This window comes from Telopea speciosissima, chromosome 11, assembly GCF_018873765.1.
Source record: "Telopea speciosissima isolate NSW1024214 ecotype Mountain lineage chromosome 11, Tspe_v1, whole genome shotgun sequence".
Lineage (NCBI taxonomy): Eukaryota > Viridiplantae > Streptophyta > Magnoliopsida > Proteales > Proteaceae > Telopea > Telopea speciosissima.
In genome coordinates this window covers 4707784-4779872 of record NC_057926.1, presented here as the reverse complement: position 1 = coordinate 4779872, position 72089 = coordinate 4707784, and the positions used below count along the sequence as shown (strand labels likewise).

General features: G+C 39.6%; 4 protein-coding genes across 5 annotated transcripts; 2 read left to right on the top strand and 2 right to left on the bottom strand.

Moving 5' to 3' along the window:
- Positions 1-13483: 13483 nt before the first annotated feature.
- On the top strand, positions 13484-33519 carry LOC122644671 (eukaryotic translation initiation factor 3 subunit A-like). 2 transcript variants are annotated; one of them, XM_043838060.1, is made up of 14 exons: positions 13484-13646; positions 14515-14609; positions 24424-24905; positions 25918-26133; positions 26281-26649; positions 26748-26777; positions 27311-27538; positions 27674-27835; positions 28517-28738; positions 28853-29059; positions 29159-29365; positions 31336-31416; positions 31537-31738; positions 32769-33519. In XM_043838060.1, the coding sequence occupies exons 2-14, from the start codon at positions 14564-14566 to the stop codon at positions 33206-33208; spliced, it is 2892 nt and encodes a 963-aa protein (XP_043693995.1). In that variant the 5' UTR covers positions 13484-13646; positions 14515-14563; the 3' UTR covers positions 33209-33519. The 2 variants fall into 2 exon arrangements, with proteins under 2 accessions (XP_043693995.1, XP_043693996.1); XM_043838061.1 differs by lacking the exon at positions 13484-13646 and adding an exon at positions 13709-13782.
- A 2581-nt stretch (positions 33520-36100) lies between these two features.
- LOC122644674 (cytochrome P450 711A1) lies at positions 36101-43994 on the bottom strand. The gene is made up of 5 exons (XM_043838064.1): positions 43777-43994; positions 43491-43643; positions 37616-38393; positions 36880-36975; positions 36101-36461 (listed from the first exon to the last, which is right to left on the bottom strand). Exons 1-5 carry the CDS (start codon positions 43971-43973, stop codon positions 36123-36125), a joined length of 1563 nt encoding a protein of 520 aa, XP_043693999.1. The 5' UTR covers positions 43974-43994; the 3' UTR covers positions 36101-36122.
- A 17564-nt stretch (positions 43995-61558) lies between these two features.
- On the bottom strand, positions 61559-62518 carry LOC122644690 (uncharacterized mitochondrial protein AtMg00810-like). Its single transcript, XM_043838086.1, has one exon. The coding sequence runs from the start codon at positions 62516-62518 to the stop codon at positions 61559-61561; it is 960 nt and encodes a 319-aa protein (XP_043694021.1).
- Positions 62519-68850: 6332 nt separating this feature from the next.
- Positions 68851-69606, top strand: LOC122646743. Its single transcript, XM_043840344.1, has one exon. It carries the CDS (start codon positions 68932-68934, stop codon positions 69526-69528), a length of 597 nt encoding a protein of 198 aa, XP_043696279.1. The 5' UTR covers positions 68851-68931; the 3' UTR covers positions 69529-69606.
- Positions 69607-72089: the final 2483 nt, after the last annotated feature.

The following is a 72089-nucleotide window of genomic DNA, read 5'->3' as shown; positions in this document are numbered from 1 at the left end:
ATAATAAGGAAAAATTACACCCCTCCCCTAACCTATGGCCTAATTACACCCCCTCTCCCGTATTTTCATCAATTACATGAACCTCCCCTATAGTTTAAAATGTGTTACAACAAGCCAATCTACTATTGTGTGTCCGTTAAGTGGTGATGTCAGTAAGGGCTAATTCATTTAATGCCCAAAATACCCTTCTTCTTCTTCCTCTTGCAACCCCATCCGTCCCACCCCTTCGCAATCCTGCCCCATCTCCATGAAGATTAGGCAGCGCCGCCGGAATCGAAGGCCCCTCAATGAGGAGATTCTCTCTTTGTTTAGTAGAACCATATCTCCCTCTATTGGGACATATATAAAGAGATTGCTTCTAAGATCTGAGACCTTACTATTGACAGCCAAATTATTCTCACAAGCACTTGGTGTTGTAAGAGTGTTACTTTTCATTGTATGCTGTAAAGCAGCCGTTAGGAATGGTTTCTAGGAAAAATAGATTTTGTATATGTTTGAATTGTAGCTTGTATATGCTCGGTCATCAGTCTCCACAAGCAGCACCAAGAAATTCTTGGTGGATTGGGCCAAGGTAGATCAGTCCAAATGGAGCTACACCTCTTGTGATTGTATTCTCCTGACAGCTTCAATCCTATAATGAAGCCCCTTGTAACGTAGGGATGTAATTCCCTTCTATACACATTAACAGGATCTTGCTTAGAATGCTTGAATCACAAATATTAAACAATATGGGAGCAAGACATACCGTTCACCATTGGATCGTTGATTCCCGTAGACGACAATGATGAAACCATTAATGTCGTCTTTGTTCATACCATAACAAACCTTTCTTGAAGCTTTTAATGGAGACTGGTTTGTCTCTCTTCCCTTTATCTGTATGCTCACAACACAATGGGAATATGTGAACATATGGTAGAGAGAGGACCTTGAGTCTCCTCTTCTATATATAATTCCTAATTGTCCATAACAATTAGAAATTGTAGGGGAGTATCCCACTAATCCACAATCACCTCAAATATAAGAGACATGGAGTTCAATGAGAGTTGTTGCACAATGTCTATGCAACGTCTATGTGACTTGGTCAATTGATCAACAAAATAAGGGAGGATTTATTTTATATTATTAAAATATAAATTATCCTACAACACACTCTTCTAAGATTCACTCTGGCGGCGCCTGTATTCCCCCCACGGTGTCAAACCTGTTCTTTAAGTTCCTTGTTGAATTTCTGAGATTCACTCTAGGCACTCTCGTAACTGGGCTTTGGATAACTCAATTACAGTGGTCACTGGTCAGGGCTATAAATGTTCTAATCACCCAAAACTAATGATTTGACTGGGAATATTTCATAAAAGTGTCACTGCATCTACGGCTATTTTGACAACGGTCTCAATTGTTGGCTTTTGGTTTGCCCGCATCTGTTAAAAAAATTGTGTTGGTTGTAGGTCATTGATCAGCTAAGATTTGGTATTGTAAACTTGTAGTAGAAACGATCATTGGGTAAGGGAAGGATAATCTGCTAACACTCATTCTTGTTTGTTTTTGGCCATTTTGTCAGTCTTTCTCCTCCTCCATCTCTTTGGGTGGAGTAAGTGGCTTTTGTACTATTCTCCCCAAGTTGGTGCTGGTGGTGAAATGGGCCATTGATCATCTCTTGGGTACAATTTCTAGGCATTTTAAATTGGGTTGAAGATGAATAAAAGGGTGAAATGGTCTTTGATTTAGGATGTTTGGTTTTAAGGGTAAATTGGTCTTTTATATTTTACAATTAACACCGTCAGCCTTAGGGGTTACAATTGTAATATTTTTAAAAACAGAAGAGGGGTGTAATTAGGCCATAGTTCAGGGGAGGGGGTATAATTTTCCCTAATAATAATAGGCATTTGTACATAGACACCTCATTTTGTTACTCTGAAGCACACTAGGCAATGATGAATCAAGGTGTTCTGAAATGGTGTTGGACCCATTATTTATGGCTCTAAAGGTTCCTCAAGCCCCCAATGGTGTTCGAAATCCTTAAGATGATCCATAAGATTGAAATGGCTAAAAATGAGTTTTTATAAATAATGGTAAAATGGCTCTGTCATACAAGCCCAACCCCAAAAACTAGGCTCGGCCTCGATCCAGGATCATACTTAAACCAGACCTAAACCCCCATGGTCAGTCCAAATCAGCCAAGTGCACTAGCTCGGCCAACATTAAAAAGCAATCACCATACACTGGTCGACCGACCAGTCACTGATCTCAGTGACACTTCATTGCCTATTGGAAGATGCTTATCTGACACTAGATTCTATGTTGTTACTGAATTTGGACTCTTGAATCTGATATTCCAACTTGTGCATTGGCCTTTTCTCATCATTATCGACCAAGAGACTTACCTAAACCCATCCCAAGACCTTAGAGGATGTGATGGAGGTAACTAATGGAGTTGGAATCCACCACATCCTAGTTAGTCTTGGTTGCTTGATCGAGTCTACCTCCTTTCTTAGCTATTAATTATTCTATCCCCTTATGATCAAGGAGATCTCTAAGAGTTTGGATGAGGAACACTATCTTGGACGTGTATAACATCCTAAACTATAAATAAGGGGCCCCTTAGACATTTTGGGGTGTATTAGAAAAATCTTTAGCTCCTACCAAGAATTCCTAAGAGAGAAAGAGAGAGTGTGTCTGTGTGTGTCCCTTGATTCTGCAATTTCCTCACAGTTGTGCAGACTTGAGCTCCTCCATACCTAAGCTTAGTCTACTCCAACATCCCTACATTCTTCACGAGTTTCGAAGCTAGGTAAGTCTGTTTCTTTTTCTTTTATAGTTTATTCAATCTCATGTACTGTTCTGTAAGATATCCTCCAAACACTGAAGACATTGTGGGCAACAATGACATGCCATGAATTGGATCATGTATTTATAGTTGTTGATGGACAGTTTTGTATTACACCATAATAGTTTTTTTAGGGGTGTCAAACAGTCGGTTCAGTTTTTTCAGTTTTGGTGCGGAAATGACTGAATCTGAAACTGCACCTATAAGGTTTTTTCGATTTCGGTTTGGGTTTGGTTTATGTTAATGGGTTCGAAATGGTTTGGGCCGGTTTTAAAACAGATATCAAACCTTTTCGAGCTTAGTTTTAGACCGAAATTGTTTGCCTTATGGGCCTTATCAAATGAGTTGGCTCAATTTTTTAGTTTTTTACTTTTCAAATGGGCTGGGATCCATTTTTTAATCCAAACAAATGGGCTGTACACAATAGGTTGGGCTCCTTTTTTAAAGTTTTGACCTTTTAAAATGGGTTGGGCTCCATTTTTTAATCCAAACAAGTTTGAAAGTGTACAATGGCATGGGTGGATGACGTTTCAATCAATTTGTACCGGGTCGGGTTTCGGTTCCGGGTGGCTCGGTTTTGGTTCGGGCTTATCAGGGGACCATCGGTGTAGCTCTAACAGCGCCTAAACCGAGGGGTTTTAAAATGCTGAATCCAAAACCTGCCCTAGAAGGGCTCAGCTTGGTTCTGTTCGGTGCAGATTTTTTAAAACCCCTTTTATTTTATATTTCATCTGTGATTTTTCAGGATTTTTCTATTAACTTTTGCTATTTTCTCTTTGATTTTAATGTTCTATTGGCATATTTCATGCTAATTCACTTTTGGGTTTTGTTTTGCCGTTTGAGTTGGTTTCTTAAAGTTTTAGTGACGTTTGATTATGATTTTATATTGACAACATTTTCATCAATATTTTTTATATAATGTGTTTTCCCTTCATTTTCAGGTTTCCTAGTATCTTATGCTAGTTTTGCATGGTAATATGAGATACCATCAATATATGGATATGATTCAGTTCTTAGAAGTTTTCTCTTTCTTAGTGGTTATATACCATGTCTTGCATGGGCAATGGAGTTCCTGTACTTTTCTAGTATAGGCAATAGCTAAACTTAAGGTTTGCATGTTTAGTCCTTTACTTTCAATATATTAATCCTTGCATTCTAACGTAGTTGGATAAGGGTAAGCGCTTAGATTTTCCTCTTTCCTTCTTTTATTGGTTAGTATCATGATACATATAGTTTTAAGTAATTAGTATACTCATGATTGGAGTTCGGGTTAACTAGGTGGACAAAGGTGCCTAACACCTTCCTCGAATGCAACCTGACATGAACCTAACTGTGAGAATAGTAGAACAAATGGAAGGTTTATATTTCAATGACAAAGAGTCGCCATCTAGATTATAGTATAAGACCCACACATGAAATAAACTATTGACTCAATTCCGAATTGGTCCAATAATAAAAAATCGGTCCGAGTCCTTTTGGCGACTAAATTAATCCATTTTAGTTGGCTGCCCATTTTAAGTCTTTAGTTAGTATAAGGTTAAATGGGGTAGTATACTCTTTCATAAATAATTAGTACTTCATCCATCACAACTAACAAAGTAGATACGTAGAAGATACAAAATTAAGAAGGGTTTTTTACAATTACCATCCTAAAATCTTTCATATTTATTATTACCCTTTTTAAAAAAAAACTTTGAAACAACTGTTACCCTTCCCTGTTGCATACTAATAACTAACTGGCCCCCACCGTTATAGACCCGTAACGGAAGGGATTAATCGTGACACGGATTTTTTAAGACCAAAATGCCCTTTTTGAGGTGGTAATTGTAAAAACACTCCCACCCCATCACCATCCCTCCTTCTTCTTCTCTTCTTCTTCTTCCTGCTCACATTAACCGTACGAACCTCCAAGTCATCTATGGGAAACTCCATGCTTTTAAGAAAGGAGAGATTCTAGAAAGAAGCTAGTGGAATGAAACTCCATATTTTAAGACAATGATGAAGTTGCAGACGATAAGGGATTAAGGGTTTCAATATTCTATCCTCCCTTGCATGGTCATGGAATGGGTATTGTCTATCCTCATTCTTCCATGAAGATTGCTAGCTAAGAGCTCCCATACTCCTATATATATACTATGGTTTCCATTGCAGCTTCCAACAGAGAGGATTAATCATAGCCATCAGGAGCAGCAAAGAAGGAAATGGCTTCTTCAATAATCTCATCGGCAACAGTTATCTCCCTCAACCGTGCCAGCCCTGCTCAAGCTAGCTTGGTAGCTCCTTTCACAGGCCTCAAGTCTGGGAAATTTACAAAATCCCCTTATTATAGTTATATTTCCTACTAATTTACAGATGATCGAGCCATAATAATTAATAAGCTTCGATTGAAATATATAATAAGTTCTCTCTTTTTCTCTCTAATCAAGACACTACAGTAAGAAATCCATGAACCTAAGCCAAGGAATAGAGATTTTCGAAACCTTCTCAGCGTGATTCGAACAAGACGATGATCCCACCGCCGGCGACGACGAAGAGGAACACGCATCCAGTACCGTAGCTTCGTTTGGCTTCTTGCGGCACAGGAAAAAATTCCTTGACCCCAGTTCTTTCAACTTCTCCTCTCGATTCAGACCTGTTTATAAGTGTATCAGTCAGCAAACCCAATTCATTCTTTTCCCAAATCTCAATCCATGAAAACTAAAGAAGAAGAAAGAAATAGAGTTATCTGATTTCAGATTTCTTATTTTCTAAACTAAACTGAGAATAATGGAGGTCGAAATCTGAAGGGTCCGTTGTGGGTAGCAAGGGCCTTCTCCCCTCCTTGGCATACAACCTCACAGCCGCTGCAATCAGATCTCCAACCATCGATTCCGGTGACATCACCACTTGCACAACTCCCAAGCTCCCCTGTATCGATACATTCAGCAGCAACTTCGTCAGCCTGGCCGGCATCTCTCTTGAAATTTCCTGTAATTTTCCAGCGGAAAGTAGATCCGGGACAGTCTTTGGCCGGCGAATCTCAACTTCAGTCAGATGGGCTCGCCCGTGAAACGATGCTGCCCTGTTCCCCAATTTCTTTCGTCTCCCATTCTCTTCAATCCCTCTTCGGTGACCATTCTTGGAAGGACTCGGCATTTTTTTTTCTCTCTTCAATTCTGTGTCTATGTATTGGATATCAAACTACGAATCGATCACCTCAAACGGCGGTAACGGTAGAACCTAGCGCGGGGGGAAAGCCGAGAGTTGGGAAGTAGCTTAGGCTCTCAGATTCCCCGTTGTTCACAGAGATCATAACCAGAATTATAGAGATGTAGAGACAAAGGGAATAAGGTGAGGGTTGCAGAGGAGGTTGCAGAGGAGGAAGAAGAAGGAGGAGGAGAAGGAACGGTGATGGGGTGGGGGGTTTTTTACAATTACCATTCCAAAAAGGCATTTTGGTCCTAAAAATCCGTGACAATAGCAAACTATCACGACTAACTCCCTTCGTTACGAGTCTGTAATGGTGGGGCCAGTTAGTTATTAATATGCAACAGGGGAGGGTAACAGTTGTTTCAAAGTTTTTGGGAGGGGATAATAGTAAATATGAAAGATTTTGAGGTGATAATTATAAAAAACCCAATTAAAAAAGGTTGTTGGTGTCATGGAAATAAATCTCGGAATAGTATGGCATATATGTATATGTATCGATATCTTTTTTTTTTTGGTAAAGTATATGTATCGATATCTACAAGACTTGATCCGGATGTGGTTCTTTTTTTTAAAAATGGTTGCTTGATTTGGAATCGGATTATTCGGTTGATTATTGACAATGACCAATACGATACCTAATACCATTCAAATTAATGGTTGATGTTGAATCAATTTTAAGACATTGGATTGTGTCCAAGTGCACGACAAGCTAATTTTCAAATCTAGAATTGGAGCCCCAAAATAATAAGAGGTAGTCTTTGGCTGCAAAGGGCATTCTAAAGAGAACACATCTAGTTGCAGGCATTTGAAAGAAATGTGGGGCCCGCTTGATAACCTTACATGGTGTTTCTGTTCTGGAAATGTGTTGGGAAACATCAAAACATTTTTTGGTTTTTCAGCACAGTTTTTTTTATTTTCTTTACAGATAAACCGTTTTTACCCGCTTGATAAACCTGTTTTGAAAACGTTTCCAAAAGACAACTGGAACACCATTGGTGCTTGATAAAATCTGTTCTTAGAAACATGTAATGTGACCAATTTTAATAATATTTGTCTTGAATAATGTACTTTAGATAATAAAGGTTAAAATAAACATTGTAATTAAAATATCTTCTCTATTTGATATTAATTACGATAATGCCATTTTTTTTTGTCAATTATACCAAAAAAAGACTTGTAAAATCCTTTTCTAACCAACCTTAGCATAAAATTAAAATATCTCATTAACATAACCAAAGTAAGTATAAAAATATGTCAAATTTTAAAAATGCCATTAAAATTGGGTTCTTGTGTGGATTAGTAGCATAACTGACTATGCTATGAACAGTTGAATAAAGAAGGCCTTGGTGGACTCGAACCACCATCCTCTTGGAACATACTCATGTTCCAAGTGCTCTACCAATTTGAGCTAAGGACCCATCAAGTAGTACTTTATCAGTGGAGCCACTAAAGTCATGCTTATCTACAACTTTTATGAATATCCAGATACTCCTAATTCCCCACTAAGCTCATATTTTAAGACAACTCAGCTAAGCTCCCTAACTTAAATCACAGGGGGAGGGGAAATTACTCCACAGACAAAGTTAACATTTCACTGTTAAAAGAAAAAAAATAAGAAACACATGGATCAATGCAACTGATCAAACAAGGGGTGATGGATCAGATTACAAATCAGAAGCTTCACAATGACATTCCATTTTATTCATAAACAGGATTTGTATGGGAGACAACCATACAATCACTTGACCTAAATGTAGAAATGAACATCTAATCCAGGATGCTTACTCATAATTAACACCTCAATCAGGTTACTGGAATTCTCTCTAAAGTTGACTAGTGTCTTGACCTGTGGTTCTAGATCTTGTGTTGATTTCCTAAGCCCAGCCTTTGGGTGATTAGTTAGCCATTAGCTTGCTGACTAGCAATCAGTAAAGAGCCGCTAACTTTAGTTGTACGCCAATAGAAAGGCCTCTCAGATCGATCTAACAAGCTATTTTTAACAAAATTAAATGATAAAACATTAATACAACAATCTAAAAGATATGCATATGGTAATTAAGTTTAGAATGTACAGGTAGTTACTAGTATTTCATATGAAGTTATATATTTAAGTAATCACATAGCCCAGTGGGCATTAATAACACTGCATACATTGCATTTTAAATTAATAGTCAGAATCCCATATGTTCACAATTTTCAAGGGCTTGCTTCCATCATTTCACCTTTTTTATCACCACATAAACAGGTGTACTCTTGTCTTCTAATATTCCTTCCCTAAACTTGGAATATACTCCAAAAATGTTCATCATCTCAAGCCGCATACTTGCATCTGATCCGTAAGTGACCTAATTCCTCTTCCATATCAGAAGACATCTAGTACTCATTACGCATTATACAGCCTATTGTTGGTCAAGTGGTTTATGGTTAAACTCTTGTCTAAGGAAGTCGTTAGCACAAAGCAAATAACCCTCAAAGAAACTCAGAAACCCATGAACACTAAATAATCTTAGATGAGTATAGGCTTGACCAGAATGATCAGTCAGCACCTAATGATATAGATCTGAGTTTTCTGTATTAATATATATAAAGTAAAGAAGTGGATCTGACTAGAGAGAAGAAACAAGCACTAGTAGAAGAATCTAGCTTCTAGCCCAGTGTAAAGAACATATCTATGTTAAACTATTTACATTAGGACCCATATACACAGAAAGATATTCCAGTTTCCTTCTAATTCCAGTAATCCAGCATATTAGTCTGGTAGGTACTGTGATTCTTCATTCTAATCAAGTTATTAGGAAACAGATTAAGATGAATACGAGAGCTTACAAGATAGTGATTATTCATTCCCAACCCAGCTGTTTGGGGGGGGGGGGAGTAGGAAGAGCCCTCTGAAGAAACCAATCTTTTTTTTTTTTTTTTGATAAAAAAGAAACCAATCTTAGATTAGCATCCCACCATATGATAGTCCCTAATATCTCAAAACCAAAAAGAATTTCTCACCACAATTCCCTGTGAAAAAGTAAAATTCTTCCAAACCAATCACCAAATTCTTAATAATTCATACCAAAAAAAAAAAACTGACTTGATATTAATCAGCTTATAATTTGAAATGTACAAATCTGCAAAATTGACAAAGAAGAATATGACTAGCATCCCAAAAACAAGGGTCCATAATAACTGAAAACCCAAGAGAATGTCACAAAATTTGCTACTATAAAAAATAAATTTCATCCAAACCAATCAATGAATTCCACAATAGCTGAAACAGGTATTTTCTGAGTTATTTATCCAAGTTTCAACACAGTTGGTGGGTAGAATCGGAATTGAGACTGATAGTGGCCGATTCACTCTTGAGTTCTAATACCTAAATTCTTGATAGAGAAAACCCTGAAGACTCCTTTTCGTGTATATTGAATGCAGACCCATAAGTAAAAGATCCTAGGTAGGTTCCTCTATTAATGTCTATGTTGATGACCCTCACCTCTCCCCTAAATTAACATAAGACATCCCAGAGAGAGAGAGAGAGAGAGAGAGTAAATGGAAACTTCTGTACATTGACTGATTCAGCAATCTAGATCTCTTTCTGTACAGAATGGGAAATGGAAATCGGAATCTCCTAAACCAATACGAATTGAAACTCACAAATCTCTTACTCATTTCTCTGAAAAATATACCCTGATTTGCAAGAGTAATCAACACCGATTTACACCCTTTGGAATTCATGAAAGCAAAATAGGGTAAACAAAATGCCATAGCAGAAGATACAAGTTTTAAAAAAAAACAGATTTACAGTAATATGAGGCCAGAGAGAGCGAGAGACATGGATTAACAAGATTTAAACAAGAAAAGAAAAAAAAAAAAAAAAAAGCATACCTGCCAGTAGATTGAACCACAGGGTACTGAAATTCGTGGGAAACCACAGAGGGCAACTGGAAAGATGCTCTCCCTCCTTGAGATGAAGATGTTCAATCCTCAAAATAAAACAAACCTCCAGTAAGACGAAGCCAGAGAGAGCGAGAGAGCGATAGAGGAAGATAGAGAGAGCGAGAGAGAGAGAGAGAGAGGGAGAGCGCGAGAGAACGAGAGAGCACGATGGGGCGACAGAGAGAAAGACAGGAAAGAGCGAGAGAGATTCATTACCTGATAACCGTTATGGTTCTCGCTGAACTGAAGAAGACGAAAGAGGAGTTGTGTTTGAAGAGGTTTAGGTTAGATAGGTATTTTCTCGGGCACAATTTTGGTTGATTTGTGCTGAGCACAACATGTTCTGCAAAAGTCTTGTGGGGAGCAGAAATTTTGATTTATCCATCCAAGAACAATTTCTATGGAACACTGTTTATCAAACATTTTTTAAGTGCTTTTTTGTTTCTCAAAATGAAAAAACACCAGAAACAATTTCTGGTAAGATTATCAAACGGACTCGTAATATGAGAAAGTATAGTTCATAACCTTTTTCCATAGAGGGCAATATCCAAAAGAACCAAATAAAATGAAAATGTTCAAGTACAAATAAGAACAGAATATAATTCACATGACCTGATTTGTTTAGCCATAACCATTTTGCATTTTTGTAATTAATGGATATATTTTTTGGTAACATAATTAATGGATATTTAGAACTTGCTACATAGCCATTTTGCATTTTTGTAATTAATAATTTAGTCCCAGATCGGGTGTGTTGTGTATATCTACCATTCTACGATCTCAAAAGTTGGTCAACCTTTTGGGATTGACATGTGGTTTGTCTGATTACAAAAAAAAAAAAAAAAAAAAAAAAAAAACTATAATTTTAGAAAGAATTCCAAAAATCCTTCTTTAATATCAATGTATCATTATTTATTAAAAAAAAAAAGAAGGCAGAAGTGCTTCTATTAAAGTGCATTCCAAACATGTTTATGTTTCTTTTTCTGGTTCGGAAATACTTCAGATGTCTTGTTATCAAACATGTCTCACTCCCCACAAAAGCGTTTTCAAAGAAAACAAAATAAAAAACCACTTCTAATTCAAAAATACTTTCACGAAACAAAAGTGTTAACCAATTGCGGCCTAATAGTCCATCTCAGTATTGCATCTTCATATACACACTTTGTCAATATCAAAGCTTGAGATCTTCCCATCTACCCTAACTCATTGTCTTCCAAATACAAGGAGCAAAAGGCTGAACAATAATGATATTGTTTGAATTCCATTTGATTCTAAATTGGGGAAAGTTGCATTTTGAAAAATGAAAAACAAAGTGAGAGGGATTCCTATATTGGAGGAGATTATTAGTAAGAAGACATTTTAACTTTGAGAGGAAAGTAGGAAACATATGTGGGATTAGGGGTATCAAAAATTGTCTCACACCAATAGGCCCGAGTTGACCAGATCGATTGAAGCCTGAGATTGATCCAACCAATTATTAAACATGTTAGGCTTAAGCATAATCTAGAACCGGGAACCGTCCCAGAACCGTTCCACTAAAATCCGGTACCGGACTGTTCCATTACTAAATGGGGCGGGATTGGATTATGATTTTAAAAGGAAAGGAAGAGAAACACTAATTGGTTGACCCGAGTCACCTGACTCAATGAGATATGTTGAAAGTAGAGCAAGACCCTCCCACTATGACCTTCGAAGAAGAAGAAAACTAGAAAGGAAAAACGCCAAGATGAAATGCAGGAATAAAGGCTTGAAAGTAAAGCCAAAAGGTTTCGATATATAGGCGGTTCAATGGCCTAGATGCATTCTTGCCAACGGCCTGGATGAAATAAACCTGGGATTTACAGGATTGTGACGACGTGTCAGCACCCCTTCGCCTCCCTGAGACACAGTGGAAGCGTGCGGCGGTGACAAGCGCATAAATCAAGAGCCAAGAATTTGAAAGGCTCCAATGACTTCACTTGAAAGCTTCACGAGTTCCCATGACAGTCGTTGCCCCTTCAACTCCTACTTCGTGGCATGACAAAGTGCACGGAATGGCCGGGACCTAGGATGACTCATATGCATCTTACACTTGACGACCTGCAGAAGCTACTCCTGCAGCTCATATCGAAGCTGAGGGAGTGGGTGGCCTCTGATACAGGTAAAATGATCTGACCACTCAAAGCGTGACATGTGGACCTCCTCTGATGGACGTAATCCTCCCTAAACGGAAACCAACTCTAAATAAAACACCTACTAATTGTGTCTAACTCGAAATAGGAAACCAGTTCCACAGTATCTCGACAACCTGAGAAGACTCGAGATACTAGGGAGCCAGTTCCCAGATAGAAAAGGGAATATTGAATAATAAATGGGATGGGATTCCCAATGGTACTGCTACTGAAATACCGACTAGGTACCAGATCTATTAGTACCCTTTCAAAAGGTATATTTCATGTTCTTGTGTTGAAGTTTATGGTTATAGTTTGGTGTATTTTAGTGGTATTTTCTCTTACGGAGGTTTCAGCTACATGAACTTCAGTTCTATTTTTATAAACGGGTTTTGTGATGGCACTCAAACTATATACGGGCTTATTTATTTCGTCCTCATTAATCGTTAGACGTCATTTTGAGAAGCTTACATATGATATTAGGGACTTTGAAAAAGTAAACAATGAAATTTATCTTTTTTGATGAAATAATAAAATTTATCTTGATTTTGTATTTTAAGTTGCTTTCTAATAATGGAACCATCTCGGAACCAGTAAAGTTCTTATCCCCTTTTTATCGGGCCTGGAACCGTTTAGGAACTGATCTAATCCCGTTAATAATCGGGTTTGGGACCTAGGTTTGATCTTGTTTACTAAATGGGATGGTAGTCACGGTACTGGGACTGGCACCTTTGATATCGGTATTGATACAGATCTATCCCAAATACCAAAAACTGTCCCAATTGACACCCTTACTTAAGCATTGACTGATTAATAATCAAACATTCTCGGTGTAAGGTAATGGCCCAATAGTCGTCTGATCGGGGATCGACCATATATCGTGACCAACCGCATATAGCTCAAGTAGCCCTTTTAAGCCAATTTAGCTCAAATATAGTTCGTATATAGGCCAATTTGTCAATTAAGCCTGTTTAAAGCTCGGTTATTGACCGGTAACTGACCGATCGAATAGAAACATAATCATACCCTAGCTTATGAGACCCGATTACCTAAATGGACGAAGACGGCTTCGTGTCTTAAATTGGTGGGTGTCCCCCATTAGACCCAACCGAAACCGACCAGCCCAACACGTTGACACCCTTTGGGAGGACTCAAAATAGAGAAAGGGCCAATGGGGTAAATTAGTATTCAGTCGGGGCAGGATTCCTATACGTCCGTTAGGAACTCTTTCCCACATGCCAGGCCACTATAATCTGCAATAGACTATAAGGGCCACGTTGGATAAAAATCTTCACCCAACCAAGTGGTCCGCCATACACCGGTTCACCCACAGAACCGGTCCTTCTCCGTGCTTCACTGTGATTTACACTTGATGAGCGTATAAGACCTCTCATTAAAAACAAGTAACAAAAACCTAAGGTTTCTCTTCTTCTTCTTCTCCTCTGCTGCCGGGCCACCAAGTCACACCAGAGGCGAAGATCTGGGCTCAGAATCTGCTCTCTCTCTCTCTTTTTCGCGGACTATCTACCTTACGACGGCGCCCTCAAAACCATCTTTTGGTAAAGATAGCAATTCTACATTCTCTCTCACTGTATTTTTTTCATCCAGATATAGTTTTTAGGGTTTTTGTTTCGTTCTGTGCTTGTTCACTCTCAAATCGAAGAAAAGCATGTCAAGGAAGTCGGTATAGAGAAGGCTTGCTTCTGTTCCTTTTCGGGTCTGGTTCTGTTATTACTAATTTTTTTAAAAGTACAAATTTTCTTTGCTTGTTGTATTTGTGAATCGTTCGGTCTTAAAATTTTTGTTCGGTTGAGTGGTTACGGTTCTGAAGTTGTTGTTATTTGGTAGATATGGGAGGTTTAAGTGCGTGTGGTTTGGAGATTGCGTTTCCAGCTTGAATAATTTCTAGAGTTGTTAGTGTAAGCAGTCTGATTCCATGAGACTGAAAACTGTTATCCTCTAGGAAAGGGGAAAAAAAAAAAAAAAATTCTTTACCTTATCTTCCCTCACTTTTTTCGTCCTCTTTGTCTTGCATTACGAGATTGGTTCTTTCTGTAGCTCAGAAGTTTAATTTTATATGCTACATATAAATTCAGGAAGAGAACAGGGAAAAGGAGTTAAACAAACTGGTGCAGAGTTTCATGTTGTATGGTCCTGTGGATATCCAAATTTTGAAACGGATTTGGATTCAAATTTTCTCCTACAGGACCATTTAGATATCCAGATTTTTATTGAATTGGAGTTGGATATACCCATACAAAGCTCCTGAACAGTTTAAGCCACTGGATCACATGCTATTAATTTATCATTGGTTTTCTAGTGTAACATATAAAGCTTGATATCTATTATCTCTCAATTGAGTTGTCAGTGTTTGCTAGCCATTCTCTTTGTGAGTTAATGTAACAGAACTTTGTTCTTGTGAATTAGGTTGTTTGAGCCTTATTGTTTGGGGCCAGAAAAGAGCTGACTGATAGCCATGTCGACTTTTGCCAAACCAGAGAATGCCCTGAAGCGTGCTGAAGGTCAGTAATTAGCAATTCTTTTCAAAGTATTGGTTGTTTTGAAAATCGTTGGTGTGATAGTGATTCATTTGGTTTTTATGGATGATGAGATATCTCTAATGTTATTTTCCGTCTTCTGTTTTGCATCCTTATGTCACACTTTTTTCTCTTCTGGTTCCATTTATTTGCACATAGAAAGAGTGGAAAACTAATTGGTTTCTATAAAAAACTGTATTTCAGAGGAAAATAAACCTCATGTGGGAAGAAAGGGTAGAAGCTCTTTTGATTCATATTTTTCCTTAAAAGGCCATTACTCAATGCTGGTACAAAAATAAAATAAGCCATTTATTCTATCATGCCCTTCTGTAATAGGATGAGAACTTGGCGAAGCACCTAATTTGTTAGTTCTCTTCCCACTGAAGATTTGTCTGGATGGAACCCCTTAAAGCAGTAAATTTGTCTAATTTGGGTAATCCCTGCATAGTATGTCAGATAAGCCATGTCCAAGTAGTTTGGCATATTTATCATACACGATTTGGATGCTCCAACAACAATCTCTGCCTACCATGCACCTCATTTACGCCTTGTCTGAACTACATGTGGCTGGAAATACCAGTATCACATTGATTATATTCACAATTCTATTGCAGGGAACAGAAATTGTAAGGTATAACTAAATTAGGGTTAATTTAGTCCCGAGTAAACCTAAAAATCCAAAATAGAAACAAGGGCAGAATTAGAAAGTTTAGTAAATCAAACCAAACCAGCCGTGAGAATGTAACCAAACTTAGGTCGATTGGTGCTTGTATGGAGGAGAAGCACTGCTGAAAGTCTCACTTGATTATGATGGTTGAATTGGAAGACATGGCAGCAACAAAAGGTTAAGAGTTATCTCACAGACCAGCACTTTGTTTGGGCTCCAATGAGGATCAACCGATCAAGTGGAGGCCCTGTGGAGTTGGTGATCTGCAGCAAATTTGGTGTAATTTTGATGGACAGAAGCGAAGTTATGAAGGGGGAATGAAAATAGAAGGTTTGTGAATATGGAGGATTATAGCCAATGGAATGGGTAGAAGTGGGTATCGAATGGAGAGGTTGATGGTGTGGTTCTGTGCTCCAAACCCAGCAGATTTCGATGGATGAATGTGGAGATATTCAGCCGTGAAGTTGCAGCAGGAATTTGGGGCCAAACTGATTCCACAAGGTATGAAAATCTCCTTATGTTGATCAGCAACAGCAACCGCAGCCTTGGATGTAATCTCCTTATGTTGATTAGCAACAGCAACAGCAACAGCAACAGCAGCCTTGGATGTAATGTAAGACTAGGTGATGTAGATCCAAGCCTCCTCGAGTTGAAGAAACCACCCTAGGCATAGGGTCATAGTAGGAGCCTCAGATTAGTTTTATACATTGTTTTATTATAAGTTACTAGTTGAACCGTTTCAAATTGGTTGCATCCAATTGGTTCAATTTAAGTTGGTCTAATTTAAGTTAGTCTCTTTTATTTTAAGTTATTAGGGGTAGATAAGTTTTCTAACTCTTTTAATTATAAGTTGTTTTAATTTAGGTCCACCCCTCCATGATTTAGTGAGGGAGTGTTTTGTTTAGATTAGGAGTTGGCCTATGACCTCTATTATTAATAGAGAAATCGTGGGAGGCTCCCCCACAATTCAGTTTTTTTAAAAAACCGTCTCTTTGCTGTTGGCTATTGCTGCTGCTGCTGTTTCTCTCTTCTGAGATTGTCTTGTGAGTCATATCAAGACCCCCCTTGTGAGTCATATCAAGGTTGAAGGGCTGGTGGATCTGACTCATTGCATTTTGTAGATCGGGTGGTTCTTCTTCAAGCTTCTTCAAGTTGCTGCTACTGCAGATCTGCAAGACCAGTAAGTTGATTAAAATTCCTGCAATTTCCCTCTTCTTCTCATCCTCCAACCCTAGCCTCCATTGCCCTAGGTTATCTGAGCTTCATCAGACCTTCATCCCTTATCTGAATTCAACCAAATTCAGACCACAGCCCCCTCATACCACCTCCTACACTCGACCTGAACCCTAGCCCCAACTGTCTATTAAAACCCTAACCCTTCGTCTCTGTGAAACCCTACAAAAACCTTAAAACCTGTCCAGCATTATTTAGCCATCCAAATCACCTCAAACTTCAACCAAATTCCCTTCTCGTCAGTCCTAACACTCGACCAAAACCCCAGCCTCAAAATCCATTCCTAAACCCTATATCTCATCACCTCCTTCTTTCTCGAGAACTTAGAAACCTGAAACCCTAATTTCCAAAATTCAAATCTTCACTCAAGTCCTACAAATCCTTACCCAATAAACCCCCACTTCATTAGTCAAAACCTAACCCTAATTTTAACCTAAAATTCCCAATTCTGCTCAATCGGCCAGCACCTTTGTGAGGGTGCCTGGCTCCTAGTATGTCTCCTACCTATCTAGGACTACATTACTAGGTTACTAGTCCCAAATACCCACAAAATTCAAAATTGGAATATACTCAGAATTAGAAACTTAGGGTTTCAAACCAAACTAGCCATGTAGTGGTGATCAAATTTGGATCGAATGTAGAGGTTGGTAAGAGGATCTTTGGCTCCAAATCTCATCCAATTATGATGGTTGGATGTTAAGATATAAGAGAAACACCAAATTAGAAGGTTATGGAAAACCCCCCAAACAATGCTGATCTTAGACTCCAATGATAACCGAGTGTATGCCTTGATGGTAGCAGGCCTGCCTGCAAGTTTGGGGTTGATCTTGATGGGCAGAAATGGATACGGAGGGTGGAGAATGAAAATAGAATGTTTGTGAGGGTTCCAGCCTATGGAATGGAGTGGGAGTGAGGATCGAGTGGAGGGAATGAAAGGGGGATGATGTGCTTCAAAACCCAGCAGGGTTTGTTGATGGAATGGGGAGTTTTGAAATTAGAAACTTGCAGCCAAAGGGGGTGCAGCAACAGCTTCAATCGGAGGATCAATTAGCAGCAGCAACAGTTGAGGTGGAGGGATGTCTTCAGGCTTTGGGTGGTGATCTTTGGTAGCAGAAACAGCCAACATTCACAGGCAGCAGCAGGTACTCGAACAGGGAGGAGAAGAAATAAAGGGAAAGGATAATGGGATTTGGCTCTTCCAGCCAGGCTCCTAACAGCCCTTCAAGTCATGCTCATACTTGACAAAGGAAACCATATCTTGCAGCAAGTGAATTTTTATTCAACAGTAAATCGTGGGGGAGGCATTAACAGCCTTTACAATATAAAGAGGGCTATACTTGCACCTCAAGTAAGAAGAGAAATAGAACCTTAACATGGAAAGTTTAAACATGAAACTAGAAACAACTCTAATTAACTAGGACTGAAATTAAATAGAAACATAATAATATCTTCACTCCTCCAAGGGGATAGCCGAAATCTTCATGTGGTCCCCACCAAGGCTAATATCGGCCAGCACTTGAAGTCCCAAAGTATGTCAATAAAGATTGACAATAATGCCCCCACGATCTGGGTTTGAGAGACCCAGCAACTCCGAGCTCTATTGGGCTGGCCCAACACAAAATTGATTGGCCTTATGGCCCGTTGGGTTGGTCCACCAATTGGTGAAGTGAACCTTGCCAAACAGCTTGGCATATGCATCAGCCCCCCTCTTAGAATCATTCATCTCTGATGAATGGAGGAATGGCATGTAGCTCTCATACAGCTCTGGGTTAAGGTGCTTGAAATCGTCCGCTTGGATCCATGTGCTGTCCTTGATTGGTCGGCCTTTCCATTTTACTAGGAAAGAATAATAACCTTTACCACCCCTCATCATGGTGTACTTGTCGTCAAGCACTTCTTTAATCGCATCTTCCATTGGAGTGGCAAATTGGGGAAGCCGAAGAGCATGTGCTGAATCTGATTTATATTGAAGGAGTAATGTACCGATCAAACTTGATTTGGTGTGCGCGAATGCTATCAAAATCACTCTGAATTAAAATATTTTTTTAGACATCAGAACAAATGAATATTTTACCACACTTTTGGTTTTTAGTAATGTTTTAACATATTAAGATTTATGGAATTTTTAGATTTGAGAAAACCCCCAACATTAGAAAGTTGAAAATTGCACCTACCACCAAAAATCCAGTTTTTGTTCTTGAACTCGAGAGTTGACTTTTTTTTCCTTTTGGAATTTTTTTAAACTATTGTTATTGGATTCAAATGGGGAGGGGTATTTGCTTATTTATGAATAATATTGATGCAGATTCATCACCAAATAGGGCTTGTTTTTATTAGGAATAAGTCTAGGGTTGGGTTACATACATGTTGGGCCTTTGATCCCATGGGTTTCTAACGTAATAGACCACTTTTATGGGCCTAAAATATGGGTAAATAGGTTGCATACGGGATTAGTTTCCATACATAGCTTTTTATTTGGTGTTTTAAATTGAACCGGTTCAACCAATGGTTCAATTTAAGTGATTTTAGTAGTTTTTTTTTAAGTATTTAAGTTGGGCTGGATTAACACTCTAGTTTGAGTCTATTTCAGTTTCCTAGTCAGTTTAAGTTACCTAATAGGTTAGGGATAGGGTTAGGCCTTTCTTTTTTAGTGTCTAAGTCTAATTTTGAGTCTTCTATATAAGTTTGTAAGGGAGGCCAGCATTGAATACGAATTTTGATTAATAAAAACTCAGCTTTATGCTTGCTGCCTTTGTTGCTGCTATTGCTCCCTTGTGTGAGTGTTGCCTTGTGGATCTCAAGGTGCTAGGGTGAGTGGACTCTCACGACTCCTTGCGTCTGTCCAATACCGAGAGGTTCTTCTTCTTCTTCAATCAAACTTCTTTAAGCTGCTGCTGCCTTTGTAGGAGATCAAACCAGTAAGTAATTTTAGTTTCTTGCATATATCCTTCCCTTCCATCCATCAAACCCTAACCTCCATTAAACTTGCAACTCCTACCTTAACTAGGACTCCCTCATAACTTCAGATTTGTCCATCAGTTTCAAGCCAAACTTCCAGCATACAACCTCCACACTTCTCCTTACACTCGATCCTAAACCCAGCTCATAACTCTCACTCTATCCCCTCCATTAAAACCCAAAACCTGCAACTCAATTCTGTCTAGAATTGCAGAATTTTAAAACCTTCCCAAATCCTATTATTTATATGCCATCAAAGCACCCTAGACCTGCATATTAAAGCCATATAAGACCCATTCCCAAATTCCCATCCTAAACCCTAGAATTAACCTAAAACCTAGTGCTATCCATTTGAACCAGCAACCCTTTTTGCTATTGATCCTGTTATTTGGCTCCTAGTAGGTCTCTTACCTATCTAGGACTACATTAAATATCTTAAGTAAATGAAATAATTGAATGATATTAGGCATAAATAAGTGTTTGTTTTGTGTCTGTCCTAGTTTCCTACTAAGTGAAACTCCTATTTGGACTTTGTTTTTGCAAGATCTAATAGTGCCATTGTGTTTAAATGGCCTAAAATAGGCTGAGTACCAAGTTTCAAACCCAAACTAGGTCTAAAACCATAGTTGTCAAGGCGTCGCCTAGGCGCCTTGTTCCCGCTTTGATTTCTAGTGTCGCCTTGGTCGCCTAGGCAACACCTTGTTGCCTTGTGTCGACTTGTTTTTTAGCCCCCTCGACCGCCTTGATTCGCCTAGCCGCCGTAACAAATGTCTAAAACCCACCGAAACCAGCCTTCAAGTTGAAAAAAAAAAATATAAACCAACTCGACTTGAGATCTCGAGTCAACTCGGTTTTTTCCAAGGTCGAAACCTGGTCGAGTTCCGAGTTTTAGTTCCTTGTTGAAGTTAGTTTTGTTGGGGATTCTGCCTTATAAATTCCTGAGTCAAAGGACTTCCTTAGAGAGATTCATAGGAATCAGACCAAGTCCAAGAATACCGTCCAGCTTTGTTTTTTCCAGTATTCAATTTTAGAGCTTATAGGAACAACAGGTGTTAATCCTTTACAACAACAAAAACAACTCAGCCTTTTCCCAACTAAATGGGGTTGGATACATGGATCCTTGCGCTCCAATCAGCTCTGTTTGAGGTCATTCTTGATACAAGGACTAAGCTGTGCATGTCTTTCCTCACCAATTCTCTTGAGTTCATTTTAGGTCTACCCATGGCTCTTTTAGTTCCTTCAATTTGAATCAAATTACTTCTCTGTATTGGAGCATCGAAGGGCCTTTGTTGAACATGGCCATGCTACCTCAAACTACTTTCTCGTAGTTTATTATGTATCGGAGCTACTCCCAAATCAGCTCTAATATGATCATTCCTTACTTATCCTTCCTAGTTTTGCCACTCAACATCCTCGTCTCTGTTTCATTGAGTTTATCTATATGATGCTTCTCAACTCCCCAACATGCTGCACCATACATCATAGCCGGTCTTATGATTGTCCTATAAAATTTTATTTTAAGTTTTAAAGGAATATGCTGATCACACAACACTACGGATGCACATCTTTACTTCATCCATCCTATGTTAATTCTCTATGAAACATTATTCTCTATATCACCTTACCTAAAATAATAACTATGCAGCAGTGACCGTGGAAAATGACAAACCAGAGGCAAATAGCAGCGATAGTATAGACTAAGAATGGACAGAATAAGCAGAACCAGTCTCTCAAATTTAAAATCAACTGAATATTCAAAACCAAAACCAGTGTCATCCAATTTTTTTTTTTAACTTTATAGAGAGAAATAAAAGAAATTAAAACTAAACAACCTTGTCCCTCTCTAATTAAATGACTAATACAGTCTCTAAAGTCCCTATTTACTGTTTGAATTTAACTCACTAACAGGCCATCTAAAGGAGTCCCTAGCTAAGCCCATCTCTAGTAACTCTAGTAGTTGAGAAGAGCAAATTTTTTTTTTTAACAAATGGAAAAAAAAGAGGGGGATTCTAATAGCTTATAATGACACTATTGAAAAATGTTAACACTTATTTGTTGGATGGGACTCCATGGATCCTGCTTGGTGACTGGCTTGTGCCCGAATTATAGGGACGCGTATATAGGGTCATGGCGTCATGCTGAAAGGGTGCTGTTGCGTCACAATACCAACGCACTAATTAAATACTCAATGTAATTGTGAGCTATTTTTTTATGAACCTGGACGTTATAATTGTAAGGGAGGTTGGAGGCTTGGAGCTACTGAAAACCATTTGTTTCGTTTTACTGCCCGGCATTAGGAGAATGCACCAGCTAACTTAGTCTAGAATACCATCAATTAAGCTTTAATACTGGATTTGAATTGGCTTAGGATGTAATTTACCATCAGGTGGGTGGCTGACTGCAGTTACAGATAATTCAAGTGGCCTTTGCTTTTGGTGCCTCTTTTGATCAAGAGGAATATGAGGGGTTACAGGCTGTGAGGAACTACATCAGTCAGTGAGAGTATTTGAATCTAAATTAAATGCTTTAATATTCCTTAGTGATTTCCTAGCCTTTCTCTACATCCTGAATAACTTAATGGAATGAGCTAGCTGTATCTTTATCTTAGTGTTGGGGGATGACTGATGGGTGAACCTTGATATTAATGTCTGTAATTTTGAGCAAATTCTGTCCAAATTGGTGAAATATTTCTCTTTCCTGTGTCCAAATATGGTAAAATTGTCAAAATTGACAAATTTTTGAGAAAAATCAGTTGAAATTGAAAAAAATGACTATTGTTTTAGTGAATCAGTTGATATTGGTGAAACATTTCTGTCTTCCAAAGGGTTAAAATCACCCAATTGAAATCCCAACCTTGGTTCAACCTTGTTTGCTAGAAGAGGTTTTTTTTAACCTCCCTGGAAAGTACTGATGTGAACTTTTTATTCCTAATAGCTGAAGGGTGAGGACAAAGCTATGGGAAATTAGGGTTGTAAGAAAGCTAAAATGGCTTTTGTGAATTTTAAAGGAAAAACAATAAAAAGAGTAGAAGCTGCAACCTTTTGTTGATGAGTGCAAACACAGATTGCAAATTCCAACATTTGAGACACGCTGATTAGTTCAACCACCTATTTTTTCTACTCAAGGTTCTTCCTTCCCTGAAAAGCAAAACACATATTCATAGGGGAGATAATAGTCATTCAGTCCCCTCTTTGCCCAATTAAGACTATATGATATCATTATGGATTGATGCCTATTTAGTATTTTGGTTGTGATCTCCCAAAGCTGAATGTTGATTTGTGCTGTACTAGTTTTGTTAAAATGTTCTCTAAACAACCTTTCAGATTACTGAAACAAAGTAAAACCAATGACTTTACAGAAATTAACCTCAGGAAAAGTTATGAAGATAGTTCCCAGGATTTCACTTTGGCTTATAAAATATAGTGTTCACAATTATATTTAAACCCAAAAACTACCTCAAAAATGTTTTTTAAAATGAATTCTACTCAAATCCAACAATTTAGGATCGAGAGGCCTGCAAGTTTTGCTGTAGCTGATAGATGAACAATTAAACTGTTTATTGTTGTGATGTTGTCCAAATATTTGAATGATAAGCTCAAGTGAATAAAAAAAGATTTTTTTTAGCGATTTTATTCACCGTCAAGATCCTGAACTTGATATCTTATGTGTAGTTGTTTGTTCTCTTATTTTGTAGTCAAAACGAATGAAAAATTGGTGGCCTTAATCTCACTAAGGCTCTCTTTTGCATCATTTTATTTCTCTTTTTCTGCTATGTCTGAAATAGGTTGAGAAAAACAGTTTTTTGTCCAAAATGAGAAATCGCTTGGTTGCTAATTTTAAAAAATAGATTCTATAATTGGAAATTTATTTGGGTTCAACTTTGGAATATAATTTCTGTAGTACATATTTTTCTCCTGAACCTTGCATTGGGGAAAGAAGTAAAAAAATATCTATATAAAAAATGATTGCAGGAAGGATCTGAAGCGATGGATTCAACAATCCAATTTGAACCTGCCGGAATGAGTGTGTGTGTGTGTGTGTGTGTAGTGTGGTGTGTTAAAAATGTTGACAATATTACCCTTTGATTTGAACTGTTGTGGCATGCAATATTAACTTGGACCACGGAATAGCGAGAAAAATTTTCAGTCTTTGAACAGAAAGAGCTCTACCTGTTTCTCGAATTTCTGTTTTTTTTTTCCCCCTCATTACTATAATGTTCAAGTATGTTGTGGCATGCAACATTAACTTTGACCACGGAATAGCGAGAAAAATTTGTGGTGTTAAAAATGTTGAAATGACAATATTACCCTTTGATATGAACTGTTGTGGCATGCAACATTAACTTGAACCATGGAATAGCGAGAAAAATTCAGTCTTTGAACAGAAAGAGCTCTACCTTTTTCTCAAATTTCTATAATGTTCAAGTATGTTGTGGAATGCAACATTAACTTTGACCATGGAATGGCGAGAAAAATTTTCAGTCTTTGAACAGAAAGAGCTCTTTACCTTTTTCTCAAATTTCTGTTTTTTTTCCCTTGATTTCTATAAATAGAAATAAGTTCCAAAAATCAAACCAAAACTTGGAGAAATAGAATAGGTCCCGGAAATAGAAATCAATCCAAAGAGACCCAAGCACATTTTTTTCCGGAAATATTATTCAGGGACAGGACTGTAATTCTCTCCCCCCCTCAAGTTGGGCATGTGAAGATTTAATTGAAATTGTATGAAACGACACAGTCCATACCTGAAAACATTTCAATGCCTAGGGTACTAGGGGATCTCAGATGCCCTTAGTTGCGTGAGTAGGAGTAGCATTGACTTTCCACTTAATGGCATTGCTGTCTTTATCATTGTTAAGTGATTCATTTTTGTGATTACATTAAACTTTAGCCTCGTTTTATTTTAGATATAGAACTGACTGTTATTCATGTATGGTAACAGAATTAATCAATGTTGGACAAAAGCAAGCTGCCCTGCAAGCCTTACATGATCTGATCACTTCAAAAAGGTATCGAGCATGGCAAAAGACACTTGAACGGATAATGTTTAAGTATGTGGAGCTCTGTGTGGACATGCGGAGGGGTAGGTTTGCCAAGGATGGTCTCATTCAGTACAGGATTGTATGCCAGCAAGTGAATGTTAATTCGTTAGAGGAGGTGATCAAGCACTTCATGCATCTATCCACTGAGAAAGCAGAGCAAGCTCGTAGTCAGGCACAGGCCTTAGAAGAAGCTCTGGATGTTGATGATTTGGAAGCAGATAAAAAGCCAGAAGACCTAATGCTAAGCTATGTCAGTGGAGAGAAAGGAAAGGACAGGTCTGATCGTGAACTTGTAACTCCTTGGTTCAAATTCTTATGGGAGACGTACAGAACCATTCTTGAAATTTTGCGTAACAACTCAAAGTTGGAAGCACTCTACGCGGTGAGCTATCTTGTCTCAATAGTTTCTTTGGTAATGTTGATTTTTGTAGTTGTAACTTTTGACTTTGTTCATAGTTCTTAGGCTTTCTGCATCAATATTCTTTAGTTTGCACCATTTCAAGAAATGCTTTATGAAATATATGTGTTCTGTTGTTACATCTATTCATTGGTTGCTTGATTGTAAAGTTGCATTAGCTCCAAAACTCTCAACAATGAAAAAATTATGTCGTATTATTTTATGGGTGGAATACTTTTATATCGTTCTACCTTATGCATGAGTTGGCAGCCATTGTTGTCCAGTCTCAGTACCTTCTCTATGCTGGGCATCTTGTTTTATTCGATTATCATTTGTTCCTTGGTTTTGCATCATTTATATTTTGAGAAGGTTCTGGATTTTGCGTTCAATCTTACCGTTCAGAAAAGGAACAGGTTACAAATGTGAAATGTTCTTAGCAAAGAGGGGGGTGTGGTTATCTAAATCTAGGCTGCATTTCTGATTTGTACCTGTCTATCAGGAAGTGAAAGCTGATAAAAAATTGATCTCAAGATTGTGAGAAGTCAAAGCAAACATCCAGTTGGCACTGAACTTAAAACTAGACTGCAGCTCTTCTTGTGTAGCTCATTCTCTACATCTATTCTTAAAGTTGTCTTTGTATATATGTTCGCTCGTGGAAATCTTGCTCCAAGCTTTCAACTTAGTTATTAGTGATTTCCTTATAATGTTACTGATTTCAGTTGTGTTAGATACCTAGCTTCTGCCATATTTATTGCCAAGTTCATTTTCTTTTCCTTCTTTTTGGAATTGTGTAACAGTACTCATTGTGTGTGTGTGTGTGTGTTGACCATTTGTATCCATGCACAAATTGCAGCGTGTTACTATTATTGGCTGCAGCATTACTGATAAACTTAGGTGGCATGTGGGAACATGTCTGATAGACTGGACTGAACTGTAATATTAGGCATTAATTATGTTGCAGGCGAGTGATTGTTTGACCTCAACTTATGTTGTTTAGATGACAGCACACCGGGCTTTCCAATTCTGTAAACAATACAAACGGACAACAGAGTTTCGCAGGCTATGTGAAATCATCAGGAATCATCTGGCAAATCTTAACAAATATAGAGACCAGAGGGACCGGCCTGACCTGTCGTCTCCAGAAAGCTTGCAGCTCTATCTTGATACAAGGTTTGAGCAGCTCAAGATTGCAACTGAACTCGAACTCTGGCAGGTTGCTTGATCTCTCTTTATTGGTCTTTTGTCTCCTCCCTATCCATCCACGTGCACACAAGCACATGTGTGGGGCAAAGTGTCAAATGTTTTTACTGTAGTCCTGCCCATTTTTTGTTTCTCATTGTTTCTTCTTTGCTGTCTTCAGGAAGCTTTTCGTTCAGTTGAAGATATTCATGGACTTATGTGCATGGTTAAGAAGAGCCCTAAGCCATCCTTGATGGTCATATATTATGCAAAGCTGACGGAAATATTTTGGGTTTCTGAGAGCCATCTTTACCATGCTTATGCATGGTTGAAACTTTTCACACTTCAGAAAAGTTATAATAAGAACTTAACCCAGAAAGATTTGCAATTGATAGCATCATCTGTTGTTTTAGCTGCACTCTCTGTGACCCCTTATGATCACACCCATGGTGCATCTCATCTGGAGCTTGAAAATGAGAAAGAACGCAATCTGAGGATGGCTAGCCTTATAGGTTTTAATCTAGATCCTAAACACGAGAGCAGAGAAATGGTAATGTGATTATTTCTGTTTAATTTATTTGTTTTGAGTTGGTTTTTGGCCTAATATTGTGATTCTAATTCTAATTTGTTCTTTTTTAAAATTTCCAGCTTGCGAGGACTTCACTTCTCTCAGAACTGGTAAGATTGGAAATATATGTTCGCTTTTCTCCACTTCTATTATTGATTTTACCTATTCCCCCTGCCTTAAAAAAAGAAGCATGTGGTGGATCTAGCAAATTCCTGGAAGTCTCAGATAGATCTTATTCAGATCATATTATTATTAGATGTACTTTTTCTGTATGGAATCTCTTATCTTAAAGAATTCTAATGGCTTTTAGTTTTAGATGAGTCATTTAACTGGATCATTCATAATTGGCCATTTCCCTCACCACTAGGGCTTTACCCATTTACTGATGGAAACTTGGATGTTTTCGATGCCTCTGGTGGTTTATGTAGTAATTTTAGTTATTTCCATCAATTTGCTGAATAATTTGTCCTTCATTAAACATGATCGATAAGGTTCTCCCAGTATTCTGGAGATAATTCATTAAAGATCGAGATCAAGTTAGCATTTTATAACTGTCTATTTCTGCTATTTTTTTCTGTTTTGATAATGTGTTGAATGATATATATTAGTCTCTTTAATACAGTAACTTGCCTATTAATTTCAGGTCTCCAAAGGTGTAATGACCTGTGTCTCTCAGGAAGTAAAAGATCTTTACCATCTTTTAGAGCATGAGTTTTTTCCTTTAGATCTTGCTTCAAAAGTGCAACCTCTGTTAACAAAGATCTCCAAGCTTGGGGGCAAGCTTGCCTCTGCTTCTTCTGTTCCAGAAGTGCAATTTTCACAGTATGTTCCTGCCCTGGAAAAGCTTGCTACCTTGAGATTGCTACAGCAGGTGCTTGTCATTTTCAGTTCTCTATGTTCTGTTATACATTATTTTAATTAGTAAGTTCAGTTATTTCTATTCCTTAGTAGTTTTTTTTTGGGTGTTTTCAGATGACACTTGACAGTCTTCTCTCTGCTTTTCCAGGCATCTCAGGTTTATCAGACAATGAAGACTGAGGTGCTCTCGAGGATGATCCCTTTTTTTGACTTCTCTGTTGTGGAGAAGGTTTCTGTGGATGCAGTGAAATATAATTTTATTGCCATGAAAATTGACCACAGAAAGGGTGCTGCCATATTTGGTAATTTGGTAAGTTCACATGCTCTATTAAAGATCAAATTTCATGTTTTAGTTGCTTAGCCCCCACCCTGGCGGTTGAGAATCAAACATCTGACATTATATTTGATAAAATTCAGCAATGCACCAGGCGTTTATAGTTTAACACCTACACTGTTGTAGTAGGAACCAGTAGATGAGACTGATGATAAAATGTTGAGTTGTTCAGTACTTCAGTTATGATGTGTATGTTTTAGTAATTCGTTGTCAACACAGACGGTTGGCTTTTTCCAACCATTTGTGTTGGCATTTGGCGATATAGTTTCCGTCCACCTTCCTGTCTGTCTAAGTTCATCTTCTCTGTAGTTTAATAATTAAATAACAAATAGATAATCTTGAGGTACTTAAGTTGTCAGCAAAAGACAATTCGGTTGCTTGTTTATTGATCATTCTTTCTTTTTTTTGGGGGGGGGTTATGTGGTAACAAGCTTTGATACGGTGACCACTTGGTCATAATGTACGCAGCCTTACCCTGCTTTTGCAGAGAGGCTGTTTCCAGACACGAACCCGTGACCACTTGGTCAAAATGGAGCAACATTGACAATTGCACCCAGGCCCGCCCTTTGGTGATATTACACTTTACAATCACTATTTTTGCTGGATTCAAAGGAATCCATGTCTTACTGACGTCTTTTTGTTTTTCTTCGGGTTCAGGATCTTGAATCTAATTCGCTTCGAGATCACCTTACTATTCTTGCCGAATCTCTAAATAAAGCAAGGGCCATGATTTATCCTCCGGTAAAGAAAGCATCAAAACTTGTTGAAACTTTGCCTGCTCTGGCAGAGGTTGTGGATAAGGAACACAAAAGACTCCTTGCCCGGAAATCGATAATTGAGAAGCGGAAGGAGGAACAAGAACGACAAATGCTGGAAATGGTAATATTGTGTTCATTTCTTTGTGAAGAGAGATTGAAATTTGAATTATCCTTTCTATCCGGAAATTAATAAATCATTGCTGTTCTTTTGAATATTTCTTATCTCCTTATTTAGGAACGTGAGGAGGAGTCAAAGAGAGTTAAGCTACAGAAAATAACCGAGGAGGCTGAACAGAAGAGACTTGCTACTGAGTATACCCGAAGAGAGGAACAAAGAATTCGTAGGGAAATAGAAGAGAAAGAACTTGAAGAAGCTCAAGCTATGCTTCAGGAAGCAGAGAAACGTAGTAAAAAGAAAGGAAAGAAGCCTGTCATAGAGGGAGTGAGTTTGTTATAAAATTTCCTCTCTTCAGTGTAATTTTTTCAATGAGTACTCTTTTCCTTTTTCTCCTTGCTTTTTGATAATTGCAAGTCTTTGCAGGAAAAAGTGACCAAACAAACCTTGATTGAATTGGCTTTGAGTGAGCAACTCAGGGAGAGGCAGGAAATGGAGAAGAAACTGCAGAAACTTGCCAAAACAATGGATTATATGGAAAGAGCAAAGAGAGAAGAAGAGGCACCTCTGATTGAGGCTGTATATAAACAACGGTTGGTGGAAGAAGAGATTCTTCATGAGCGTGAGCAGCAGGTATGGTTTAAAATCTTCCGGATTTGATGGTGAACACTGTTTTCTAAATGGGTCAACAAAAATGCAATGGAAGGTGTCTTCATAAAACTAAATTTAGATAATTCGATCAAAATGGTAAAAATTTGGCGAAATATTTCTGTTTTGATAAACTAGTAAAATAGGGTGTAAAATCAAACTACCACTTTAGCTGGTCTTTTTTTTGTTTTTTTAAAACAGATAACATCTATTCATTCATACAACAACAACTTAGCCTTATCCCAACTTAATGGGGTCGGCTGCATGGATCCTAGAAGAGACAGCATATTAATAAAAGAGAAGTAAAGAGGAGGGGCATGCAACATTGACCCAAACTCTAGGGCATCGACCCTGCTTAGCTATGTACCGCATCATAACTGCCTAACATACTAGTCTAGGCCCAACAACAATGTCACAACAATAGTCCAACTAAATGGGGTCGACCACATGGTCTTTGCTCTCAAATCAGCTCTATTTGAGGTCATATCAGATACAAGGCCTAAGCTAAGCATGTCTTTCTTCACCACTTCTCCTATGGTTCTTAGTTCTGCCCCTGGCTCTTTTGGTTCCCTTAATCTGCATCAGGTCACTCTTCTGAACTGGGGCATCGGAAGCCCTCCATTGAACATGGCTATACCACCTCAAACGACTCTCTCTGAGTTTATCATGAAATGGAGCTACTCCCAACTCAGCTCTAATATGGTCATTCCGTCCTTCCTAGTTTTCCCACACATCCATCTCAACATCCTCATCTCTGCAACACCAAGTTTATTTATAGGACTCATCTTCACAGCTCAGCATTCCGCCCCGTACATTATAGCTGGTCTAGTCATTCATACATGTATATTTATTAAATAAGCATCATTTCCTTGATATCCCCTCATTTCCCAAGATTTATCAAATGTTGAGCATTTTGACAGATTTTGACCGTTGTGACGAAATATTTCAATTTTGACAGCGGTCGAGATGACCTATCCTGTTTGAAATATCAAACCTTGTAGATGGGTGCTATGATTTTTCCTTTTAATCACTCTGAACAAATTAATAGTCAATAAAATTGAAAAGAAAATAGGATTGGTGAATTATATACTTGCATTAGAAAAAGTATATATACCTATTAAAAAAAAGAAGAAAATGATTGATAAAGTATACAATGTGAAAATGATCTAAAAGTCAGAATGGAATTCAGAGAAGAGAAACAAGGAAAGAAAAGGGAACACAAAGAGATCTGATTTTAAATTGAATATCTGGATTCTTGAGTGAGTCGCACATACAAGTGAACGATGCACAGAGAAAAGTGAAGTATGAAGATATTGAAATTCTTTAGCACATGATACTGAAAGTTTGAAACATTTTCCATGTATTAACAAAACTTGTAGTTGTACTTTCATTGGAGGAATGAGTATCCAAATTAAATTAAACAGAGAAACTGCAGAATACCAATGAAGGGGAAAAGAAAAAAGGAAGAGAAACTCTTTAAAGAAAAGAGTAGTGATGTCAAGGATGGAGGTGAAAGTTAGAAACAGAAACATGGATGAACGTGTATCAACAATATGGACCAACCAAATGTGAGAAACTTGAAGTCAGAACAACCAAACAAATATGAGAAACTTGAAGTCAGATTACTTAAAGATCATCCCAGTACGCAATGCTTCTGCTACTGATATCAAAATACTTAATCCGTCCTCAATATTTATATTAGAAAGCAAAGGGGAAAAGGTAGCATGCTGAGGATGAGGATTCGATAATTGGTCTCAACCTGAGAAACTTACTGGCTATTAGATCTTTTTATCTTCCAACATCTACTGGGCTCTTTCTAAACATAGACACACACACACACACACAGAAATCACATTTTATTTTAATATTTGGTCAACCTTGTTACTTTTATTTCTGTGTTTTTCTGTTATGGTTACTTGAACATACTGACTGGAATGCTTCATGCTGCTTTGCAGCAAGAGATTGAGCTGAGTAGACAGCGACATGCTGGAGACCTACAGGAAAAGAACAGGTTGGCTCGCATGTTGGACCAAAAGGTCAGTTTAACATTGTATTGAGCTTTTTTTCATTGCATTTGTTTTTAATTTCTATGATTTAAAATAATCAAACACTTTTTCTCATCCAAATATGTGCCTCCAATTTTTTATTTATTACAGACAATATTCCAGGAGAGAATTGTCAGCCGTCGAGAAGTTGAAATTAATAAGTTGAAGAGGGAAAGAGAGGAACGAATCAAGCAACTTCGTCAGGCCCGGAATCAGGAGAGGGAGACCAGGAGGAAGTTGATATTCTATCTGAGGTCTGAGGAGGAGAGGTTAAACAAGTTGCGTGAAGAGGAGGCGGCTAGGAAGCATGAAGGTAACCTTATATTGTATGTAGCTAAATTGAAATGCAATTTATGAACACTGGAAGGAGATTTGCCTTTTCCGGAGCTGGCACGTATGGACAGGTGAATGGGGCAATTTCCAATGAAAGCAATTATGACACCAACACGACTGGTTGAGGGAAAAAATTTCCACCATAGAAATTCGACGCAACATGAGACATGTTTAATAAATTGGTTTTAGGATTTAGGCCTTCCAGAACTGTTTGAGATTCCGACTTTTTATTGATGAAAATAAATAATACTAATATCAGAAGGTTTTAAGGGTTTTCTTCCTCACAACTTGCCAATTGGCAAACTTGGTGGGTCCATATGATAGAGGGGCCATCCCCATCTCTCTAGTAAAGTTTCAGCCCCAAACAAGCACCCTGCTTGTTTTTGGGCTGAAAATGGACCAGTGGAATGGTTGTGGGGTTGAGCCACCATCATCTCTCCATATCTACCACATGGAGAGGGAATATACCCCTTGTGGTGAAGACCAAGTTAACCCTAGTAACTTCTTTTTCCTCACCAGTGCACCTACATTATTTTTAACATTGATGAGGTGTTTGACTTATTGGTCTGACCTATGTTTTATTTTCTTGAGCTTATGAGTCTTATTGTCATTTTGTAGAGGTTTTATCTTCAATTTATGTAAAACAGATTTTTGATAAAAAAAAAACCCATTGACATGAAACTAACAGGGGAAGGTTATATCACTTAAATCTAAGATGACCAATATGATTCATTGATAAGAAACTTCTGTTGCAATAACACAGCAAGGTCCCAACTCCAAGCATGTCCCATCTATTTACAGCTAGTGTTGGGGTGGGTACTTTTGACACGGTAAATGCATCATATTTGGTTCTAGGTAATTGTATCTTGAATTGGAACACTGACCAGACATGACCCATTGCCACCGATATATGGGATGGGGAATATTATTTGATGGCTTACACCTGTTTAGACCTTTGTCTAGTATTTAATATTTTTCTGGTTTCTTATCTGAATATCTTGAAATTGCAGAGGAAGAGCAGCGAAAGAAGGAAGAAGCAGAGCGTAAAGCGAAGTTGGATGAGATTGCTGAAAAACAGAGGCAAAGGGAGAGGGAATTGGAAGAGAAAGAGAGGCTGAGGAGAGAGGCTCTCTTGGCAAGATCAGTGGAGCCACCTTTGAGGCCTGCTGAACCTCCTGTTATGGTGCGCCAGACAGAACCAGTTGCTGCTGCTGCAGCACCTACTCCTGGAAAATATGTTCCCAAGTTTAAGCGTGAGAGAGTAGATGTCTCTGCGGTTGCTCCACCTCCAGAAACTGATCGGTGGGGCAGACATGATGACCGCCCACCCGCCTCATCTACTGACAGGTGGCGCAGTGATGACCGGCGATCATTTTCTGGGGCTGGTGGCTCAAGGTCTTCCACGTGGTCATCATCAAGGAGTTCTTCACGTGGTGGATCTGAACGTTGACCTTTATCCGCTAATAGGCTTGAGCTACTACTAGTCTTTCTTGAGTGAATGGACAATTTTTCCCATAAGTTTTTCGCAATGCTGGGGGTATTAGCTTCGGGGGAATTTTGTTTGTGTTTGTGTTTGTGTTTGTCATGTACATGCATGAGGAGTAATTATTTATATGGCCTGCATAATATTTATATAAATTTCTCAATCCAGACCAGCAAGTCATGCAAACCTACAAAGAGATCAACCTTTTGTGAGATTCAATTATGTTGCTGAATATATTCCTCTTGTAAGACGTGTTAAACTATAGACTAATATTATGCTTTGGACCTTTAGATTTGTACTTTATAAATCTTCTTGCAAATGTGTGTTGGAAGGTTAGATATAGATATTGTTAGCGAATCATTCAATGTGTTATAATGGATGATGAGGTGCAGCTTATTTTGTTTGGTATGTGCAATTTTAGGTTTGGGACAGCTATGAAGAAATTTTAAGATCAGTCAATCCATAGAAATTTACTACTGTTACATGAATACCTGAAAATGCTTCATATAATACTGGTGATGCTATATGGTCCAATATCTCAGAGCATTACATTGAGACAGAAGCACATGTTATGTAGAGCCCGTTTGATAACCTTACGAGAAACAGTTTTTTGTGTTTTTTAGTTCTGAGAAACGGAAAAATACCTAAAAATCACTTGATAATAAAGTGTTTTTTGTGACTGTTTTTGGAAACATAAATCAAAATTTATGTTCCTTGAAAGATTTTTGACAGAACATGTTGGACATGTTTTGTCGTTTCTTGGCTGAAAATTGAAAAAGTGTGTCCGATAAAAACTTATATATTCGTTCGCTATGCTCTTTTGTAAAATTGGAAGTGTGCCAAACATATCATTTTTTTAATTTAAAAAAAAAAAAAAGGGTTTTACTTGTTTTCAAGAACAGGTTTACCAAGCGGGTCAAAAATGGTTTCTCAGCACAGAAATGAAAAAACTGTTTAATTGTTTCTCAGCACAGAATCAGAACAGAAACACCCGTAAGGTTATCAAGCGGGCACGTAGTTCCTCAAGCTTTGGGTTAGATATCTTTTGTCTTACAAGGCACATTCAAGCCTGATAAGACTGAGTTAAGAACAATTGAACATGAGTATACGTATGCAGTTCATAGATTTGGTGCATGCCAAGGAAAAATGTATGAGATACTAAATGAGGGTTGCCCGAGGGAAGCAAAACTATAGGGTAAAGCTTGGCAAATAGATCCATTGATTTCTCTAGAGTTGGTGGATGATGTGGTGAATTCCAATTGTGCATGTTGTTAGGATTAGCTTGGTTCTCTAACCCAACCTTTTGTCTCATCTTGTATTGGACTTTTTCCTCTATATTTACAATGACAGTCATTTTGTGTGTGGCCTTGTGTCTAGGCACAGGGGCCGTGCGCTGCTCACACTAGTTAGCGTTCTTTCTCCCTTCGTTTACTTAGTCTCCTTTTCACATGGAGGACCGTGGGGGCCTAGCTTTCCTTTGTTTAATTAGCCTCCTTTTCTTCCATTTGACCCAGTTTTTTTTTTCTTTCTTCTCGAGCTCGGCATTGTTGGATGTCACGTCTGCGCCAGATGTCGACCCCTTCACCCAGAATTGCACCGCATTGCACTTTTAGGGAATTTGAGAGGATTTTTTTTCCTTGTGTCTCAAAGTTGAGTTCCAAAAGAACAGCCACAAGGCAATTATATATTATTAAGAGTTAATCTCCTTCTGACAATTCATGACGACAATGAACTACTATTATTTTATGTGGCATAGAAAAAACAAAACCTTTTGTATATAAAACAAAACACTATCACGAGATTAATTGACACTTTGACACAGGACATGGCTTTATAGAACCCTAGCCCAATCCTAAGTCCCCTTAGCTAGGCCTAGGCCCGACCCGACCCTGACTCAGGGCTTGAAAATTCCAACCTTGACCCGTCCTTAGCGTCGGGTCAGGCTGACCTTGATTGGCCCTGATCATGGGAGGGGGAAGGAAATGCATGGGCTGGAATGGGTCAGGGAGAAAATTATAAATTTTACATGTAACACTATAATAAAATGTATTGTATCACATATTATCTTCATATATAATGTATTATATAACAAAATGTGATTGACGTTTAAAGTTTATAATATATATTATATCAATGGCCAAATGTTCTCTGTGCCGGGGACGCAGGCTGCGCCCAGACAAATGGGGTGTGGGCGAAATGACCACCCTACCCCCTGAATGGCAGGCCCATGTGTGTGAGAAAAGGCTGCGTTGTGACACAGAGAACATCAGCCCTATATTAATATATATTTTATAGTACAACTTAAAACAGGGTCGGGCCAAACTTAGCCCGAGGCCTCAACCCTGGCCCGACCCGATCCGACCCAAATTTCCAACCCTGACCCGCCCTCAGGGCCAAATATCTCAGCCCAGACCCTGTTCGGGCTCAAGGCAGGCTAGGGCGGGTTCGGGTCGACAGAGCCAAACTTGCACCTCTAGGTCTAAACATGAATATTATGCGCTCCATATAACCAGTTCATGTTTACAATGCATGACCCATGCATTGAGAAAGGGAAATACATTAACTGATAGCAAATACAATCTGAAATTGTTTCTGATATTCAATTACAGCATAAATATCTGGAAAAACATTTGGACCCATTTTGGAGCTCGTTATCCATTACATCCTTAAGTATAGCAACATCCAGGGTGCAGAAACTGAGCTGGTTTTTCCTATATATATATATATATACTAAAGCTGTAGATCTTTCTAAGTCGCATCCAATAAATTTTTAGTAATGCCTGGTATTTCTCGATGATTTTGGTTCCCGCTAGTTTACTGAAAGCTGACAGCATACCCAACCCTCTATTTCAGATGTGTACTTACTAAATATATATACCAATTACCATCTTTCAGCTCGTTTAATTACTCTCAGCTTAACACCATGCTTGAAACTCAGAATCATTCCATAGTCGATAGCCAATGGTTTCTCCATTTTGGGTGAATGTCGGAAAATGTATCTTCCGTAGAGATGAATCAAGACTAGCTTTATCTCTTGGATTGAGAATTTCTGTCCAATGCATGCTCGAGGCCCAATTCCGAACGGGATATTTGCGTAGGGATGCCGTTGTTTTTCTTCTTCACAAGTAGGATCGAACCGCTCTGGCTGGAATTTCTCTGGTTCAGGGAATTGCTTAGGGTCTTTAGCTAGCACCCCAAGTGCTAACCAGACCCATGTACCCTGCACAAAAAAATAAATGAACTGAAATTTTCTGGAAAAAATGTTGGGTACATTCCATACCATAATATATGTTCTAATATAAGTCTACTAGAATAAGGATTTAGGCTGTGGTGGACCTCATTGGGTAGAGCCCATCTAACTTAAAATCCTAGTCTTTCTTATAAATACTAGCTGAAGACAACAACCTATTTATTCTAAACTTGATATGCAAAATGTATTGCTTTAAGCTACCTTGTGCTTAAACCTAAAACCCTAACATAGAACTCTATTTTTAGTTGCGAGTAAAAATAGAATTTTCAAAATAAGTTGAAAATCACTTATCATTATGTCGTTTTCAATAATTGTCATTGTTTATGTGAAATGATAAAATTACCCTTGCCTTAAAATATGATAATACCATTTTTCAAAGATAATATACCTTAGGGAGGAGGGAGCCTCCTATCTCTGTTTGTTTGGATGTTTCTCTGGCAACCAATGGGGACACGGTATAAAACCTCATTGCCTCTTTTATCACCTGAAAATGAACAATTTAGAGAAGATAAATAGAAATTAACCGGTCTTATATTTATTTGAGAAAGAAAAAGGAAACGGATCAGATACCCTGACCAATGTTTGGTGACTCATTTCTGAAACTTGTTACTTGGATGAGGATGCCTTGGTCTAGAGCATTATTCAGTTTAAAAGATTCTCTTGTTGGGACTTGGGTAGAACTCACCCTCAAAAACTAGCTATTAAGGAAATAGTGCCCAAGTCCTTACAACCCTTCACATCGGACTATTCACATCCGATGTGAAATAATTGCTTCAACATGGAACTCTAAATGGGTTCCAGGTGTAAAGCGGAAAAATATTCCCATATCGGATATAAATGAAGAACGTAAGGGATTTAAAGGTACTCTATCCTTAACGACTAGCTTTTGAGGATGAGTTTTACCCAAGTCCTTAACAAGTGGTATTAGAATCAAGGTTGTGGCAGGACCAAACTTGGGGTGTTCCCATGTAGAGGGAGGGGGGGACAGATGGGGAAAATTTGGGCACCCTCTCCTTAACGACTAGCTTTTGAGGATGAGTTTTACCCAAGTCCCTAACAACCTCTCCCCTTATAGACTTTGGAACTTTAAAATAAAGTGCAAGTAGCTAATGTTTCTTACTTACTTGTTCAAGATACTGAAACTTGCACTGAAGATCATGAGCTGTTGGCAACAGATCACATGGCCCAAAGCTATCAATCTCATGGAGCAACTTCTTCTCAACTTCTGGATGTTCAGCAACAAGATAAAGGATTGAAGAGAGAGTAAAAGATGTAGTTGCTGAACCAGCAAGCAAGTGTTCATAAGTGAGTGCACTTATGTAGTCATAGCTGAAGACATTCTTTGAAACAGTATCTGAATCCCTAGAGTTTAATACAAGTGTTAAGAAATCCTTGGATAATTTTCGGTCTTTTTCCTTCATTCTCTTTGCTACTATTTCATCAAGACGTTTAGTTAATCTCTGGTTTGTTTGATCAATTTTCCAGTCAGTAGTTCCTGGTATCCTCTTCAGGATTTGCATGCAAGGTTCTTGGAGGATAGGAGCTATTAATCCCAAAATCGTCGAAAATGAACCTGAGAGATCCATTCTGAGAGCTGTGGTTGAGTAGATGTGTTGCTTGATAAAATCTGATACTTCATCATCTTTGTTGCTATATCCATGATCATCAGTAGAGAGGCCAAAGTCAAATCCAAATGCAGCTTTTCCAATGATATCAGTGGATAGCCTAAGGAAAAGAGTAGAGAAATCAATGTCTACTTCTTCTTCTTCTTCTTCAAAGGTTGGGAGGTTAAGAGTAGTTGCTGAGTTGATGAGTGATTGCATGGTGGGAACCAAGTTGGAGAGGTGAGATGGTTGGTACACAGATATTATTGTGTTTCGCATGGTAGACCACCTTGCATCCCTGCAAACTCAAAAAAAATTTTGTTGGCTTCATCTACCCAAGTTATAAAGAAATTCTAAAAAGGGAAAAGGGTGGGAATGCCACCGGGGGGCCCACGTGGGGACCTTGATCCTCTACTGCCGAGCTGCCAGGTAGGACCTACTGCCAAGACACAGCAAGGCGGTAAAATTACCGCCTTACTCCTGCCCGAGCGCCTTGCCCGAGTGGGGGTAAGACGGTCATTTACCGCCTTGCTGTGTCTTGGCAGTAGGATCCTGTCGGGCAACTTGGCAGTAGAAGATCCAAATTGTGCCCACGCTTTGCCTATATATCTCTCCTCTCCCCATGGGAGAGGACCATGCACCCTACCCATTCAGTTCCACCCTTCGCATTGACCAAGGCCACCCTCTTACCTAGAGTGTGTGGAGTGCACAACCCTCTTCTTCTAAAAATTAATTAATTAAATTGATATATTTTTTCAAATGAATTGGAATATTGCTAATAGCCTCGTGAAACGAGATAAAAAAGAGTTTGAAGATACTAACAATGTAAGGAAAAAAGTCTAATACATGATAAGTGGCAAGATTGAAAGGAATCTTAATTCTACATGGTCAAATGTAGATGATAATTTCATCCAAACCATTTCATTAGCAGAAAAATAATTTTGTCGTATTTTAGAAAATACACAAATGGACCCATGCATTTATCCAAAATACCCATACATATTATTTTTACTCAAATGTGTATTGATCGGTTGAGCTAAATATATCTCACTGGTAGGTAATGTAATCATTGCTTTTTTGAGTTTTAGATAGATAGTATCTTCTAGAGGAATTACAAGTCAAATTTAATGGCCTATCTGACATGAGTGCCCGTTGTTTTTTTGTTGCATATTTCAAAGGCCCAAAATTTTGTAAAATAAATTAGCCTTCAAACTATTTCTCTTACAACCAGTTTTTGCTTCATGGTTCATTAATAGGTCTTTCCTTTGAAGGCCCAAATATTTTCTATTTGGTAGTTCCATTGGAAAAATTTGTGAAGATGCAATCCATATTAGCTTCTATTAGTCTTGTGAATTTTGATTTATTCTTCAATTTTCATGCACATCTAAAGCTTAAAAAAGTGGTTGAAAAATTTACAAGGGTATGAACCTTGTACCCTAACATGATAGTCCATTCAATTGAGATAGAATCCTGGAACTTGAAATAGGTGATTAACCCCAAGGCATGTAGGGTTTCCATTCAACAATAGTTTTAACTAAAGAAGCCTCCTATGGCTGAAAAAGGTAGGTGTCAAGGGAAGGCTTCCTTGTCTTCCATGACACCTACCAAAAGTATCTTTTCACATTTTGAATGGTAAAGGAAACTCTGAGGTATGAGTGGAGGATTACGTGGAGAAGATCTCGATGAAGTATCAGTGCCGATTGGCTTTGATGGTCTAACTTAACTATATGATTTATTAGGTGAACAACTCTATTTCAAATCTATTCAAAATGGAATGAAAATTTGTTGCTACCAGGGTAACAGGACTATTCTACTGCATATGGAACTCGATCCCCACTTTGTGGAGAGGCTGTTTCTTGATCAGTCTCGAACCCGTGACCAGTTACTTTATCACAATGGAGCAATCATACAATTACACTAAGGTTAAGGTTACAATAACAAATAAAAGGGAAAATTTCACGGACACCTCCTAAAAGTATCTAATATCTTAGAAATTTACCATACTTGGTCAAAATGTCACAGACACCCCTTATTTTTATGAATTTGTTTCAATTTAGTCCACTCCATTAGTCTCTGGAGTTAAGTGTCTGTTAATTTTTTTTAAATGGTGAAATTACCCTTACCACAGTGAAATCCCTATAATACCCTTAATGATGAATTAATGATGTTAGAAGTTAGTTTTAAGAAAAAGACAATTTTGCCCTTGTTTTTATTCAATACTTTTTTTTAATTCATTTTCTCCTTCTCCTTCTTCTCCTTCTGCGGTTTCTTTCGCAGCCGCCACCGCCACCACCCCCACCCCCCCCCCTCCAGAGCCAGACTCCAACTGCCGTGTTTAAAATCAGGATCAGGAAGATCACAATAGGCTCGACGAACGCCGTAATTTCCATCTCGCCCCCCTCATCCCCATCGTACCAAGCGAGGACGAAGGAAATCACGGCAGCGGCGAGTAGAATCCGCACAAGGGTGTCGTTGAACTGTTCGAGAATTCTTCAATCTCAGTATAACGTGAATACTGAAGCGAATTGACAAAGGTTCCAGAGTTCTAGAGCGAAGATGAGAGCTAAGTGGAAGAAGAAGCGCATGAGGAGACTCAAGAGAAAGCGCCGAAAGATGAGGCAGAGATCTAAGTAAAACTGAGCAGAGTAGCGTGGATGCAAAGATGGCTCGTCATACCTATTGCCCCCTTTCTTTTATCACCTTCATGTTTTAAAGGAAGGGGAATGGGGTAGTAGAAGGCTGAGTCGTCTTAGTTTCTAGTCTCTCTTTTCACTGTTTTGCAGTCTTAGTTCTAGATTAAACTTACAGGCTACTACTTTTAGTGCCCGATTATAGACTTGTATTGGATAATTCCTCTATTTAGTAACCTGTTTCTGATGATTTGGATATTTCATTTTCTTTAATGGAAATTCTATTTTGAGACAAACAAAAAAAAAAAAAAAAAAAAAAAAACTGTTCGAGAATGAGAGACCAGATAGAAGGACCCCATGCTCCTCCAACTCATTCAAGCCGTAGATCTGACGCTGCTCCGCGACCCTAGCCGAAAGTCAAGCCAACGTCCTTGTCGACCTTGTACTCCTTCAGGCACTGGTCGACGTCTTTGGCCCACGCCGGGAAGATCTCCTTGTCAGGGGATCTCGATCCACTATCATCACGTTTCCCATAATCTTCCCCTCCTTTCCCCATCGAGATTCAGTAAAAAAGGAACTCGAGAAGAACAAGACTTAAATAGTTTATAAATCTACGAAAAAAACACAGAATCTACTGATCTGCAACTACAGAGATGAAACCCTAGCCAATAATAAAAACAATATCCAACTTAATCTAGATGAATCTTGGCAGACGAAAACATAGAAGTTTTCTGGGCAGTTGAGCTTGGGGTTAGGAAAGGCAACATCGGCACCTGTTCCTGCTCCGGCGCCGACCACTTCGCCAGTGTCCTCTCCAAAAACAACTAAGAACAACCAAGGAGATAGTTGGAGTGTGAGACGCTCGTTTTGCTCCTATTAAGAGGAAAACCTCACCGGTTGTACACTTAAACCAGGTTAATGTTGCAGACCTTTTTCTCCTCGCCGCTGGCAATGGTCGCCGTAGCCGGAGCAGGTGATGGTCGCCGGAGCCGCAGCCATAGAGGGAAGAAGATGAAATGACAGTTTTGTCCTTTTATTTAAATAACTATGGGGTAAAATGGATATTTCACTTTTGGATACTAACTGTGCTTAATGTTTGGGGTGTCTGTGACATTTTGACCAAATATGATAAATTTCTGAGATATTGAATACTTTTAGGAGGTGTCCGTGATATTTTCCTCAAATAAAAAAACCTTGTGCAAATTTTTAGTAAGAGAATTGTTTGGTAGGCTATTGAAATGTTAACTTATTGTATCATGTAGATTATGAAGCTGGACTTTATGGTTGTGAAATTTGGGATCTTTCTTTTTATCTTATTGGAAGGCGAATAAAGTGGCTTATCCTCTATTAAAAGGTCTGAATAATGGAGCTGTGGTGCTTTCTTTCCCATTTTGGATGAGCTTCTTTTTGAGGTAACTTTATGTTATTTGACAATGAAGTTTGGTGTATATATTATTGAAATTTTTTTTCTGAGCCGCCGAGGCAGGTTTGCTAATAACTCTGTTTCTACTTCTCTTCTCATTATATGAAATGATCTTGTTGTGATCTTCCGTATGATACTATTTTACTGTATCTCATTGGTGCACTCTTTTATGTTGTTTACTTAGAGAATCCTCTCTCATATATGATCTCTTAGGCTTGGTCTCATTAAGTTTTACAAATTTTAAATCAGGTCTGCAATCATTCTTTCTTAATTTCGAATCAAATTAAGTTGGAATGTATTGAAATCAGTCAGACCTGGCTGACTCAGTTCGCTAGGGATCAGGATTAAATCGGAATTAGTGTCAATTGATTTCCAAGTCGGATTAGCCAATTCTATTGATCTTTTAAACCGGTTAATTTCCCACGATTAGCCACTTAAACCCGAAACTACACGCCCAACACGCCCGACCTGAAACACTGTAGCACCCCCTAGGAGATGTCCTAAATACCCCTATTTAATGACTTTTTCCTTAAATACCCCCTTCTTGGCCCGGAATTGCACAAGGGTGTCAGAGGGATCCCTCTCCTAACAAAAAAAAAGAAGAAAAAACTCCTATTCGTGATTGTAAAATTATCTTCTCAGGTTTGCTACCCGGTACAGTTCCCTAATGCCTCTAATCAGAGGGGGTGGACCCCATCCGAGCAGTATGTTCGGGCAAGGGATAAGGTGGTCATTTCCGCCCCCTATGAGAGGAACTTTACAAACTGTACCAGCCTGGGAACCTGAGAGGATAAAGATCCTTCTTGACGAGGCTTTCCTTGAACTATTTTGCAGGATCTTTATTCCCTCCAGTTCCCCAGTGCCCCTAATAAGGGGGTGCAATGACCATCCTACCCAGGTTCGGGTGGGGTCCATACCCTCTTATTAGAGGCACTGGGGAACTGGAGGAGATAATTTTCCCTATTCTACGTGGATATACTATAACTGGATCTTTATCCCCTGCAGTTCCCTACTCGGCCCAGTTCCAGCAATTCCTTTCATAAGGGATAGAAATGACCACATAATCCCTGCCCGGGTGGGATCCACCCCCCCTCTTATTAGAGGCACTAGCTAGGGAACTGTACCGGGTAGAGAACCGAAGGAGATAATTTTCCTATACTAACCTCACACAACAACCACAAAAGGTACATAAAATAAGGTTTATAAGAGATATAGAATAGAATATTAATTATTTTTTTGAGGACGTAATTGGAAAGTGAGGTTAACTGTTCCTGAGGTGAGAGAGAAATTAAAGCAAATAAAAGAAGGTGGAGGGGATTTGCCAGAAAATAGAAATAAAAACCTGGAGAAGAAAAGTCCCTTTTGATGAAGAGGGGAGCCTGAGATGGGAGAAGGCATGCTTCGGTTGCTCAAATCTTTGAATTTCTTTATCCCAGCTTCCCTACACAGTTCTGGGTCTGCTATTATCACCAACGGCTGCCTACCCATTTGAAACCTGCTCCATCATCACATCATATTATAAGATGCATAGTTAGCTAGCTAGCTAGCTCTTCCCCCAACTCTGGAAGAAGAAGAAGAAGAAGAAGAAGAAGAAGAAGAAGAAGAAGAAGAAGAAGAAGAAGAAGTACCTAAAGATGGGCCCATAGCGTTTGGCAAGGAGACTGAAGACATCAGGACCATGCTTTGCAAGCAAGGGTAGGTGACCTACGAGTGGAGTGGTGGGAGGACCAGGTACCTTTCTCACACGCCAGTAGGGTGCATAGAAGTACACCAAAGCACCAATTGTTAAGCCCAGTAGGGTGAAGAAAAGTTCCCCACCCTTCATTACCTGCTTTAGAGTATCCACTATCAAAGCCATGAAGAGAGAAAGAGAGAGAGAGAGAGAGAGAGAGAGAGAGAGAGAGATATGGTCTTGCAGAGGAAGAAGGCTTCACCCACCCTTATTATAAAGAAAAAAAAAAAAACTTTGAAGTTGGGGTGGAGAAGAGGGAGAGAGAACCAACCTCAAAGGGGATGCTAATTGCTTAATTGGTTTTAAAGAGTGAGAATTTTCATGTTTGTCGGATATGAATTGTGGAATTGCACCCAACAACATCCATAGATGCTTTTTTGCTTTTTTAACTTTCTTTTCTTTTTAGATTTTATTCTTCCTCCTAATGATGGGATTTTGTTTTTTTTAATAAAGAATCAATAATGTGAGGTACTCGAAGGATGTTGTGTCATCAGCTGATCCAGTTGACCATAAATTCATACTTTGAACCCAATAGTGTTACACCTAATAAAGCCAAAATGCTTTAGTCCTTGACAAGAAATGAAATCTAAAACAGCATTAATATATCTGAAAAGCTTTGCAATTAGACCCATTAAATCTACTAGATCCATTGCCAATTCTAATGGTGTAGAAAATTATATTTATTTTGACTTCAACATTCAACATGATTGTTTTCAATGGCCAAATGCTCAATATTACCACAAATATAGACAAAAATATGCAATATGGAAATCATGGTTGGAAATATGCAATATGAAAAGTCCATTATAGATGCAAGGATATATGTTTCATTACGCGATGTGAGATTATTTTCTGTGGTTCTACATCCACTTTTTTTACTGTGGATGTATTTTTGATAGTTTAATTCATTTCTGGCTTTGATAGGAATGAAGTGCCACAAACTCGATTATCGATGACACAATATTATCCATTTTGGCAGGTGGGTCTCACGGTTTTAAAATGTTTTGTTCCAAATAAAGGTGATATCATAACATATATGTGCATTTCATGGTTCATCCCCCGGGCAATGTGTGATTATTTTCTATGGTTTTACATTCACATGTCTACTACGGGTATATTCTTGACAGTTGGCTTTACTATCAATGAAGTGCCATGAACCTGGCCTCACCGATGACACGATATTGTCTGCTTAAGTAAGTAGGCCTCAAGGCTTTAAAATGCATTGTTCCAAGTAAAGGAGACCATAGCATATATGCACATTTTATAACACATCCCTAGGTGGTGTGAGATTATTTTTGATGGTTCTACAATTTTCCCATTTTAGCTATTTACCTAGAGGTGCAAATTTGGCCTTGACAGCCTGAACCCGAATAGGGCTTGGATTGAGATACCCTTGCATTGAGGGTGGGTCAGGGTTAGGAATTTCTGGCCCTGAGTCACGGCCTGACCGGGACAGGGTTGAGTCCTTAAGTTGAGTCCGACCTGGCCCAACCCGACCCTGTCTTCTTCTTCTTCTTGCTCTTCCTCTAGAGCCACCTCGAGTTGAAATTTCAGAACACCAACTGGATCGGAAATTTCTTCTTTCTTTCTTTCTTTCTATTTTTCTTCTTCTTCCCAGCCTAGCCAGCCCATGCATATCCCTTCTCCCCCATGGTCAGGGCCAATTAGGCCCTCAGGGTCATCTCGGCCCGACATTGAGGACGAGTCAGGGTTGGATTTTTCTGACCCTGAGTTAGGGCCGGGCTAGGCCTAGGCCTAGCTAAGGAACTTAGGGTTGAACTGGAGTTTTAAAAGGCCCGGCCCAACTCGACCCTGTTGCCGCCCTATACTTAGCTCCAACATGCTTTCAGATATATCAAAACTATCTAAGAGAATATATCATTTTTCCTTTACTCAATACCTAATGTATAAGAAATGTTTGTTTTTCACATTTTTTCGACTTCTATTCGTACAAATATGGGGAAAAATTATGACTGTCGATACTCTTCACCATGGGATATAGAAAAAATGAATCTTTACCTGCTTCATTTTCTGAGCAAGACCATATCCCCAAGTTCCTCTAATAAAGAAGGTGGAAATAACCACCCTACCCCTGCCCGACCACATCTCTATATTTTTATCCATTGAAAACATAATTAATGTACCACACTCATATCTGCATCATACATTTATCGATGAGATAGACACCTCTTTTATGAGGAATTGATGATAACCCACTACAAGAAGTCTTGTACATATATATAGTAACTAGATTGGTTGGTTCTCCCTTGAATGAGTGGGATATATATAGCAACTACTGATGACTTGTTACATAGCTTTCTTTTAATGGTGATCATATTAAGAATGCCCAACTTTCAAGGGTAGAGTGAGGCTTGTAGTGTCTCTATCACAAAAAGCAAAGCATGCACCTTCGTAGTACAAGGAATCTTTCCCCCATTTCAAAGAGGTAGCTTAATTATTGACACAATATATACTTTCCAATACTCACCATTGAAGTCCTTGTCTAAGTCTCCATGTCAAAGGTTAGTGAAGCTTGCTTGTGAGTTGTGATCGACTATGAAAGTCTTGTGGATGGTCCATAATGTTGATTGGAATACTAAACAGGTATGTAATGAGTGGGTATTTACTCAAATGGATCCATGACAATATTAGAAATTTCAACCCAATCTCAATATTTTTGTTGTGAATTAAATTTTTTGTAAAATTTTTTTTTTTGGGTGGAGGTGATGTTAGGGTTGGGGAACCTATACTAGATGAGGAACAAGAGGTCTCAAACTCGAAGCTACTTTTTCTTCTCACATGATGCCCACCAATGTAAAGAGAGGTCGACGACTATAAACCTCAACTCCCGCGCTTTTAGGACCGTTTCTGATAGGAGGAAAGGGAAGACGACAATTTAGCAGGGGGAGCCGTAGCGATAGGAAAGGAATTGCAAACTATTTCTCAAGCCAGACCTGAGGAGTTCAGTTCCTTTGCACATACCAACAGCGGAACGTACATGTTAGAGCCAACCACCTGTCTATTTTTTGTCATTTACAAAGGAAGGAGGGGTTTTTATGGAAACAAAATTAAAATGTGATTGACTCTAAAATGTACGTTCACCTGTTGGTACGTGTAGATGATCCATTCTCAGATCTGAGGGGGTTATCTTAAACTAGAAAGTCAAGTTCGATTAAAGACCAAACCAATGTGAACAATGCAAAGTTTTTTGCCATAATCACTCCAAATGCCCACTCTAACCATTGGACCCAATTACTTATGCTCAAGGTGAAGGTAAATAAGGGGAGAGGAACCAACTTTTTTAGAGATATCTTGAATGCTTAATGGTGGTGTTGTTTGTGTAAAATCTGAGAATGCTTTAATTAATTTGTTTAAGTCAATGGCACTACACACAGCAAGGTGGAAAAGACTACCTTACCCCGCTAAGGCAAGACGCTCAGGTAGGGGTAAGGCGAACTTTTCACACCTTACTATGTATGGGGCGCACACAACAGTATGGGCAGGGTGGAAGTAGAGGACCCCAATGCGTTCAAGTACGGTAAAAATATAGGTATGTTTACATAAAGGTATTAAATGGACTTTGACAGTAATTATGTAATAATTAATAATAATTTAAAATATGATATTAAAAAAAATGGGAAAAAAAATACTCTATCTGGGAGTGTAGCTCCTGTTTCCAAACTCAGACTCCGATGAAATGATCACCCTGCTCCCTTAAAAACAGAAATCCCACCTTTATTGATGCTTTTACATATGCTCTCATTAACCTCAAAACTGGTGCAAGAGCCGCACTCCCAGACAGAAGACTCTCTCCCAAAAAATATATACAATAAATATATGTTACACATTTAATATATATTTAATACAAGGGAGAATGTTCTCTCTGCCGAAGCGCAGCCTACACCCAGGCACATGGACAACTTGTGTAGGGGAGCAGGGTGGTCATTGCACCCACCCCTATGTGCCTGGGCACAGGCTGCGCTGCGGCACGATAACAGCGCCCCTTAATACAATTTCTATATAAATATTTGGCACTAAAAATATACGTATTTATCTATATATATAAATAATCACTATGCAGCCATGTACATTCCCTACCCATTAGTCTCATGATCACTGACATGATTGATCATGAGACAATTATTACATGATATAAGTGGGCACAGCATCTTCACGGGTCTTGACTTTTTGACCAAGATAAGAGCTTTTATTATAGCATTGAACCCAGTATCATACGCACTCAAGCACTATAGAATGGAAAAGAATTCAAAAAGAAGTGAAGTTTGTCATGTATTCCCTTCCACAGCTGCACAGATGGGAGAGAGATGTAAGCTACGGGTGTCATTTGGTTTCAATTCGGTTTGAATTGGTTTCAGTATAGAAATGATGAAATCCAAATCAAACCAATATGGAAAGTTTGGTTTTGGCTCGGTTTTGGTTTTGGCCAGTTTGGGTTCGGATATGGATGTTTAATGATGATGTTGCTCAAATAGCACAAAAGGAGGAAGATGAGGAAAAAATCGTAATATCAGGGTGAAAGAACAAGTACAAGAAAACGAGGGTCAAAGAGGACCACTCAACTCCGGGTTTCTTGGGGACTCTCTCAACCCAAGTGTGAGACATTATCATCACTAGAGGACCTCTAACACTCTCAATGGGGCGTCAAGTACAACCAAAGATGAAAATAGTAGCCAAAATGATATATTTTTTTTAAATACATAACATATTTAAAAGGGGGGAAGGGTATGAGAGCCGTTAGGGGAAGGTGAAGTAATGTATTCTAGTGCAAGATACGGATTGGGACAGTCAAACACACGAACACAAGAGAAAAGACATCACAATTGTTTAACATGACTCTTCAAGGACACGGGTAGATTGCAACTCTTTAATGATGCAACGTAACTCTCCAGGGTTATGAGGAGAACACTTCAAGGTTCAAACTACTCAACTGAACAATAATTCATTAATCCATTCTTCACCTCCTGAATGAGCATGACTCTTACATATTTAAAGAGAAAATAAACCTAATTGTAATCTCTAAGACTGCTAAATCCTACGACTAAGATTAATTGCAAATTACATCAAAAGAAAATTAAATATCAAAGTAAATTCTAATTAAAGCTAGAAATCTTAATAATTAAGAAATACCAAACTTAATAAAACTAAATTAAGAAAGGCTGGCCGTTACTCTTCTTCAAAACACACACACACACACACACACACACACACACACACACACACACACACACACTCTCTCTCTCTCTCCTTTCTTCAAAATCGTCCAAGGCTGTCTATGTAGCATGGATGGCGACTAGGCTTCCTTGTGAAATTCGTCCAAGCTAGGTGTCCTTGTCTAAGTGCTTGAAAATTGGTGACCTTCAATAAATTTGAGGATCTTGTATTCTTGACAAGCTCTCCAAAGATAATTCGTGAACTTAGTTTCCAATAAAGTAGAAAACTCCTCCTGAGAAATAAGAAAGTATATTTCTTTAATAATCTCTAGTTTTTCCTTAAAAATCGGAAAATGGTTCTTTCCTTGCCAACGATTTCTAGCCCATTAGAAGGCTATGCCAGCCTCCACTTGTGGCTGGTTGAGTTCAAACTTATTAACCAATTTCGACTGATATGGCAATGCCGAACCGGGCCTGCATCATTCTCTTTAGGTTGAAAAAGAGTTCGTCCTCGAACTCTTGGTCCAATCAATGATGTCTATCGTCCACCCGGATCAAACGAAAACAATTCAAAATATACCTTAGTGTTGTTGATCGTAATAAGATACTAGCACATATTAGGCACGAACAAAATTGAAAAACAAATGTGATTTCATTTTCTCACATCAGATTTGTCGAACAAAACTTCCTCTGAAGATGAAACCAAATTTGGTCTATTTCCATTGTTGACGACTTGAAAAAGTTGACATTCAAATGACAATGTCATCACCTCCAAAAACGGGTCAACATAAGCAATATTAGTGCTAATGCGTTTGATCACTTGATTGTGCACTTCTAGGTAATATGAGTTGAGTGTGGCTACCTCGTCATGATACTGGCAGAAATCTTGTTGTGCTTTCGAAATGAAATCTGGTTTAAGACTTTCGAAAACTCCATGTTCATCGTCGTACTCATCCTGGTACTCGTAAAAAATTGGGGGTTTACTCAAATCAACCTGAATAAAGATTCGCTCGTCTGCAACATCATTCGTTGTCGTCTGAATTTCATCTTTTGTGTTGATGTCCTCCATGGGAGCTGTATGATCACCTCTATGCCTGGGCGTCATCACAACTTCAAGCTTTCCTCCAAAGCTCTGATTACTAAATAATGTAGTCTAGTGGAAGATACAGATCGGGAGAGTCAAATACACGAACACAAGAAGAAAGACATCACAATGCATTTAATGCGACTCTTCAAGGACACATGAAGAACTCTTCAAGGATGCAACATAACTTTCCAAATTCTTCTTCATTACAATGGATTGCTAAATAAATAGAACAACCTACATGGATCGAACAATCTCCATAGAATATTAGTTACAAAAAAAGACAATCTTCTAGAAACTAGAAAGGAAACTAGGAATTAGGAAAATAATTTCTATAATAAAATAACTTGCGGACCAAGCAGGCTGAAGGCTGAGCTGGATGGAGCGCACACTAACGTTGGCTGTGCTAATTCCTTTGCTAGACCCGTGTGGAATGCCTGAGCTGCTTGAGGTGTCTAGGCGTGCCTCTACTTGATCAGCCACGACAGCTACTGCATTGTACAACTCCTGTGGAGGACATCAACACAAAATATGAAATTTAGATGATGAACCTCGAAGTTAGTAAAAAATGAGATTTTCTCTTTGAGATTGTCCAATGACTGAACCTGGAAGAGTTCACCCCACTGAGCCTTGAAGAGCTCATCGTCTTACCCTTACGATCTTGAAGAATCACATCACCCATTTCCCATCTTTTACCCCTCTCACGGCTCCTGTTTCTTGTTCGATCCTTGTCTCAGAGAAGGCTACACTAGGTGGTAACAGAGCTAAGGAAAACTTGCTGCCATGGCTCCTAAGAATAGAGGAGGTCGTGTAGCCTAGGGGGAGCAAGTGTATGAGAGAGATGACGCTACTCGAGAAGAGATTGCCCAGCTTCGTCGTCAAGTTGTAGATCTGACCAGTGAACTCGAGCAGCGCGGGCAACCGTGCAACATGCTAGTGATTTGGAGGAGATAAACGAAGGACATTCAACCTCATCTGAGGATCTTCGTCATGCGCGTTGGCGACAACCATTCCCACAACGCCCACGCCTGCCCCCTGTTGAACGTGAACAGGATTGGAGCCGTAAATTGAAGGATGCATTCTTCACCTCCTGAATGGGCATAGCTCTTACATATTTAAAGAAAAAATAAACCTAATTCTAATCTCTAAGACTGCTAAATCCTACTGTAAGTACCGTGGTCCTCGGGACGAGGGTTCCTCAGCCTCTTGGTGATAAGGATTGGCTTTGATGAATAACGACGTATCATTTTGATATATCATAATGGGGATTGAGATCATACTTCATAAAGAAATGGAGTCGCCACCTAGGATTAGAGCCTAAGACCCAATGGGTGTAGCCCCATCCGGGATTAGCGGAAATGGTTACGTGATTCCATATGGTCTGGTTAGAGATTCAGGGTAAGTAGTTAGATTATGAGAGTGGGAAGGTGTTAGGCACCCACCTCGTCCAGACAAACCGGTCTTTCTACTAGATGCGTGTTTTCGAATATTCTCCCTTAATAATATATCCTATACTAACATGCAAGGCTAAGTTATGATGTACTAATCATGATAAAGAAAGAAAAATCATTTACTATGTACATTAAAGCGAATTACTTTAATTGTCTACATTATGCCAAAATAATAAGAAGGAAAGAAACAGATACCTATCAAGAAATACAAGAAAATAATGAAAATGCACCAAGTACGAAATATGTGATGTCCCATGGCTCAGGTGGAGACGGACAATCGGCTTGCCTCTCTCTTATCGGGCAGAGTAAGGACTATACGAGATGGGTTTCGTTACTCAGACTTCGGGCAGAGTAACGGCTGTATAAGGGATTCTCGTTATCTGTATGCAGACAGAATAACGACTGTGAAGGAGATTTTTTGTTATCCGTACACTGACGGGATAACGAAGTTGCGGGATAAGAACCGCTCTTTACTCGAGTGGATAATCGAAGGATCTACCCATAGCTTTAGAGTCTCGCTCCAACAGACGCTCAAGAGGAAGAGAATCGGGGGAAAAATGGATAAAAAAATGAGCTGGGAAGGTCTCTTTGCCCGAAAAACTCTGAAATTAGGGGAGGGGGACACTCTTATTTATAGGGGGGAGTGCCCTAGAGCTTGGGCCAGAGAAGTCCTCCACGGCGTCGTGGGTGACTTCAGCAGGTTGACGTCGAAAACCCTCGCGGCGCCGTGGCTCCGTACACCCTTACCGTGGGGGACCTCCACGGTGCCGTACGACACTGTCCATGACGCTGTGGACAGTGTGGTCCCCCTCTTTTCACCTTTTGGGCCCAAATGGGTCATTTTTGGGGTTCAGGGTGTGTCTGGGCCCATGGGCTTGGTCTTTTTGGGTTTTTGTCTCCCTTCTGACTCTTCAGAAAATTTTCTGTCAGGGGCTCCGCCCCCCTACACCCCCCGCAGGGGGTTGCCTGCCCCCTAGACCCCCACGACCAGCTAACCGGCTAGCGGGATCGCTGTGGTTGGGGAAGGTGAGCAGTACCTCCTTCAACGTTTGGTAAAAGGGTCTTATTAGTCATTTTAGGGATGTTAGGGTGATTTGGTTTAGATGTAGGGACAAAAGTCCTTCTTGGGAGAGATACCGATGTCTGTCCGTATCCTGTTGTCATCATCGCCGGGGGGTGACAAAATTCAGTGTCTACACCTACGGCTAAGATTAATTGCAAATTACATCAAAAGAAAATTAAATATCGAAGTAAATCCTAATTAAAGCTAGAAATCTTAATAATTAAGAACTACTAAACTTAATAAAACTAAATTAAGAAAGGCTGAACGTTACTCTTCATAAAAAAACTCTCTCTCTCCTTTCTTCAAAATCGTCTAAGACTGTCTATGTGGCATGGATGGCGGCTAGACTTCCTTGTGAAATTCGTCCAAGCTAGGTGTCCTTGTCTAAGTACTTGAAAATTGGTGAACTTCAATAAATTGCAACTCCTAACTTGTAGGAATTAGAATAGGATTGTGGATCTTGTATTCTTGACAAGCTCTCCAAAGATAATACATGAACTTAGTTTCCAATAAAGTAGAAAATTCCTCCTCAAAAATAGGTGTAGACACTGAAATTTTGCCACCACCCCTGGCGATGATGACGATGGACGTCACACCCCTTTCCGTTTCCTAGGACCAAAAAAGACAGGGCCCATGGACCCAAACACACTCTGAACACCAAAAAAAGCCCATTTAGGCTCAAAAAGTGAGAAGAGGGGGACCACACTGTCCACGACGCCGTGGATAATGCCCCACGGCCCTATGGAGGCCTCCCACGGCATTAGGGTGCAAAACCACGCCATCGCGGAGGGCTACGACGTTAGCAGGATGACATTATCCATGGCACCGTGGAGGATCTATCCGGGGCAGAGGGTGTGGGACACCCCCTATAAATAGGAGGGTCCCCCTCCCCTCATTTCATGGAATTTCAAGGTAGGGAGACCCTCCTAGCCCGAAATTAACCCCTTTTGGCCCCGATTCCCTCTCTTTTGAGCGTCCATTAAAACGAGATTCCAAAGTGTGGGTAGATCCGTCGATTACCCGTTCGAGAAAGGAGCGATCTCATCCCCTCCAAGTCGTTATCCCTTCAGTATACGGATAACAAAAGATTCCCTTCGCCACCGTTATTCTGTCCGTTTACAGATAACAAGAGATATCCAAAAGAGTCGTTACCCTATTCGAAGAAACTGGTGTTGGTCCATTCGTCCATCTCCCATTGAGCCAGGGGATCGTCAAGATCTGAGGTATACCCATATAGAGGTATAATTGCTGCATTTCCATTGTCACAATGTAGTCTCTCATATTTTTACCATTTTAATGTATATATTGTAAATATAGGTATAATATACATTATATAGCCTCATTGTCATAGAAAGAGAGAATATTCGTCATTCTAGCATCTATAACAGAAAGACTGGTTTTCGCTGGGCAAGATGGGTGCCTAACACCTTCCCATGCTTGTAATCTGACCCCTTATCCTAATCTCTGACCAAACCATGCGAAATCTTGTAGCCCGTTTCCGTTTGTAACGGATAGAGCTACACCCATTGGGTCCTAGGCCCTAATCCTAGGTGGCAACTCCTTATTATTTTTAATATTTTATGAGGCATGACCCCAACCCCATGATGATATGATCGAAACGATATGCCGTTATTCATCAAAACCAATCCTTGTCGCCATAAGGCTGAGGAACCCTCATCCCGAGGACCGTGGTACTTACAGTGGCGACTCTGCTGGGGATTTAAGTGGACAAACATCCACTTGAGATTTTGAGAGATTTTATTAAGGGTTGTCTACAACTGTTAATATCTTCTAAAATATGTTAAATTAGGTAACTACAACCATCTGAAGGAGCCATACGGGTACACGCGAGAATCAGAATTTTGGTTAGAATCATCGATTCGAAGAACAAGGTGAGGAAATAAGATAACTGGCCCTATTTTGAAATGCTTTATACCTCATTGTGTGATTGCCATACATGTACTATTTGTTTAATGGCCGAGATTGTATGATTAATAATGCCTATTTGTTAGAGATAAATTGGTAGAAATTCTTCCATGTTGAATGTAGATGTTAGGATGTATTTTACTTCGAATTACTGTTGTGATGAGATTTTGAATGAGAACCTAGTTGTGTGATGAGGATGAGAATGAGAATGCGTATGTGATTGAATGATAAGATAGACATGTGCGATGAGAATGATTATGGTTATATGTGTTGAGATTGAATATGGTTATGTGTGTTGAGAACGGATATGGTTATGTGTTGGAATATGGAAATGGTTGATGGTTGTGTGATGTGCGAGAATGATGGGATCTAAGTGCCGTAAGTGTGCGCCGGACTTGGGATCGATAATTTAATTAACTGTATGTGCACGTGTAAGCTAGAGGGGGCGAGAGGATAGCGAGCCCGACATGGAGGGACTATGGACTCGACCTCTGGCCTACGCGTGTACGTACCCTAATATACATTTAGATACATGTGGTTAGGATCATACTTCCCCAGTGCTACACCCATTTACAACAGGGGGTAAGGTGTTGGGTAACCGGTGGTGACTTCCGACGGACTGGGGTGCCATTCTCAACAGATCGGTTCTGTAAGTGACCGTCAGAATCAGGTGAGAGCTAGGGTTATATCGGGGGTTTACCATACAGGACGTACACGTGTATAGTAGGTTCCCAATCGCAACTTGGGTTTGACATCATCGGATAGGCCATCCGTATGTGAGAGGCGGAGGGCCGGGGATGCTACCTAGGGTGTTGCAGTAGCACTATACCTGACTTGTACGTATCCTAATATGCATTTAGATGTATGCTGGTTAGGATGACACTGTACCCAGTGCTACGATCCTTGCCAACAGGGGTTAATGTGTTGAATAATCCCCCATGGGGAAACTAGTGAGACCGACGTGAGGTACTGGGAGCGACAATTCCAATGTGAAGATCGGAATCATGGCAGTGGGAGTAACTTCGAGGGTTTGCCGTACAGGACGTACAAGTGTATAGCAGGCTCCCAACCGCAACTCAGGTTTGACATTGCCAGATAGGCCATCCGTGTGTGAGAGGTGGAGGGTTGGGGTGCTACCTAGGGTGTTGCAGTAGCACTAGACCAGACTTAGGCATTTGTCTGTTAGGTGGATAATAATAAAATTGAACTCATATGGCATGACTATAAATCAGACCTGATGTATGAATTGTCCTGGTGGTTTGAGATGCTGTGGGATTCGTTTATCATGTTTGATTTGTGTCCTTGTGATTGCATTTATAAATGTTGTCGCCATTTGCATGATTCGATTTGTTCATTGGGGTCAGTGGAGCTCATTCCTCGTGAAAACCTCTGTTTAGATGGTGGTGCTGGTGTGGTGGAGTCGGGTGGCTCGGAGTAAGTGGCCCTCGAGGGCGGCATTGATGATGACTGGTGGACTCCTGAGGTAGAGGAGCATGAACCAGATTGTTATTGTGAGGTGTGCTACCAGTGAGGGTAGCGATGTTGGGCCGATGGATAAATTTTTTATACTCTAACATTTTGATACTTTGATTATTTTGATTTCCGTCATGTGAGATGTATTATTTAGATATTATGTAATACATAAGTCCTAATGGGAATGATCGATAACTGTTGACATCTTGCTGTGATGAAATGATAACTTTGGATAAACTGTCATAGTTAATGTATTTATGTTATCACATAGTTTCTGCTACTCTGATTATGATTATTTATATTTCATCTGGTCCTTTGGATTATCACGCGTGGTGTGGATGAGTTAGCTTAAATACTACATCAGTGATCCTGGTGGGAGTGTGGAGTGTGTATGTACGCTTCGATCACATATTCTAGTGGTATAGGGATCCAGACGTGACAAATGTCCTGTACTCTATAAGAGAGAGAGAGAGAGAGAGAGAGAGAGAGAGAGAGAGAGAGAGAGAGAGTATCCGAAGGCCAATAACAATGGAGAGTGTAATAGAGGGAAGGCCGGAAGGGGCAGATTGCAAAGGTGGAGTAGTAGACTTGTCCATTTCAGTGTGAGGGATGTTCGAATGAGGGTTTCAGAAGAACAAAAAAATGACATTAAAAAAATGCAATTTATCCGTATCTTTGAAAAGAGGCAAAAGATAATTTTATGATAGATTTACATGGGTACACATATAATATGCGTATTAAATGCAAATTTACTAACTATGGGGGAGAGTGATGATGGTTGAAAGTTACCTAGAAGTAGAAGGACTAGGAGAAAAATAGAGGGATAAGGGGATGGAACTGCTTGTGATTCACCAGCCTTCCTCTGCAAGCCCATCCGATAGAGGCCTTCCTTCTTCAACTTCTCCATCACCTCTTGAGGTAGCAAAACATGAGGGAGGTGTACTATAGAGAAGAAAAGGAGTTGAATCTATTTAAAAAACAAGCTTTGGATGCCTTAGAGATAAATTTGCTTAAACCTTTTAAGGCAGTAATAGCTGTAATAGGAGAAAATTCATTTGGGATGAAATCATTTCCATTGCAAGAGGGGTTGTACGTACCCTCTTGGCTTATTGATGGAGGTGATTTCAATTCTGCTCTTAATCTTGATGACATAATTAGAAGAAGAACTCTTTATATCTGAGGGGCTTTAAGAAAACCATCATCACAACTAAAGTGGAGGACATTCAATTTGAGGGCTGTAAAAATCCTTGGACCAATAGATCTACTAGTGAAAATCATATAATGACTTAGATTAGATAATTTCCCAATTATTATCATTGCTAAACCTGACCCTCCAAGTCAACCTAGGTTCAATTGTTTTCAAAACCATTGGACTGAGCATGAACATTTCCTTGAAGTTGTGACACAGGGTTGGTCCATTCATGTGTCTAGATCATAGTTAGCAAAAACGGGAATGGCATAAAAACGGAGTCCTATGGTACGGCTTTTAAACAGTAAAAATTTATAAACAGACGGTCAAATAAAACGATAAAAAAAGAGAAAAGGGTAAAAAATGGAAAACGAATGGTACAGGTTTTAAACATTTATATTTCAAAAAAATGAAACAACAAAAAACGGCCCTATTCTCATATAAATTGAGGAATTTTTATTTGAAATATATGCTTCTATTTTCGGTATCCGTGCATTGACCTTGAGTTGAAGATGATATCATGAAAAATGTAGCCCTTCGAGTCATCTTTATGTCAGTGAAAGAATTAGGCCAATCAGAGTTCAGGAGAGAAAAATATGATCAGTTAAGTCCACGGTCTTAAAAAATGCCAAAAAAATGGAAACGTCTTTTAAACGTATTTTAAATGCGTTTAAAACGGGAATGCTTGCCATTTGCCCTTTTTTACCATATGTTTGAGCAAGATACGACAAAACGTGTTTAAAATAGTAAAAAACGGAAATGTGTTTGTGGTCTAGATCCCCCATATTTGTTCACCAAAAAAAAAAAAATAAAAAATCATCCCCATATTTGTTGTGGGTGAAAAACTAAGAGAAACCAAAAGAAGATTAAAGATTTAGAAGAGAGCAACTATTGAAAACATTAAGTAGGTTGTGAGGGAATATAAATCTAACCTTGAACAAACCCCATGGAACCTCCAATCTGATCTTTTCATAGTCTCTCTCTCATTACATTACTACAAGCTCTTCTCAATATCTTGAATTTCCTTCCTAAAACTCCCGAAAATAGACTTTCTCCATATTTTGAGTTGGGTCTTGAAATTATGAAACTCCTTAGAAACACCAAATTTTTGGTCAATGAGAATTCATTCAAGAGAAGATCGTAAACAAGAAGTTCATGAAGCCAACGAACAAAATGTGACCATTCAATCTTACACGAAATTGACAGGGCTTTCCTAGTTAGGCTATCAGCAATTCCATTGCTAGTCCTGATAATACAAGAGAACAAAACCAAATGAACAGTGGCTGCTACACAAAATATATCTTGGATAGTTGGTGCAATGGTGAGACAAACTATGGCTTTCACTAGATTGGTAATTGAGTATATAACCTCTATATTGTCTGATTCAACTAGGCTATGGTCCCAACCATAGATTTGGCATAGAGAAGACCGACATAGACTGATAGATCTGCACCCACCATCATCAACTTAAAATTAAATCATTCTGAGCTATCCATAAGCTCCAACATACAAAGGATACAAGAGAGAAGGATTCACACACAATGGTTTTATTCATAGAGAAAATGTTCTCCCATTCTTGAATCCGCATAAAGGTCTTTGGATTTGATAGAGAAGGGATTGAATAGGATAGTGAACAACCAAATCAAACTGCCCTTGCAAAAGGGCACATGAATAGAATATGATCCGCAGACTCCACTTGGGGCACTACATCTAGGACAAGAAATATTCAAAGAGAAACGCCTACGGTAAAGGGCTTCATTTGAAGCCACTCCTTGAGCACAAACATGCTAAAGCAAGCTTTTGATTTTTGGAAAAATCTGGGCAGACCAAATATGTTTCCAAACTCCATCAAGGACCATGCTAATAGAAGAACAACGTAATGAAGAAGTTCTCATGGAAAGCTGCTCATGATGGATGTTTGATAAAAGATGAAATGCTGATTTGACTCTGAATTTCCCCAAATGAGACGCTCCTCACTTGATGGTTTTCCAAATGGCATAGATATGATTTGTCCCATTATCCTTAACTGTGAGGTGTTGATCCTTGCCAATTGAACTACCCCTTGGAGTTTCTTACTGTTAGATGATGTGGCCACATTGCCTCATCTTCATCCCTAAAGATCAGGTCAAGAAACCTCAACGTGCAATCGTGGGCGATTCCACGATTGCGGAAAGAGTCGTTCCTCAGCTCTCTCCAATGGCTCTTGGACTCTCTTGACTCTTATAAGAAGGGTCGATGAGTTGGAAATAGATAGAAACAGAAAACCTAAAGATTGCAATCGTTAGTGGAGCCCCAAAACCGCCATACTCATCTTCTTCAATCTTCTATCTCTCTCTCTCTCTGTTATTTTTCATCTGCAGGTGCTTACCTTATCAAGAGGTCCCCTTACCCATAGCAATCACTGGGTATTAGATTTTTTTTTTTTTGGATGAATGAAAAATATATTAAGCACAGAGAACTTTTCCCCCAAAACTAAAAGGGGAAAGAACAAGGAAGAAAACAAGGAGAAATCTCCAAAACAAAACAACGGACTAATCTACAGCCTAATCAAGCTGAAGGGAAACAACACAAAGAGAAACAAAGGACAAATCAGACCCAAACTACCAATCATCTGTATATAAAATTGACCTTCTTCCCATTAGGATTATAGGGAGGAATAGGAGGAATCGCCCAGCTCCCACTTTGATTCTTGGAAGCTAAGGGAAGACTCTCCTGGTTCAAAAAGGTACTATTAGATCCAAAAACTCTCCTACCATTGACATCAAAAGCACTATCATCCGCATTAGATGGAGTGGTCACACATCCCCATTCAAATTGTCAATTGGAATCTCCTGAGCCAACTCGGATTGGGGGTGCAAATGAGTCAGTGAAGCTTGTAATGAACCTTCCAACACGGCCATCTCAGTATCCATCGATTCAACTTCATCCAACACAACATGCTGGCCATTAAGATCAATATAGATGGTGCCTCCGTTTACCATGAACCCATCATTAACCACCACTTCATTCCCCATAGAACATATATTAGAGATACCTCCATCCATGGGGATCACAAGGGATGAAGAGGTAGTGTTGCCTACTACCACACCTCCTCTAGAAGCCAATGGATTGCCATATGGTCCCTCCTCAATGGTGACTTGTTTTTGTTTTTTCCTTTTCTTGCCCTTTCTTTTCTTTCCCTTAGTAGGAGTCTGACCAATGACATCCACCAAGCCACCTACGTTAGAATTAGAAGACTGACCATTGGCCGTAGAAGCTATTGTAATATCTTCCTCTTGATTAATTTGAATGGCTCGAAAATCCTCACCATCTTCACAAGGGTCTCCATTCAAAGTTTCTTTAACGTTGTATGGTTCATTACACATAGGTCCAAAACTGTTGCAAGCAAGAGGAAATATTCTAGTCTGAGCATAACCTGCGTCAGTAGTCTTATTGCTAAAAGAAGGAAAGGACTTGCCACAGCTAGAAATAACCTGCTGCTGATCAATAGCATCACAGGTTATAGGCACAGATGTAGGGGCATCATGAACATTAGAAAAAGTGATATATCCCTCCGCACTAGCTTCCAAGGTAGCAAGGGAGGCAAATTGATTTGAATCAAATCCATTGTCTATTGATAGCACCAGATTTACGTATTCAGAACACCTACTTGAAGTGATCAGCTGCCTTTCCATGTTATCTCTTTGACTTTGAACAATTGCCATCTCAGCATTCCCCATGAGACTAGAGGGCTCCTCACCTACCTTGTTGATCGGAGCCGCTGCAACATCCAACGACAATGAAGGATCAACAACATCAACCATCTTTTTCCCATGGAAGGAAGAGCCATTGTTATGGTTTTTCCTCTTTCTAGATTTAATTTGTTGGAACCCATCCGAAGAAGTAGTAGTCTGACCCCTCAAGTCGCCAGTCCTTCCCACCATTTCATTTGCAGTTCTCCTAGGCTGGGAGTTGAGAGTACATTGAGCGATCGTATGGCCAAAAACATAACACTGCTCACATCTGGGTGGCTTCCAATCATAAATAACTTGTTGAGTAAAGGGTACTTCTCCCTCCACCATCACCTCTATTGAATCAACTATGGTCTTAGCAGCAGACATCTCAACACATAAACGAGCAAAAGATAAGAGAAACAGAGACAGAGACGAATAATGGTGAGTTCTCTCTTGATGAGAGAAACCCTAAGAGTGGTTTCATTTATATATTAGGAATAATGAATGTAATACAACCCTTACATAACACAAGATTTACAACTACTGCCACTGGTGGTCCTACGTGACACCTGGCTGATCTAATACATCTAATACTCTAACATCCCCCCTCAAACTGAGCCTGGAACAGAGGTCCAGTTTACACAAATGCACGCCAAGGCATGCCGTGGAAGAGGCTTGGTAAATACATCAGCCAGTTGACAGTTGGAGGGAATGTATCTGGTGACAAGAGATCCGAGAGCCACCCTCTCACGCATATAATGGTAATCTACCTCGATATGCTTGGTGCGAGCATGGAGGATAGGATTAACAGTCATATGTAGAGCACTCATGTTGTCACAGAATAGCGTGGCTGGGTGAGGTTGGGCAATACCAATATCCCGAAGTAAAAACGTCAACCATGTAAACCCTGTTGTAGTAGATGCCATAGCCCTGTATTCAGCCTCTATACTCGAATGGGCTATGGTGGGCTGCTTCTTTGCACTCCAAGAGATACAATTGGAGCCAAGAAATGTGCAAAAACCCGTTGTAGAGCGCCGGATAAGGTAGCAGCCTGCCCAATCAGAATTAGAGAAAGCATAAAGATCCATAGTACTGTTGCGAACAATACGGAGACCCTGATCTAGAGTTCCTCGAACATAGCGTAGGATACGCTTGACCATACCAAAATGAGCCATAGATGGTGCATGCATGTGCTGGCACACCGAATTGACGGCATAAGAGAGATCCGGCCTAGTCATAGTCAAGTATTGCAAGGCCCCAACGAGGCTGCGATACAATGTGATGTCGGGAAATGGATCAGTCGAACCCAAATCAAGCTTAAGAGCCATAGGTGTGCCCATTGGTTTGATATTGACCATATGTGCATGATGAAGTATATCAGCCGCATACTTAGCTTGAGACAAAAATAACCCTTGAGGGGTTGAAGTCACCTCTATGCTAAGGAAGTAATGTAGCGGACCAAGATCCTTCATAGCAAAACGAGTACCCAACGTAACAATAAACTCCTCAAGAAATTGGGAATCATTACCCGTAAGCACAATGTCATCCACATATAGTAGAAGAACCATAATGAATCCATTAGAGCAATAGACGAACATACTCGAGTCAGACGTGCAGCAAAAGAAACCACACTCAAGTAAAAAACTGCTAAACCGATCAAACTAGGCCCGGGGTGCCTGCCGAAGGCCATAAAGAGTGCGATTCAAACGACACACAGCATTGGGCTGAGAAGCATCAACGAAACCCGGTGGCTGACTCATATACACCGGCGTAGAGAGGAAACCATGTAAAAAAGCATTTTTCACATCTAACTGCCGAATTTGCCATCCTAGGACTGTAGCAACAGATAACACCAAACAAATGGAGCCCAGTTTAATGACCGGGCTGAAGGTCTCAATAAAATCGACACCCTCCTGTTGTGTAAAGCCCTTAGCAACTAAGCGGGCTTTCAACCGTTCCAAAGAACCATCAACCTTTAATTTGGCTTTGAAAATCCATTTACACCCAACAATGTTCATTGTAGGATCGCGAGGAACCAATGTCCAAGTTTGATTATGGGCCAAAGCTTGCATCTCCTCTCACATACTATTAGTCCAACCAGGATGACGAAGAGCAGCCTTCACAGAGGTGGGTTCGGTTGGAATGGATGAGGCAGATAAAACATACTTTGGGTTAGGCTTACGTATACCCACACAACTCCAAGTGACCATGGGGTGCAACTGGCCAGTAGAAGCTGGGCCATGTGATACAGGCCCATGTGAAATAATGGGCTGTGACTGTGTTTTTAAAGCAAACGTGTCTAACTGAGATCCAACCCTAGGTGAAGCCGTGGGCTGTGTCCCTGGTGAAATAGCAGGCTCAGGCTCATGTGGCTCAGGCTCATGTGACTCAGGCCCATTCAAATTAGGTGAAGGCCCAGGAAAATCAGCAGGTTGCTATGCTAATGCAGGCCCATGTGTGATAGTAGAATCTGAAAACCATGGGGCAGTTCGAGATGTGGCACTGGAGCCTTCAGGACTAGTAGGTGGACTGAGCCATCGTTCAAAAGTCCCCATGTCATAGGATGTAGATCGTTCACAAGTAGGCTGTGGTGTTGGTTGTTTAAAAGGAAAAATTCCCTCATCAAATACCACATGCCGAGAGATATACACACGCCCAATTGAGCGATATAAACACCTGTAACCTTTGTGCTTGTCACTGTACCCCAAGAACACACAGGGTAGCGACCGTGGCGAAAACTTATGAGCAGTGTTACCACGCAGGTAAGGATAACATAAGGATCCGAAGACTCGAAGCATAGAATAGTCCGGTGACTTATGAAACAAAGTGTGAAGGGGAGTGTCCATATCCAAGACCGTTGAAGGTAGGCGATTGATTAAAATACAGTAGAGGAGAAAGCCTCCACCCAGTACCGAAAAGGTACAGCAGCAGCATATAACATTGCTAGGCCCAACTCGACAACATGCCTATGCTTCCTCTCGGCAATGCTATTTTGCTCTGGTGTGTTGGGACATGAAATAGTGTTTATCATGCCATAGTACCTTAGATGAGCCAAGAAAGCCTTGTCTGAAAACTCACCCCCACCATCACACTGAAAAGCTTTGAGCTTAGTACCAAATTGCCTTTCAACCATGGATTGGAAACTCAAAAAATGTAGCAAAAAAATCAGACTTCCTCTTAAGAGGATACCACCAAGTATAGCGTGAGAAATCATCAATGACTATGACATAAAATCGAAAATGCTGCACACCATCAACAAGGGCTTTGCCCCACAATTGACAATGAATACGATCCAATGGAGCATTACAGCGAGTAAATGAACTAAGAAATGGTACTTTATGACTCTTACTAAGCTCACAACTGTTTAGAACGTTGGGTTATAGAAATTAACCCCTTATTGGAAAGAAAATGAACTACTCGACCATATGGATGGCCTAACTGCTGATGCCAAACATCTTCAGTTGTAGTCTGAAATCAAGAAGAGAAAAAAGCCAAAAGGTCCTGATCAGTATGAGGCTGCGTTCCTGATGGAGCAGCAAAGGTGTAAAGACCATCACTTCTATTCCCCGATGCCAAAATCTTCTTGGATGGAAGATCCTTAATCACAAAACCATTTGCATCAAATTCAAAGGAGCATGGATAATCTTTGGTTAATTGGGAAACAGAGAGTAAATTTTTCTTAATCTCAAGAACCAAGAGCACATTCTTAAGAGGCAGAGACATAGAACCAGTAGCAATATTGCTATTTCCAATATGAGTAATAGGAAGATGAACTCCATTTCCTACCATTACTTTGCTAGAACCATGATATGGAGTAAGAGAATGAAGGTTACCTGGCGCAGCAGTAACATGAGCAGAGGCCCTGGTATCTGGAAACCATTCTGAATCTTGAGAATTCTTGAGATGAAGTGCAGTGAGAGCCTGAGGTATATCATCCGGCTGATAGCTATTGTCAAACCTACTGTAGCACTTTAGGGCGCCATGGCCATGCTTGTGGCAGATCTGACATTTAATAGTGGAGCGATTAAAGGAACCTTTGGAGTTTTGTTAGGGAGGTATTAGAAGAGCCTCTGTTATCTCCTTGATTTTCTTTGTCATTAGAGGATGTAGGCCTGGAGTTCTGGATAAAACCACGACCACGAGAAGTGAAAGAGCCACGCCTTCCCTTCCCGCGATTAGAACGCCCTTCATACCGAGAAGTCTTGGCCCCAAGAAAGGCAACATGAGGATTAGCAGAGTCAGAAGAGGTGAGATTACCTCGATTCCGAAGCTCATGGCTCTGTAGGAGGGGAATAAGTTCTTGGTAACTGGGAACCGGTGGCTTCAGCATAGTAGTGGCGAAATTCTCATATGCAGATCCAAGATTTGTAAGTAGTAGAAACACCTTTCCCTGATCTTCAACCGGTTTGCCGATTGAACTAAGCTGGTCACAGACATTTTTGAAGTCGATCAAGAATTCAGAGAGAGAAGCAGACTTAGATTTCTTCAGAAAATGAAGTTAATATAGCAATTCAAACTCTCGTGCCTCAGATGCCTGTGAGAAGGCAGCAACAAGAGCATTCCACAATTTGGAAGCAGTCTTGATTCCAACTGCAATTCCAAGAACTTCTTCCGAAAGAGTTCCAGTGATCCAAGCCTTCACAAGACGATCTGTGCAAATCCAAGACTGATAGTCTGGATTCACAATCGCTTTTCCATCTGGATCCACTGTTTCGCGTGATGGTGATGTGCACTCGCCATTGATGAACCCAAGCAGGTCTTAGCTTTCGATCAGAGACAACATTTGTGTCTCCTAGAGTAAGAAATTGGTTTGCGTGAGTTTAAGAGTGACGAAGTTAGCAACATGGAGTGCGCACGGATAGGGAAACACCATTGAAGAATCCACCATTAGCAGCAGTGAGTGAGTGACGATCGTGAGAGGTCAGCTCTGTTACGCTCTAATACCATAAGAGAAACAAAGACAGAGACGAATAATGGTGAGTTCTCTCTTGATGAGAGAAACCCTAAGAGTGGTTTCATTTATATATTAGGAATAATGAATGTAATACAACCCTTACATAACATAAGATTTACAACTACTGCCACTGGTGGTCCTACGTGACACCTGGCTGATCTAATACATTAGATAAACGATCTTTGGATCGAGTCCACCTATCGGAAAATAGAGAGATACCAAGCATGCTGCCAATGTTGCTCAAGGCGTCTTCACTCCACAGATGGAAAGGCAGATTAGGCAAGGAAATCCATACAGGCATTGACTGCAAATCTGCCCTAATCAAGCTGGCCTGAGGAGACCAAGGCCTCAACACCATCGGACGTCGTTGGACGTACCAAATACCTCCCTCCAAAGCCTTGATTTTGTCTTCCTCCAAGGAGAAGGAGAAAACAAATACTCCAGAATCTAGCATGGTAGTCACAACCTCTCCAGCCCCTTTCCATTGTTTAAGAATGGATTCTTTCACAGTGGAGAAGGGCGGCCTTCTTCCCACAAAATATCCAAGCAAGGTGTTGTCCCGAAGTCTCTTTTCCTCTTCCACAACAGCCGACGGACACATGGCTACTAATCTTCCATCAATATTGCAAGGCTCAACAAACGCTCCACTTGAATAGGGAGGACTTGGAAACGCTCCACCTAGGGGTGTCAATGGTCGGTTGGGCGGCGCTAAACCCGACCCGACCCTAGAGGCCTTAACTTGAATAGGACCGGAGAAACTTGACCCGACACGCCGGGGTCGGGTCAGGCAGGCTCGGTTGGTCTGATTTATGGCACCGTCCACGTGTCTCATTAGAACATGTTTTTGTAACATAGGATCTCAACCTATGGGACAGCTAATAAATATGTTGAAAAAAATGGCGTGTGTATAAACTCTCTCTCTACAATTGTAACGATGTCCCCTTAATAGGCCGGAAGCTTATAGGGGTTACAACTAAATAACAATCATGTCGTGACTCTTTTTATGGTCCCGATCAAAATAGTAGATGATCTACTCTTTTTATGGGTTCCCACTTCATGATGATGACAAAGCTAGTAGTTATCTATGTACAATTCTCTTCTTTTTTTTTTTTTGTCAAGCAAATACTTATATTAAGTATATAATATATATATATATGTAATATTATATACCTATAATTAATACAGGGTCGGGTCGGGCGGGCTAGGCCAGGATCTAAACCCCGACCCGACCCGACCACCAGGGTCGACTATAACTAAACCCAAACCCGCCCTCGGGGTCAAAAAATCGGGAGGGGGGGGGGGGGGGGGGGGGGGGGGGGGGGGGGGGGGGGGGGGGGGGGGGGGGGGGGGGGGGGGGGGGGGGGGGGGGGGGGGGGGGGGGGGGGGCGGGGGGGGGGGGGGGGGGGGGGGGGGGGGGGGGGGGGGGGTATTGACACCCTAGCTCCACCTCCCTTTGGATCCTGAAGCACCACCTTGAAGAGAACTAGCACCATCAAGCGTGGTTCCTGGCAGGCAAGAGTTACTCTGTGTTTGCTCCCCCCCCCAGTAGTGGAGTTGTTCAACGTATCTTCTCTCGCCATAGCTACCTCAGCAACTTCTCCACTACGTCCATTGATAACTCCAGCACCGAGCTCGAATCTTATCTAATAGAATATACGCATTGGCTAGGGGCTTATCTGCGGGTATTAGACTTACTAAAGCTTCATTGAACTTTTTTTTAACTTTTAAGCCCAACCAAGGTGCCTCGAAGATCAGGGAGGCATAAAAGTGGGTGTACTTGGTTAAGTTCCATGGTGATTCAACAACTTAACTTCTTGGTTGAATAAGGGAATGGCCTCATGAGTCATATTCCCATATTCTGCTACTTGGCACATGCTCCCACAAGTTAGTATCTAATATATATCTCTACGTAAGAGAGTGCTTTATTGCTCCTACTATTTCGATCTAATTAATAAAAATTGTCCAATCCTATGTAAGTGATGATCAAAAAGAATTAATTTGTTATGTATATATATATATATCTCCACCACATGCATATAAATATCATACACTTGGTATATATAGACAAGTTGTCCACTTGAGCCTTCTTTGAATTATGTGTTGAAGACTTTTAAGTCATGAATTTTAATGCAAAACATGTGTAGAGAATCTATGAAGAAAAGAAACATGTTATATTAAGCTTTTGAAAGCAACTTGGGCATGAATTTCAGCGTTTTTGCTATTATGGCATGTCAAGTGGGGTAATTCAAATCTCTGAATGGTATGAAGAACTGTATCAAGTGTCAAATTTCAGACCCTAATTCAATTGCAAGGATGTCATAAGATTCCATTATAGTGTATTGGCATTCCTAGAATTGATGAAAGTTCAAAAATATTAATATGGGAAAAGGAACGCCATGTACACGCAAAATGATCGGTGTACCTCTAGTCCTTTCTGCCTTTCCAAGGGTGTGTTTGTCATTTTACGTATGGCTGTGTCTGGGCACAGGTACACGCCGCATTGCACGGCCGGGTGATGTTCTTTCTCCCTATTAATGTATATATTGACTACTTTGTGTACTTATTTTATGCTGAAATTTTTGTGTTCAGTTCTTCTATCATATGGCAAGTACAGTAATATCTCATGAGAAAATCCAAAATCATGAACAATTTTAACATTTATATTTTGCCTTTTCTTTACACCATGGAGGTCCAATTATCAAGAAAATTAATTAATTAGGTCAATCCTCATGTTCTCCTTGAGGAAAATTTAAAATTAAAAAATATAAAATAAAATAAAAATGACTCACCTTCTTATGTGAGAGTCAACTCTTCACATGCTAAGAGGCCTTTCTTTTAATATTGTTTGACTTCTGAACTGTAAATGAAGAGTAAGTTGTGGGTCTCCTTTTTCTATCTCAACTACTTGGAACTAACAAGTAGATTTGAGTTTGCTGTCTTCCTTCTCCTCTTCTTCGTCTTCTTATTCCTTACACTTCTTCTGTTCAAGATCCCTTCTCCATTCTTTTTCTCAATTCATTTGTTTCAATGGATTCTCCTAAAGCAATTGAATCTAAACAGAGGAGAAGCAACTCTTGTTTGTGTCTTGCGCTTGTTGGATTACTTCTTTCTGTCCTTTTTCTCCTTTTGATTTTAAGCTTTACTGCATTCAAACCCAAAGATCCTATCTTTTCGATTAACTGGGTCAGTGTGGAGGGTGTCAGTGTCTCAATAGACAATCCAATGAAACCTTCTCTGAATTTAACTCTTCTCATGGATGTTTCAGTTCAGAACCCCAACAAGGTTAGGTTCAAGTATGGTGATAGTTCAGCTTGGTTATATTACAGAGGTCAAGTTGTAGGGGAAGTCCCGATCGCAGCCGGGGACATATCTGCCGGAGGGACAGTTGAGATGATAATGCCGCTTACACTAATGGCTGATCAGCTTCTCTCTAATCCTAATCTTTATTCTGATCTGATCTCTGGTACAATTTCATTTTCTACTTATACAAAACTTGATGGCAAGGTATACATTCTAGATCTCTTTAAGCATCATTTAGTGGCTTATGCCTCTTGTATTGTGGTTGTGAATGTCCATAACGCAACGGTGATCGATTCGGAGTGCAGGTACACAAATGAGTTGTGAATATGTACATGAGTTTCAAAATGGTTATATTATACAATTTGGGTTTTGATAAAACAAATTAATTCTAACTGGTTCGACCATTCATCAAAATTTCTTGTTCTCTAAATCCATGATTTACTGTTGGTTTTCTCGGATCGTTCATTTATGGTAGATGTTAAAATTAAGGGTAATTTACACATACCATCCCTGAGGTTTGATGAAAGGATAATTTTACCCATTAGTTTTAAAAAATTCTACGTACCCCCTGAGGTTTGCAAACAGTAACAAATAAGTCCATTCCGTCAGTTCATGATTAACAATGTTAAAAATAAGAGGTGAACTGACAAAACTACCCTTGCAAAAAAAAAAACCTACAACTCATCTTCCCCAATATCAGTTGCAGGTTTCAAAACCCTTTCAATTTCCTTCTCCTGCCGATCAATCTCGTGGATACGCCCGTGGACAACCTGTCAGCGAAGACGACGAAGAGGAAGACAAAGACGACGAGGAGTTCGACTGTGGAGTTTATTATTTCATTTTTTATCCATAAATTAATTTGGATTTTTACGAATGAAAATTGTAGGTTTATTTTGCAATTGTGTTCTTCCGGCGGGTTTGAATACAATGAAGGTTCGGCGGCACAAAACGGAAGATGGGATTTGTGGAGGTGAGAAGAAGAATCTGAGAAGTCATTCAAGCAGGTTCATCCCTTTCTCTTCGATTTGGGGAAGATGAGTTGCAGGTTTACCAGTCCACAGGCGTATCCACGAGATTGATTGGCAGGAGATGAAAATTGAAAGGGTTTTGAAACCTACAACTCATCTTCCCCAATCGATTTGGGGAAGATGAGTTGCAGGTTTTTTTTTTTTTTTTTTGTCTTTTTTTGCAAGGGTAATTTTGTCAGTTCACCTCTTATTTTTAACACTGTTAGTCATGAATTGACGGAATGGGCTTATTTGTTACTGTTTGCAAACCTCAGCGGGGTACGCAGAATTTTTCAAAACTGGGGGGTAAAATTATCCTTTCATCAAACCTCAGGGGTGGTATGTGTAAATTACCCTAAAATTAATGTACAGAGTTTAGGGTTACCTTAATGGTGTCACGAAACGCAGCGGAGAAGGATTGTGAAGTTCTTGAACAACAGTCGATCGAACACGTCGTGTAACAATCTTCCTTGCAGCAATGCAATCGATAATTGATCGTACAAGAACGATCTTCCACACTCCAAATCCCAAAGCAGTGATGGAAGCTCTTGAGATGTACACACACACACACGGTGAGAGGAAGAAGAAGACTTGAGAGAGTTCTTAGGGGGAGAGAGAGTTTGTGCGCACACATAAGGGAAGTGGCTGTTGGTCTGTTATATCCACAGCCTATTTCCACTCCCTCATTTTGTGTTTGAGTACCAGTAGGGGATTAGAAGTGACCCCCATATGATTCACCACACCTATTGACACGCAATAGACATCCTTCACGCAACACTAAGAGAGAAGAAATGTCAAGAGAACTCATCCAATGCACTTCTTTGGAGTCGAACACTCGACCTCCTTACTCTGATACCAAATTGAGAAGAGGAGATTGAGAGAATAGATTGGTTTGTCTGGAATAAGAGACCATTACTTATTTATAAATATACTACCGATTACAAATATGGTATGATAGATAAGATTAAGCCATCACTCTTATTATAACATACAAGACGGTCTACTCGTCTAATCTATCCTTAACAGATAGGAAACATTGAGTTGTCACTTTTATCCTAACATACAACGAACAGAGATGATCAAACTTTAGTTTGTCATTGCAATGTCTGGGGACGTAATAGACTCATAATATACACAGCCGTACCCCTGCTTCGGGGAGAAACTGTTTCCTGACTCAAACCCGCAACTACTAGGTCGTAATGGAGCAACCTTACCATTGCGTCGAGGTCCGTTCTCTAATGAAAATACCACTAGTAATGCCCATAATTCCTTACAAGTGCATTAAACACCCAACAAATCCTCCTCCATCCTCTCTTAACACTACAGCCAACTTCGAAGCATTCAATAAAGCACACATTGAAACAAATAGCCCCAACAAATTTGCTTCCAATATTTGGAGACCTTGCAAAAAACCATATGTCTCCATTTTTTTTAGATTATTCTAAATATTCTCCCATTATTGGATCACCAAACTTATTTTGTTAGTATAAATCAGCAACCGAAAGGGTTCAAGAAAACAGGTTGTTCTCTTGTATAAATATTCACCAAAAAGCATTTTCCTTAGCAGTAATAGAACATGCTTATATATGACCTGATGATAACCTTGCTTCAGACAAATCTGAACCATCAAAATATTTTAATGTAAGGAAAGGGAGGCAATTGCTGCCAGGCTGCATAGCCGTTGCAACAACTAGGAGCCAATGAGCGCGAGGGGCATCCAACAAGGGTGGGATTTTTCATTTCAAGGGGGGTGGTGGTGGTGGTCATTTTGCCCTTCCTATGTCTGGTCCCTGGTGCCATGCAGCCTGGCACACTTCTTTTTCCTACAAGAAAAATAAAAACAAAAGTTACTATTGGGGTAAATTCCACACATCACCC

Coding starts and splice junctions, on each gene's coding strand:
- LOC122644671 (XM_043838060.1), top strand. CDS start 14,564: ATGTCGACTTTTGCCAAACCAGAGAATGCCCTGAAGCGTGCTGAAG. Junction 26,650..26,747: donor AACACGAGAGCAGAGAAATG/GTAATGTGATTA, acceptor TAAAATTTCCAG/CTTGCGAGGACTTCACTTCT. Junction 26,778..27,310: donor CTTCACTTCTCTCAGAACTG/GTAAGATTGGAA, acceptor TATTAATTTCAG/GTCTCCAAAGGTGTAATGAC.
- LOC122644674 (XM_043838064.1), bottom strand. CDS start 43,973: ATGAAGGGTGGGGAACTTTTCTTCACCCTACTGGGCTTAACAATTGGT. Junction 43,644..43,776: donor CGCTATGGGCCCATCTTTAG/GTACTTCTTCTT, acceptor ATGATGGAGCAG/GTTTCAAATGGGTAGGCAGC. Junction 38,394..43,490: donor AAGGGACTTTTCTTCTCCAG/GTTTTTATTTCT, acceptor TTGAGTTTGCAG/GGATGCAAGGTGGTCTACCA.
- LOC122644690 (XM_043838086.1), bottom strand. CDS start 62,518: ATGGTTCTTCTACTATATGTGGATGACATTGTGCTTACGGGTAATGAT.
- LOC122646743 (XM_043840344.1), top strand. CDS start 68,932: ATGGATTCTCCTAAAGCAATTGAATCTAAACAGAGGAGAAGCAACTCT.